The following is a 69617-nucleotide window of genomic DNA, read 5'->3' on the forward strand; positions in this document are numbered from 1 at the left end:
TGATGTAGTATTCCCTGCTTAGAGAAAAAGTCAGAAAAGGCAAGTTCTTTTGCATTGTCATAACGAAATTGCTTGATAGAAGATCCAAACTGGTTAGTGATAAGAGAACAAAACCGAGGTATCAAGCTATGAACTTCAGATTTATATTTCATGAGAAACACCCAGCAATACCTTGTACAGTCATCTACTAGAGTGAGAAAGAACCTATGTCCTGTTCTAGCAGTAACTGAATAAGGACCCCAAATGTCACAATGAATGAGATCAAAAGGTTTATCAGACAATTTATTGTAGGATAAGAAAGGCAAACGTCTTTGTTTAGCTAAAGGACAAATATAACAAGGTCTTCTATCTGATGAAGACACGTAATGTAATCTGTCCTTCAGTTGGTCAAGCCGTTTGTAAGATAAATGTCCAAGACGATCATGCCAAATTTGAGATGAAATCTTGTTGATGTGAGCTGATGAGGAAGAAACAGGAAGCACGTAGAGTTCTTCTTGAACCTTACCCTTCCCAATCGTCTTCAAAGTTATCATGTCCTGTATCTCAAAACCATATTGTGAAAACAACACATTAACACCTGACTCTTTGGTCAAGGCACTTACAGATATTAGATTAAATTTGAAACCAGGCACAAGTAACACATTATGTATAATAATGTTATCCTGAAGTTGTATATCACCACAGCAAGAAACAAGTATAGTCATATGATTTGGTAACGTCACACTGGAATTGTATAGAGGTCTAAAATTCTTGAACAAAGCGGAATTAGAGCAGATATGCCTAGACGCACCAGAATCAAGAATCCATAAACAAGCAGTGTTATAATGACTAATAGCATTTATCATAGAGTTAGATAAACCTGTCTTGAAGACTGTGGTGTTGACATCATTGGCATTCTCTTGTGCACTTGAGGATGCCAATTGACTGGACAAGGATTGGATCAGCTGATGAATCTGTTGAGGAGTCAGGTTGTTTGTCAGCGCATTTCCATCTTCATGACCTTCAGAGGTGTTGATCACTCCTTTGGTCTTTGGCTTGTATCCTGGAGGATATCCATGGAGCTTGTAACACTTGTCGACCGTGTGTCCGAGCATTTTGCAATGAGTGCAAAGCGGTCTCTCTTTCTTGTTGGTGTTGCGCTTCTGATCATCTCGGATCGCCATCGCCATTGTGTTTGATTGATCAGCAACTCCAAGAACATCGACTCCAATGGACCTCTGCCTCTCCTCTTGAGAAACCATAGAGAAGACTTTGTTCATTGGTGGAATAGGATCCATCAAGAGAACTTGTCCTCGAGCTTGTGTGAACGTCTCATTTAGCCCCATCAGAAACTGCATAACGTATTCATTTTGAATGAATTCGTTGAGATCTTTGACTCCGCCGCATGTACACTTCCCACAGGAGCAGCTAGGTCTGAAATTGGAGAGTTCTTCCCTGACCGCCTTCAATTTGGTGAAGTACACGCTCACTGGCTTCTGATCTTGAACCAAATTCATGAGTTCTCGCCTTAATTGGAAGATTCTTGGAGCATTGGACTGACAGTAACGTTCCTCCAGATCCTTCCAAACGCCGAACGCAGAATCGCCATAAAGAATACTAGATGAAATCTCTTTAGAGACTGAGTTCAAGATCCAAGAAAGAACAATGTTGTTGTTGCGAGTCCAGGTATTGTAGAGAGCCAGATCTGAACTCGCCGGTTTGACGACAGTTCCGTCAATGAAACCAAGTTTATTCTTGACGTAGAGCGCAATCTTCATCGAGCGAGACCAGGACAGGTAATTATCTCCATTGAGGAGTTGAGAAACCAACACAACACCTGGTGAATCGGAATGATGAATGTAGTACACGCTGATTGGATCGTCAATCTCCGATCTCTGTCGCAAATCCTTCGGAAAGCTCGCCGTCGATCTCTGAGCAGATTCTTCAGTAACATCTTCCATTGATTGATGAAAGAACAGGTCGATTTCTGAGGAAAAGAAAAACTGAGAAAAGATCAATCGCGAATAATTTTGCGGACTCGCTCTGATACCATTTTACGATTGACTATCGGAGAAGGAATAGAGAGAGAGAACGAAGAAGAAAGGAAAAGAATCTTTTATTTGAAAATTCATACTCGATCAAACAGTACAAAGTAATATATATAGACAAAGATAAAAGAAAACGCTGTCGTTTAAACTAAACACACAGACTAAAATAAATGAAACAAACGACATAAAGAAAATACTAACTAAACGAGCTGAACATTACTAATACAAAAGCCCTCAATTCTCAATAAAGGTCATCTTGTTGTTGAAGGTATTTCGCATTTAAACTTTTTTTGTGTGATATTTTACTTTCAATTTCGTTAAACAGGGCGTGAATATCATCGGTCATACACTCGCTACGATGTGTCGCACATTAAATTCTCAATTAACTTGTTTATGACAAACAACGATCTTGTATTAGACATCATCTCTTAACCGATTTTCCCATTGCTCCTTCAGAGCCAATATATTTTAGCGTTTAAAAAAAAGTTATTTCTAAACGTTTACAAAAAGGTTAAGTAAACTAAAAATCTTAAGGGGAACCCTTTTTTTTTTTTTTTTTTTTACTTAATTTGAGCGGTTAACCGATTAACCTTCTAGTACCTTTATCTCCATTATTCACCGCTTTTCAAATATAAAAAATAGAATTGTTTATCACCCTCATACACAATTTAAACGCACCGTACCGCATTGACTAATGGTAATTTATTTTTCGTTATTTATTTTACACAAGTAAGCAATGATTTTGAACTCAAGGTTGAGTCCGCTTACTGTCTCACATCCTAATAGCATCATCCATAAATATAGCAAATAAATAATCAGCACCGACAATAAGCAGAAACTTGTACGTATGGAATATTTTTTTTTACCCAAACTTGGTTCAAAAGAAAAAAAAATAAAAATAAAAGGAAAATGATTTTTTTTCCCAATCTATTCTCATTTTGGATTTTGTGGGCTAAAAATTCCAGCTCATACACACACATTGTTCCTCATTTCTCTCTCTCTCTCCCTCTCTCTCTCTCTCTCTCTCTCTCTCATCCATGTTCTTACATTACAGTATTACACTGCAAGCAGAGAAAGGAACAAAAAATCCGAAGTCCGAACAATGAGGCTCTTATTATTCTTCTTCTTCCTGTAGATCCAACAAGTATAAGGCACTTGAAGGAGCTCTATAAAGAATCCATTCGTTTTGGTGTGTATTTATAAGCAATAGGAAATAATGGTGGGTTTGAGAGAGTCGTGGTGTTTCTGCAAGGGGGCGAGCAAGTCGGAGAGGACGAAGGGCGCCATTTTCTGCGGCAAAGCTCCGGCCACAGCCAGAATATCCGGCGCCGGTAACAGTAGCTCCGGCGCTGGGTTCTTGATCCACAGGAACCTCCTTCTCACTACACACGCAAACCTTCCCTCTGTCTCCGCCGCCGAAACCGCCGAGATCCGACTCCAAAGCGGCCTCGCCGCCACTCTCGTCCCTCACAGGTTCGGCGATTTGTGTTTGTTTGCTACGAAAATATGGGAGAAATATAGTAATTGTGGACTGAAATTCGTAACCTAGTTGCACTGTTTTCTACACATCATTTGGCTTTGAAGGTCCATCAATGAAAGTACTTGTTGCTCTTTTTACTTAATCAGCCATCACTTCGAGAGAGTACGGTTTAGGTATGCTCTTTTTGTGGTTGTTGATGTTTGAATTGGTCAAAGATCTAAAGGCGAAAAGGATTGAGGATTAGCTCTTGATTAACTTGGACTTAGTGTTTATTTCTTAACGAACTAAATTAGGCTGGTCAAACAATAGATTAGAGTGAGAAAGTGAAAGCGTAGATTCATTGGCATACTTGTGGTTAAGCTTAGAGATAGTGACTGGATTCTTTGTATCTTTTGTTGTTTGATTATAGGTTTTTCATCACGAGCTCGGTTTTAGATCTTACAATAGTGGGTTTAGACTCAGTGGAGGGAGATTCGAGCTCCCAGGGACAGCAACAACACCCTCATTACTTGAAGACGTGTTCGAAGCCTAGCCTCGATCTGGGCAGCGTGGTTTACCTCTTGGGATACTCGGCGGAGAAAGAGGAATTGACGGTCGGCGAAGGCAAAGTGGTGATCGCCACCGACAACCTCATCAAGCTCTCGGCGGACGGCGAAATCTGGAGCCCCGGGTCGGCCGGTTTCGACGTCCAGGGAAACCTCGCCTTCATGGTCTGCGACCCCATGAAACTCGCCACGTCACCACCGACGAACAGGTCATCGTCGACGACCACGACGACGACGACATTGTCGTCCTCGTCGTCGTGGAAGAAGGACTGTCCGACACAGTTCGGGATCCCGATCCCGGTGGTCATCGATTGGCTGAACCAGCACTGGGAAGGAAGCCTCGACGAGCTCAACAAGCCGAAGATGCCGATCATCCGGTTGATGTCTTCGGGCCAGAGGAGCGAACACTCTTGCGCATCGTTCACGCTGAGGAGGGTTTTCAAGCCGACCGAACCCGATCATCATCGAGAAACAAACCCTGAACCAAATACTGCCGAGGAACCGAAAGAAGACGAAGCGCAGACCGCTGAGCCACGGACCACGCACGCGCAGGGGATCCCGACCCCGGAGATATACGAGTCCCCGAAGGTGAACTCCGTCCCGGTTCGGAAAAAACCCGCCACCAGTCCGGTTCAGCTTCTGGACATAAACTTCCCTCCGAAAATGTCTAGACCGGCCTCGCAGCACCATCCGGTGAAATACCTGTACCCGAGCTCCGGCGAGAATTTCACCACCAAGGAGCCCCGACCCGACCGAGACGACGCGGCCGAAGCGAGCTCGACGGGGTCGGTGAACGGGGCCCACAGCGAGGTCCGGTCCAGCGCGTCTCCCGTGGAGATCCACAGCGAAGAAGAAGAACGAGAGACGATGTACTCGGCAGAGACCGCGGAGTCTCGAAACTACACGAGCCCGAGGGAGAGTCGGTTTCAGCAGCAAGTGGTGGGCCGGAGCCAGAGCTGCGTGGGCCACAATAGGTGGGCCCAGAAGAGCCCGGCGGCCCGGCGGGCCTTGCTCGAGAACCAGCGCAGCTTCGTTCACGGCAGGAAGGTCCACTCTCAGGGCGCCACGTCGCAGAGGAGCAACGACTATTACAGCCCAACCGTGTCTTCGATCATGAAGAAGAGGATCGGGTCCGAGCAACAGCCGATGATCAGTAAGCCCCGGCAAAGCGCTGTAGTTCATTCCTCTCCCAAGTGGAACTTTTGAAAGCGATTTTTCAGACTTGTGTATGTGTAGTTACATGTAAGTTATTGATGAAAAAGAAAAAAAAAACCATATTTTTTTTATTCTTGAATTTTTACAAATGTTTGTCCCCTCAAATTGAGCTTGTTTTTCGTTTGGTACAGCACAGAGCAACATATCATTTGTTTAATTATGTCCGTGCATGACATTGATCTGAGGAGGTGAATAAGAAAATTCAGCCAAAGTGAGTCATGTGTAGGTGCCGTCAAATTACGTTATTGTCCTTGGTACAGTGGTTTAGGCTAACTTGAGAACTATTGTCTTGTCAATGGCAATAGAAAAACGACCATTTCTTGTTTGTCTTGTGTGTCGTTATATTTGTCTTCCCAACTCTAACTTTTATAATTCAGCCAACCTAGAAAAATTGGCATCATCTCAATTATATATTTATTGGGTGAGAGGAAGTGTGAGAGAGATGCCAAGTGTTTTGTATAAGAAACAATACAGACAAGAAATATAAAAATACCAGAAATGAGGTCTCTTGTTGCAAGAAATGAACCCTCCTTTTTGGTCGTTGGATACTTGGATATATTATGTTTGCCTCGTCGTACAGTAAATGATTTCCTATAATAGTAATTCAGAAGATTCGGAATGAATTAAATTATTTCAGTTAGCAGAGAGATCAGATTTACAAACACTATCCACTTAACAAAATTACATGAAGCAAAATAGATTTTGACACAAATATTATTAAATTTATGCCACTTCATTAAAATCAATAAAAACTTAAAATTTGATAGATTTATTACTAAATCCAGAAGCGATAATTATTTTCTAACAAAAATACCATTATGTAGCCGTTTTTTTTTATAAATATTTCGTGACCGATCTGTCACAAAATTTTAAAATAGTTTACGATATATAAAATTTTGTGATCAAATTTTTACGAAATTATGTATTTCTTGACTAAAGAAGAATCAGTCAATTTAACGCTTTGATATGAAGTTGTACATTACGCCTGAAAAAAATATTGTTTGTGCCATTTCTCACGTAAAAGATCAAACATACAAAATCTTTGAATAGTCTCTAAAAACTTCATTGAAATTATTAAGAGGAATATAGAAATATTATTAGGAATTTCTTTAGAGAATCTAGAAAAAGTCCCTCTTCTTGTGTTGATTGGCTCTGTTTATATAAAAATCATGGGATGTCCTTTTGAGTAATTTTTTTTTTTTGACGGAACCGTGGGCGGGACCACGGGAAAAATCCTTTTGAGTAATTACAAGTATGTTTTTTTTTTTTTTGCTCCGAGTAATTGCAAGTATGTCATTCAAATTAGATGTGGTTTATAAGTCCTTTATGACTATTTACACATGGGTTACTCAAATAAATTATGACTTAAGTCATTTATGATGTATCTATTCATCAAATTTAAATATGTGGTACTCAAATGAGACATGGTTTTAAGTCTTTTATTTTTGCCGATGTGTAGATCTAGCAAGTGAAGAGCGTCGAAGCTCACGTTTTTCCGTCAAATTGTGGCATAGTTTTTTTTTTTGTAATAAATGACTCACAGCATATCTTCAAGTAAACATAAATAAAATCAAAGCTAAATAAGATAGGCTAAAATCTTAACGTATGCATGAGTATTTTTAGTGAAGCTCAACTGTCCCCTCAGGTCCGAGTCCGGATCATATGTCACGAGGAACTGTTGCTACATCTCACTTAACTGGCTGCGAATCTGAACCATTGATTTTCAGCCCGATTTGATGCTCGTTAGCGCTAGAAATAACCCCCCCCCCCCCCCCCCCCCCCCCCCCCTCTCTCTCTCTCTCTCTCTCTCTCTCTCTCTCTCTCTCTCTCTCTCTATCCTTTCAAGTTTTAAGTGTGTGCGTGTGTAAAAGAACTTTGCAATGTAAGTTTGTATTTGAGGATGTTGATTGTTTGTATTATGTGATTCTTTGTTAAACTTTAATATGCTGTGCATGTGTTGTTACTCTGAAGATTGCCAAAGATATGGGTGTGTTATTACAAGTGTGTAGCTTCTGACTTTAGTTGGCGATAATCCTCATCGAAGCTCAACGGAGATTAGCCAAATTATTCGACAAACTTAGGTAAAAATTATTGTCTCAATTTTATTCATGTGTAGTTTTTACAAATCTTTGGCGATCGTGAGATACTAAAATGCAACAATAGATGATTAAACTAAAGGAAATATGGTATGAAATAGCCAATTCAAATTATGATTTTTGCAAAATAGCCAAAGTTTCATTAGGTATAGGGGTTTTTCGTCTAAATAGGTTAAACTAAATTGATCATCTAATATAAAACTTGACCATTTTTCGTCAAAAAAAGTTTTAATAAAAAAAGTAAGCCGTTTAAACTGAATTGTTACAGAAGAAAATTAAGTGACCCACAAGTTAAAAAGATGAATTTAGAGGCCAAACTACGACAACTTGAATACTTAACGGACCTTTATCACGTTTGAGTTAATTTTTTGAAAACGACAATGAATAAGATAGCATTAAATAGTGTAAAAAAAAGATAGCATTAAATACTTTCATAATGGCGATGAGTAATTTGCTCTTCTTGCCCCTTCGGTTCCGGATAGCCGGATAAGACTTTTCAAATCTCGTCTCATTCTCTAATCACAGCAAAGTCAATTCAACTATTGACTTTCATATCATATGGTATATTATTGGCACACTATCCAAATAAAATATCTAAACTTAAACACAACGCATGCTGATAATGAAAAAAAAAAAACTTATGCTAATAATTTATAATAGTTCCTTGGTGAAATAAAAACTTATGCTAAAATAGTAATAATAATAATAATAATAATAATTCCCGGGAGTAAGAAAAAGGGCTGTATTGACTTGGGTTCTCTTCTCTTTTCTTTTCTTCGGACATAATACTTTGGCAAAAAAAGTAATCAAATAAATCGAAAACACAGAAGCTGACCAAAACGCTCACTGCGACTCGAATACAAGGATTGAAAAAAAAAAAAAACTCGTCTTTCACTCACTCGTCTAAAACTATGTAGCTTCTAGTCTTATCAACTCAACCCAAGAACACAATTAAGTCTTAAAACTATAGTTTAAGGTCCACAAGTAAAAAAAAACAACGTTAAGTAGTTCACACATTAGGTTTCCAAAATCCAACTAGTAGAAGAAATCCCCCACAGTGTTTGATGTCGACATCAACGTGATCGCCGCCGGAGTCGAGTCGGAGGACTCGATATTCTTCAATAGCTTGCTGATGAGGTCTCCGGCCACGTAAGAAGCCCCAGAGACGGCGAACGCGATGAGAAAATAATAGACGACGGTCTTGAAGTACTTGTTGGGCCTCTGAACGTAAGCCTTCATGATCGCCAGCAAGGCGATGCACGCCAGAGCCGCTGACCCCACCGCCGCGAGCTTGAGGTCCTTGTCGCCGCTCTCTCGGAATGCGAGGCCGTAAGTCACCGGAGAGACTAGCCCGAAGATGATGAACGACAGAATCGCAACCGTCGCGTGGAGATAGAAATTATCTCTCTTTCCCAGCACGTCTTGGTACTTGTCCACCATTCTCTCCGTGAGGCTGCTTCGCACCGTCGACTTGTCGTCTCTAAGCTCCCAAATCTGCGATCGAAGGGACGTTTGTGTTAAGATCTAAAAGAGAATTTTGTCTCACATTTTATCACAGGATTTTCGATTATTATGAGTTTGAAATTAATTGATTAGCAAAATACCCGAAGTTATAAGTTTTCAGCAAAATTGCCAGAGTTCAGTTGTCAAAAAATCCCTTGAGTTTTGACATTGCCACTAAATGTTTTGATGCTCTACAGCTTAGCACTTTCACTATTAACTTCAATTGGCTATTTAGCTATAAAACCCTGATTAAATATAAGGAACGAGACTACGGGAAAAGATAACCACTCACGTTATGCGCGATGACAAATAGTCCTCCGATCAGATTAGCCAATGCCAAAGCTACAATATTCACTGAAAATAAAAGGGTAGGGGAAACAACTAATCAGTATGGAATTACAAGTGAATCGTTTTCTCAAGCGAATTGTTTCTGTTTCTTACGTGTTGTGGCGTCGCCGCTAGCCGCGGAAGTGACGATGCCCAAGCTCGTGATCGACTCGACTAAACCACCGTACACAATGCTCTTTATGACTTCCCATGAATTGGCACTTCCGGGTTCCGAAATCAGTCTCGCGTCTCTCGTTCCCTGAGCGATTACCGTTGTTTGAGCAGGTTCTGTATCGGAAGATAATATCGTTTACTTTGAAGCCCCATCATATAGTTATAAAGGATAAGAACTTGGGGTTTCTTGATTATACCTGCATCGTCGACGACGCCTTGCACTGTGACACTCTGGTTTCCCGCGCCATGAACGACGATTTCTTGGAGTGTCGGCATTTCTCCCCTTGAAACGGAAACGACGTCGATTTTCGATTCCGACGGCGTAGTTTTCACGATCAGCACGTCCTCATTGGATTGGTCGAGCCGATCCGACTGCACCGACCCCTTCGAATCCTGCGAAGGGAGAGTAATGTCGAGCTTCAAACCACTCTCGAAGCCGCTTCCCGTCGGAGTCATCGCAGCAGAGACGATCGTCGGAGATTGGTAATGGTCATCGTTCAGTGTTTCGGTCCTGTTCGAGTCGCCGATCGGCTCTTCGGGCACCGGCTGGGTTCTACTTTTGATTGCGGCTCGGTTCTTTTGCCCAAAAATCAGTGCACTCCATGGACGCGGCGGCGTTGGGACCGGCTCGGAAGGCCCGGTGATCGTCGTTGTGACTGTGGTCACGACTTGCTGGTTCGGATCAGTCGTACCGCCCGACTGAATGGGCTCGGAACTGTGTTGGATCGTCGACGTTGTTACGCTCGTCACAACACCAGACTCCGGAGTTTTCCCCGGCACCACCGCTGCTTGACCGCCGTGATCGAGTAACGGTTCGCGTAAGCCACCGAAAGAAACTGCTATATCTGCATCGGAAAATCGTGTGAGAAACCGGATAAAGAAAAGGGTACTCTAGCTAACTAGCTAAATCGAACTTGAGTTTTGCAAAGTAGTCAATGTTTCGTATGTATTACAAAATAGCCATTATCCAAGGGATAAATTTGGCATAATTATGCTCACAAACCACCGATTAATTTGAAAAAAAAAGAAACTAAAACAAAACTCTTATTTGGCTTCTAAAAAATTTATAAATTCCGCAGAAATCGAGGAAAATCACTCTTACACACTCCTTCAAAACTTCAAACCCCCAAGCTCGAAGGTTAGTATTGGTTAATATCTGTTAATACCATTTTATAAAAGTATGTATATGTTAATACGCCAATTACGAAAAATAAAAAGATACAATCGGAATACAAATTTTTTCGAATTTATTGCGACGCCATTAAGATTGGCTAATTCGTTGAAATCTTGATGCCTGTATTTCTAGGATAATTTCTTTGAAGCTTAAAATTCAAAAGACAGAGTAGTTACCGTGCTCGGGTTCTTCAGCATTATCTTCGACTGACCGACTAGGGAACAACCAGTTTCCTGTTAAACAAAAAACCAAATGGTCAGAGACATTAACGCCAAGTTTTAAAGCATCGAACACGAAGCCCTTCGAGTCTCAATTTTCTCATCCATTACCTATGGGAATGAGGAAAGTGAAGCAAGAAGCGCATCTGAACCCAATGAGCCTCTTGGGGCGAGGCAAATCGGCGTGGCTGGGCTTGAGCTCCAAGTCTTGGTCCTGCTCTTTGACCAGCACTTTGGAGATGCAAGCCTTGCAATTCGGGCAGTAAAACTCGTGATTCCCCGGCTTGTCCGACAGCTTGTTCAGGTAAAGCTCCTTGAACTCCTCTTCGATCCGCTTCCTCAGCCTCGTTTCCATGTACTCGATCGTCTCGCTCTCCTTGCTCGGCCCCGGTTCCGACAAAGGCAACGCCAAGTCCCGAGCCGCGCTCTCGATCTCGATCTCGGCCCTGCTTCCATGGCTGACCGCTTCGAGCAGCGGCTCGAGAAAATCTACGTACCGACCGTCCAGCCCGGAATGCCCATTCCCGTTCGTGGAAGCAGATTTAGCATCTGAAATTATCATATGAATTAGTACGAATAAGCTTTGGTCTATTACTGGAAATTCAGGCAAGAGTACTGTGAAGAATTGAGACCTCAATTCAGCCACTGCTGAAAATATACCCATCTGATTAAGACATTGCAAAAGGAAGTTCTCAGAGCTTATTAGGAATTGAAAAAGAGAGACTCATTAAAAAGCCAAAAACAAGACATACAAACAAACAAAAAAGGAAAGGAGCAAAAATGAAAAATTAAAGCTTCAAAGAGGGTGAGGCAGGTAGGTCCTGGGCCTTTTCACATCACAGAAATTCCAAAAAAATAATTAATGATAAAAAAAAAAAATTAAATTTAAAACATCATCTCTCGCTACAGCTTAATTACCTTGAAAACTCTTCACTATTCATGGCTTAATTCAACCACGTTTCAAACAAACGCGTGTGATATTTAAAAAAAAAAAATTGAAATGAAAACATTCTTTTAGTTCAGAGGCTGATCAGTACCTCCATTGCCATTCTCGGCGTGTAAAACGCCGTCACCGTTAGTCCTCTTTTCGCCGTTCGAATGAGAAGAAGAAGAAGACTCAGACTCGTCGCTCGAGATGTCTTTGTGGTCAACGACCTTCAAGGCAGTGAGAGTGTCAGCGATTACCGGAGGAAGATCTTCGTCGTCTGTGGCGGCCAGCTGACGTGGCATTCTTCCTCTCAGAGCTACCTCGGTTTCTTCTGCCTCCATTTCCATGTCCTCCCATGGTTTCACAACTTCCATGTCTCTATAGAGAGAGAGAGAGAGAGAGGAGATATTAAGTTTGCTCGAGTAATTAATTTTGGTGTGTGTTACCCTGTACTCAAAGCAAAGTCATTCGCTCACTATATATATAAGAGAAGTCTTGCTGATAATAAATTTCCTTTTAAATAAATTTTGATATGGTTCGGTGGTGGTTCTCTTCTCTCATATAATATAAAATATAAATATGAATTCCTTCTAAAAAAAAACTTAGGATATAAGTTGTATAAATGTGATCATATGCATATTTAGTGGGATGAATAATTGAACAGGAACTTTGTATAATTATTCAGATTAACATAAATTATAGAGTCGCTAAAATTGTTATTATTTATTATTGCCTTCTTCAAACTTGGGAGTTCATAAAGTCAATGGCTGAATCTGAATAATCCCTTTGATATTATTAATGAGCTATAAATTTGAATTTGGTTGTTTTGGTCGCCTGCCTATAAATAAATGCAATTCAAGGTACCATCTCTTTAATTAAGAATACAAAAAAATATTGTAAAAAGACTGGTCTAGTATTACGTTATTACCTATCGTCGTGATGGGCATTTAAGAAAAGGCTTAAAGTTAGGAAGATAGAAATGGCACACTGACTCGGCTCTGCGATCTCCAAGTGTCCTGAGTGACGCCATAAATTATGTTCCCAATGAGATTTTGCTACTCACATTTTTTATGTGTGTATATAGTAAAGTAGAAGGTCTTTTTTTTTTTTTTGAATAGTTAAGTAGAAGATTAGGTCATAACTCATAAATTATGCGCGTATTGTTTTTTTCTATTATATAAAAAGATTTTTTTACATTTTATTAGAATTAACCCCCAGCGTCCTCTTATAAAAGTCACATCTTTCTATGTTTATAATTTGTGATATAAGGTTGAAAATATTAAAAAACAATATATTTTTTTTCAAATGTGTTAAAATTAAGTTTTTATAAATTTACCTTTAACTAATCAAATTTTAAAAACTAAAAATTAATCCTTTTATTTTTAATGAACTTCCGTATTTAGAATCTTTATGATCGTGTTTTTTTTTATTCGCCTTACACTTATGTTTAACTCCGTAATATTTGAAAAATTGAAAATGCTGACAGTTACAAAGTATACTTTGGTTAAATATATGTAATTGGGATCATAAGCTGAAGATGTAAAATATTTGAAAACTAAATATGCCTTCGGCTAAAAGTATCTTCATGTCAATCTAAAAAGTATTTATTGTTTTCCTTCTTCCATCAAGAACATCTAGACAAGATTTATAATAAATTTTGAAATAATACTTGATTTTTTTAGGGCATTTCGTTGATTTATATAATATTTATACATTTTATTATTAGATTATGTGTTTCTTTATCTGCTGCAAAAGATTTCATTTTTGACGTAGTTCTTCGGCTCGATCGTGTTGTGATTTTTTTTATCTTAAAGTGAAAATATATACATATGTTCGCAATTTTGAGCATCTTTAACTTAAGAATCCAATTACTAAATGAATTTCATTCTCCCCAAACGATAGGTGGAGTGTTTCGTGCGTTAGTTGGACCCTTGAATGAATATCAACTTTCTATATTTCAAATAAAAATCTTGATGATTAAGATTTACTTTCATTAAAACTCAAACGTACTTTAACAAAAATATTTCTATAGAAATGGTAGAACTTAAGACTTATTGGAAACAAATAAAAAGTCTAAGCATTAGAACAACAAATCTTTAAATAAAAGTTAGAATACCTAATAGCCGAGAGTGGAAAATCCGGTATTTAGTTGGAAAGTTCCATTTTATATCTCACGAGCTATAGTCGAAATTCAAATGTTGTATTCATATATGTGTTTTCAGTTAGATCTCAATAATACCCTTCGTTTCTTTTTCTTCATAAAAGTCTAGCGAAAACCTCTATAACAAGTCTACAAAGAAAAATCTCAAGAGAGAAAAGAGTGTCGGAAAATTTCATTGCTAGTACAGTGCTTGCCTTCGTAGGTTTGTGACTTGTCGGCGTGTTGTTGTTAATTTTTTTTTTTTTTTTTGCTCTTTGTTTAGTTTTAGTTTGTATTGCATTTTCACTTTTGGTAGAACTATCGGTTTGTAGTTTGGTTGGAAATAGATTACCCGTCTTCCATGATCCTAATAAGAACGGAAATATGTCAAAAAAAAAATGTATCTATATAATGAATGATCTTTTGATTTTTCTATTAACTGGTAAGTGACTAGTTTGTAGTCGGTATAAGCGCGCGTTGTCTTATGTCTCTGAGAACTTGGATACGATAAAGACGATGCAACCTAAAATCTATTAGCACCTTGTTATAAATTAGTCATAATTTATTTCTTTTATTTTATGTTTCCCCCTATTTTATATTCATCCATGTTAGCAAGTCCAAAGTGACGCGATGTGACGCATATAGATTATTATATAATGCATTAATAATGTAGAAAATATAAATTAGATGACATAGTTGAGAAAATGGTTGCCTATTCTTTGGGAGTCACCCTGGCTTCTCGGTACGGAAGCACACGGAAGGAAGGCCTTCCGTATGGTACGTGTGCCTCACGGTACAGCCGAGTACCGCGTGAGGATGAGACGGAAATTTCCGTGCCGACATGTGGCGGAAGTTGGCAGGGCAGGGGTATACGCGTGTCAGGGGTTATTACCGTGAGACATTAGCTGTTTGTAATGCAAGTGGGCTTTTTATTTATTTATTTTTTTAAAAAAAATCTGCAACCGTTAGATCTTCAGAGATTTGGATCTGACGACCGAAAATAAGACCAAAATAGTGTAAATATTTGTATAGATTTTCTTATTGGAAGTTAATGGAAATATGGATTTCCATTAAGCTTAACGGAAATTCCATTTCCAATAAGTAATGGAAGGCACCAAAATTGGAAATGGAAATACCATTTCCAATAAGCAATGGAAGGTAGCTTATTGGAAATGGAATTTCCATTTCCTTCCAATAGCCAGGATGATTTGGGAGCCGTTGAAACTATAATGATGCTTCGTCCATCTATTATACTTTAATTTTTGCTTGAGTAAAGTATTAATTTAGCTATTTCCAGCTACTGAACAACGAGTTCACATTTATGATAAATGGTTTCAGTTTCTCATATATTTTATTTGCTTATTTATTAGTTTTAAGAAAATGACATTTTATCCCGCATTCACGTTCTTATCTGCTATTCAATGTCAGCTCAAGTTACTGTCCAAAAAAAAAAGTTCTCTAAATATATATGCATATAAAAATTCAAACTTTATCATATAGCTAATTTTTTATAAATTTTAAATAAATAACCACAAAATTTTATTAACAAAATAAAAAAATATTAATAATTATAAAAAATCATCAAATTTCAAGGGCATAAATAAAATACTAAAATCGTCTAAACAATGATATCACTGTAATGATTATTTAATTAAAATTTACAAAAATGCGACTATTTAACAAATCTTTGAATTACGATTGGATCTGAGATAATTTTTATAATTCTTAGGATTGGGCAACTCAACAATAAAGCTGGTATCAAGTTTTATTCCTTAAAAAAAAAAAAAAAAAAAAAAAAAAAAAAAAAAAAAAAAAAAAACTGTTGTGACTATTGGAGGTGAAGATTTAGGTTGAAATTATATATTTAGGGGATTTGTAAACCGTGTGCGAATCATGGGTTGAATATGAGTTTGTGAAGTAATGTGGGCGACTAAAATTCTGAACAAAATTAGTTCGTTATTTTTTATATAAGAAAAATAGTAAAAATATTAAAAGATCACTTATACAGAAAAAATATTTTTCCTCCATCAATTTTTTTTTAGATAACACAAATGTGAAATGAAATATTCTTTTGCTCCACATTAAAATGTAATCTTGAGCATCTGAAATTTGTCTGTATCGTCCGTGCAGAAATTTAAAGAGACCAACCAAAACAGAGTGTTTGGTTTTCATTCCAAAAAGTGTTTTTGACTTTTTTAGTAGAAAAAATTGAAAACAAAAAGTGAAAGTTGCGTTTGGTTTAATTTTCGGAAAAAATTTTCAAAAAATTTTGAAGTTGTTTTGTAAAATAGTAAAAAAAAAAACTGAAAACAAATAAAAGGTATTTTGTAAACAAAATTTCTTTTCTTCTCTTCTCCTTCTCTTTCAAAAACAAAAATGAAAACTGTACCAAACAGTTTTTTCAATTTCTCAAAAACAAAAATGAAAACTGTACCAAACAGATTTTTGAAAAAAACTGCAAAATAATTTTTCAATACAACTACAAAAATTAGAAAATAGAAAACAATATATATACTCTAAATTTTGAAAAACTACATCCGAAAAAGTATCGGAATTTATACATGTGGAGTTGATAAAAACGTAGTTTTAATAATTTATTTAGCAAAACAGTTGATAAAAACACACTGATACATAATAAAGTCGATGTATGGATGAGAATAGCGTGAATGTCAGCACGATACATATATATACTGACAGTGATAGCAACTAATACATACACGCTCAAACAAATGAAAACGAGGACAATATAACATAAACAAGACAAATTAATTGGCCAATATATATCATTGTCCATGCTGGGCTGTTTCCTATCCCAGTTGATTAATAAATATATTCGATTTCTGGTTCACATCACAGGCCATATTATGTGTAATGCTAGTAACGAATACATGAGTGTGATGTAAATGTATATATATATATATATATATATATATATATATATATACCAGTAAAAAATGAACATATAATCTCCAAACTTTATATATATATGATAGTCTTATATATTTTATCATTATTATTTTTCATTTTGTAACGTCTTTGTATATTAATAATTACCTATTAAATTTATCAAAGTTAGTATAAAGTATTTTTGATGACTAAAAATGAAATAAAAAAACTAATAATGATTTGAGTATATTATTTTACAACGTAATTGTGTTTAAATTGTGAATTTTCTTTTCATTATATGTTTGATAACAATTCAACTAAAATATGTAATAATTAAACAGTTGTATATTAGGTAAGTGCAAGGGTAAGTGTTAAAAACAAACCCTTTTTTTTTTCTTGATTTGTCTACGTATGTTTACAACTCACAGAGAGAGAGAGAGAGAGAGAGAGAGAGAGAGAGAGAGAGAGAGAGAGAGAGATTTGCAAAATACTTATTTTGTCATCTCTTTCCGACTTTGGCATTATTCAGACGCAAAAAAATACGTAAAAATGCTATAGATTAGTGACAAACTCTAAAAATGTTGCATTGATGAACATATCTGAAATGTCGATGTAAAATATGCTTACTAAATATTGTAACGTTAACATATACTTGGAATGGAAGGATTAAATAATCTATCCAATGGTAACTAAGTCATTTTGTATTAAAAATCAAATAAAGAAACAAAAATAAACTGGAATCATATATTTTGTAATCAATAGTTCAGATTGTACAACATCGATATAGTATCACAAGCCTACATGCTGTAGAAGTGGTCAAATTAATTATTTAGAAACGGTTTTCCTAAAAAAAATAGTTTATAAACCTATATGCCACTCAAAATCGGGGATAGTTATTTGTACTAAAACATCCATTCTCTAGATATGTTACTTAATAAATAATCTCCCTTTAAAGCCGTACACATTTTTTCTCAACGTGATATGCTTACATAAATGACAACGAGTAGCACATGAGTAGGTCTTGCAAAATCAAACCTTAATTTTTTTTTACACATTTAATATTATTTTTATTAATAAAAAATAAACAAATTTAATAAAATATTTAAATTTCTAAAAAATACTTAAATTAATAAATACGTATACTAAAATTTACTAAAAATTCATAAATATTATAATAATTTCAAGCGAATAAAATATAGATAAGATTCTTAGCAAGATACTTAAAAATTGTGAAAGTATAATGGGGTTCCATCTCAAAACCAACTGGTTTTGAGATGGAATCTCATGATACTTTCACATGGTATCAGAGCCCATTAAGCCCAAACGGGTATCCGATCCAATCGTTGGGATTCGGCCCAAGATGAGCGAACGCAAAGAGCCGCAATCTTGAGGGGCGTGTTAAGAATCCCACATCGAAAGTGAATGAGAACTAACAAGAGCTTATAAAGGTCATGAGTTACTCTTCTCATTACCAATTGGTTTTGAGATGGAACCCCATGATACTTTCACAAAAATCATATCTTACTCAGTATCCATATAATTTTTAATGAGTAATACATGTATTTTTACTTAATATTTATTTACTCGAGTAAGAATTAAAATTTTGCGAGTACACAAGTACATGGATAAAATTGTCATCTCCAATCTTCCTCAGTCAAGAAGCTTGTGAAGTTAATTAATTCGAGGCTTCCTGAGTCGGAGTGATTAAGTAGTGATAAATTAATTGCACTCTTATTAGTCCTCTTCCCACCTAACTCAACAAGATTGATCTCAATTCTGGTAGCAACACGTGTACTCACCGAAGATCTGATATTTAGATATGTACACATGATAAACTCTACCAAAACTTTGACTAATCTTATAATAGTGCTAAAGAACTAGTTTGATGATCACATTTCCTCTGACTATATAATCATTATTTATTCTCATGTTTAATCCACATACTTGTCATGTTTAATCACGTAATGTCCTATTATTCTAATTTACATTTTTATTCATTATTATATAATAAAAAAAATAGTTTCCATAGATCTTCAACGAGTGAGTGCTGGCAATAGTAGTCCCCACAATCATGGGAATTTTTTATTTTGTGTGATAAACCATTGGTATTTCATGTAATCGGAATCAGATGTCTCCTTTTGGTAAAATGGCATTCGATGTATTTTTATTTACTATTCTAATAATAAAATTAGAGATGTATCTACCAAAATAATGCATCGGACGCAGAGTTTGCAAAAACTATCAAATTTGTCTCTTTTTGTACTCGTTTATGAAAGAGAAATTGCCTAATTTGCCACCAATTTTATAACATTTTCTCATTTTCTACAAAAATGCTAATTTTTTCCAAAATGCCACAATTTATGTCAACAATGTTGACATCTATGTCAACATTGTTGATATCTAATAGTGAAGAGCAAACATAGATGTCAACATTGTTGACATAGATGGTGTCATTTTGAGAAAAATTAGCGTTTTGGTGGAAAATGGGAAAATATTATGAAATTGGTGGCAAATTAAGCAATTTCACTTTATGAAATTCCTCCTCAAGAACTATATGCGAAAAGTACTTGTATATATTTGCCACAGTATTAGTTTACTACCATAAATTAACATCATGATGTACTGAAGCTCTACCACTGATTTAACCGATTTCATATCATCACACACAGATAAAATGATCCATGACAGACAAAATTAGTATAATAATTATCTCACAAATAGCACTTGATTCCGAGCACGCAGTCTCGAAAACTCCGAGTGTTTAGACAAAATTATCTCTAAAAACAGACGAATCTAATAAAAAAAAGATAAAATAAATGTGGGTGCTGAACAATATGTGAAGTTTTTTTGCGAGTGCTTGTGTGTACGAAAAATGCAAATTGTCTTGTTTCAGCCATGCTTCCTTTTATTTATAGACTTTTGGGTCGAGTTCATGAGGGAATCTGTCTCACGTCCATGACAGTTGCTGAATAACCGCTCCAGAGCATGCGTAGTGGGCGGTTACTTGCTCATCTGCTCGGCATAACTGTCGAAGTAAACGTTTTATTTAACTTTGAATTAATTTACACGTGTTTATATTTGGTTTGACTAGTCTTTGGCTTATCAGCTTCTTTTCTCTCCGAAGTTATGCACGGTATGGTTTGTTATTACCTTATAAACGGGTCGTTCCTTAACTTTCATGAACCCGTGAGTCTATTTGACACAGGTTTGGTGTTGGATCCCCACTGTTTTCGGTACATCCGAGCTCAAATTCGGACTATGCAAATTATATGAGTAACATTATGGGTATAATCAAGACTAAAAGTTTGTATTCTTTTTTATACATATGAAAGGGAAAAATGTATAAAAAAAATCGACACATCTTATATAGTTCAAGATAAAATGTAACTTCATCCGTAGACTTATAATATGATAGAATTTTGGATGTTGATTAAAGTTTATCCTAATTACAAGAAGATTGATTTCCAAATTTTTCACAAATACTGACTTTTTAATTTTTTTTTTTTTTTTTAGTAAAGGATGTGAACTTTCATTAATCAAGGCTTGTCTGCCATAATATCCGGGTACAGCTAAGGTGGGGCTTCGTTTTCCCATATCACTACAGAGTCGAAGCGAAGCGAAAACTTAGCGAGATTATGGGCATGTACATTACAATTGCGATTGCTAGAGAAAAAATGCAGTTCTTCAAAGCTCTCTCCCAAACATTTGATTTCGTCAATGGGCAAACCCAACTCGGTCGTCGGCGAGTGTTCTTGAGATAGCATGGAAACTACTAGCTGGCAGTCTGACTGGAGAATCACCTTTTTAAGTTGCAGAGTTGCTGCAACTCGAAGGCCATGGAGGATCGCTTTCGCCTCTCCTTCTAGGGGTTTTAGTCGCTGCTGTGTAGCTGAGATTGCTGTTGCCAAAAGATGTCCCTGTGGTCCCGAATGAAACAACCAGCTCCGGCTTTTCTAGCATCGTAATCCACTGCTGCGTCGACGGATACGGCTATGAGTTGAGGAGGTGGTGGGGGCCATCTTGGGAGCTTCTCGGAGTCTTTCTCGTGAGGTGTCCTTTTGCTTGAGGCGCCGCGAAACTCGTTGAAGAAATGAGCAATCCATTCCACAACTAAATTTTCAGCACGTCTTTTCTTTTGCATGACCCAGTCGTTGCGAACATTCCAATTTTGCCATGAGAGAGTGAGGAACCACTCCATGTCATCTCGATCAATCTCGTTGGCAAGTCTTGCAAGACCTCCCATAATATCTTCAGCGTCGTTGTGGTTGAGGTTCGAGGTCACGGCAGCCGCTTTCCAGATTTTCTTCGCCTCTCTACATCCCCAAATGGCGTGAAAAATGGTCTCCGAGTCTCGGCCGCATCTCGGGCACTCGCTAGAGCCTAGAACTTTCAGTCTGTGGAGATTGGAATTCGTTGGAAGCCAGGAATTGCATAATTTCCAAGCGAACATCTTGATCTTCGGGGGGAGTTTGGATTTCCAAAGAAATTTCCACCACGATTCGCCCTCTTTAAGATTAGAACCACTCGCTTCTTATCTCCAATATTGGGCGACACGATATCCGCTTTTGACCGTATATTCACCGTTCGTCGAGAAGTGCCACATGAGTCGATCTTTTGTTGGAATATTGCAGGTCGGAATTGAGAGGATTAACTCCGCATCTTCAGGGATAAACATCGCCGTGATGAGCTCTACGTTCCAGCCACCGTTGTGGTGCTTCAGTTCAGCGACTCTCATGTCACATGGCAGCGGCGGCGGATCAATCAACTTGAAAAGCTTGGGTCTTGGAATCCAGCGGTCTTGGACAACCTTGACTAGTTCTCCGTCACCGATTCTCCACCTCGAACCTCTTTCGATAAGCTTCCTGCCCCAAAGGTCAAATTTGGGAAGATCCAACACAATCAATAGCATCAAGGAAATCAGCGTCGGGGAAGTAGGTTACCTTGAGGACTTGATTCACCAAGCTATCCGGGTTTCGAATGATGTTCCAAGCTTTCTTAGCTAAGAAAGCTTGGTTGAAGTCCTCAAGGTGACGGAATCCGGGGCCTCCTTTGATCTTGTGCTTGCATAGTGTCTCCCATCTGGCCCAATGAATTTTCTTCTTTTCGTTGGAGCTTCCCCACCAAAAGGCGTTCATAAGTTTGTGTAGCTTGTCTATAAGACCCTTAGGAAGCCGGAAGCAACTCATGGCGTGGCTTGGGATGGATTGCACAATCGCTTTGAGAAGAATCTCTTTCCCGGCTTGTGAGAACAGTCCGCTCTTCCAGCTCCTTATTTTGTTCCATACTTTGTCGAGGACGAAAGTGAATAATTCGTTTGTCCGCCGGCTGGAGAAGGTAGGAAGCCCGAGGTAATGGTCTAAGTTGTCGGTAGTTTGCACCCCCAAGATCTCGGCGAGTTTTTGTTGGCTATCCTCATCAACTTGAGAGCCAAAAGTGATCCTTGATTTACCAAAGTTTACTTTTTGACCCGAGACTTTCTCATAATCGGCAAGGCAGGTTTTAATCGCAAGCATGTTTCTTTCGTTGGCTTTGAAGAAAAGCATGCCATCGTCCGCGAACAGAAGGTGAGAGACGCAAATACCCGGATCGCCGAATCTGATTCCTTCGATACTACCTTCTAATTCCACTTTGTTTAAAAGGCCGGAGAGGCCTTCCGAACAAAATAGGAAAAGAAAATGGGAAAGAGGGTCACCTTGTCTAAGACCCCGTTGAGGTTTGACGGATCCGACGAGTTGTCCATTCAGCGAGAACGTAAATTTAACCGAGGTGATACATTTCATGATCTTGGCTATCCAATCGTCGGCAAACCCAATTTTCCGCATCACGACCTCAATAAACTTCAATTCTACCCGGTCGAAGGCTTTTGCCATGTCTAGTTTGAGGGCGGCGTGTTCTCCATTTCCAAACTTATTCTTTTTCATCGCGTGTAGACCTTCAAATCCCACCACAATATTGTCACCAATTTGCCTTCCTTTGACAAAAGCATTTTGGATAGGGGAGATGGATAAAGGCATCGCACCTTTTAGTCTTTCAGTAAGACATTTAGAGATGATTTTGTAGAGGACATTGCACAAGGAGATTGGCCAAAAATCCTTCATATTCTTCGGGTTTTTCAGCTTCGGTATCAAAACCACAATCGTCTCGTTGATCTCGTCCACTCGGTGGTTTGAGTTGAGGACCCTGAGACAGGTCTCGGTGACATCAGCCCCAACAACTGCCCAATATTTCTGAAAGAAAATTGCTGAGAAACCATCTTTACCCGGAGCCTTCAAGGGTTCTAGATCGTAGACATCTTTTTTTACCTCACCGGCCGTGAAGGGTCTGAGAAGCTCTTTATTTATCTCCGCTGTAATTCGTGGTCTGATACTGTCCAACACATCTTCATTGTTGTTCAACAAGCCTGTAGAAGAAGTAAAGAGATCCGTAAAGTATTCCGTAATAACTTTCGTCATCCCTCTAGTATCCGATCTCCAGGAACCAGACTCGTCAAAAAGACCTTTTATAGCATTCTTCTTCTGTCGTTGCGTCGCTTTCCGGTGGAAATACTTCGTATTGCGATCACCTTCTTTGAGCCATAGCGCCCTGCTACATTGTCTCCAATAACTCTCCTCTTTTTCCATAAGCGCGTCAAGCTGTCTTTCTTCTTTCCTCACGAGCTCAGCCGGGGCGTGAGTGGACTCTTCTGTAAGCTTCTCCAGGATCACTGTTTGTCTTCCAATTCTTTGTCTGAGATTAGCCAATTTTCCCTTACCCCATTGCCTTAATTGTTGGCGACATCGGGTCAGCCTGGAACTGATGGTGTTGTCTCATCCTTTTTTCCAAGCGTCCTCAATTAAAGCACCGCAATCCGGCTCGTCGCACCACGCCATTTCGAATCGAAATCTTCCTCTCGAACCTCGCTGATTTCCGACAGAGTTCAGCCCCCCAGAAAGATCTAGAAGGAGAGGGCGGTGGTCCGAGCCCCGGAGAGGAAGATGAGTGACACTAGCAAGCGGCCACTCATCCACCCAATCAGGATTAGCTAGACAGCGGTCCAACCGTTCCAAAATTATCTCCTCGTTGTTTTTTCTTTTCCACGTAAAGTCAGCACCTTTTAAACCAAGGTCTTGGAGATCACAATCACTTACAGCTTGACGGAACTCCTCTATTTGTCTGCGAGGTCGGTCGCTGCCCCCGCTCTTCTCATACTCATGTAGGAGCTCATTGAAGTCCCCACCAATCAACCAAGGTTCATAGCTCAGACCATTCAGCCTCCATAGAAGATCCCAAGAGTGACGCCGAAGGTGAGTTTTCGAATTTCCGTAGAAGCCGATGAAACGCCAGCTTCTACCGTCGTCCTCAACTACCCTAGCGTCGATATGCCCTCTAGAGAATCCTAGGATTTGTATGACTATTGGGTCCTTCCAAATCAGAGCCAAACCCCCACTTAAACCTTTCCTCTCCACAGTAAAGACATTAGAGAATCCCATAGTGAACTTTAGTCTTTCTATTTGAGACTTCGTTGCCTTCGTCTCAGATAGAAAGATAAAATCCGGTGAGTACTTCAACACGTGATTGTTGAGTACCCTCCTCGTCCAAGGAGAACCAACTCCTTGGACGTTCCACAGAATTCCTAACATTGCTCTCGACGGCCTTGCTCCTCAAGGCTCGCCGCTTTAGTAGTGTTTGAGGCATTGAGATCATCAGTAGAACCTGAAAAATCCAAGGCCGGGTGGGTGGGTTCCGAGAGCATTGAGAGCTTTCCCTCTTCCTGGTTCTCGGCAGCGCCATTGGAGGGGTTGTTGTGAGTGAGAAGGCTGCTGTGCTTCTTCACTGATCTTGCCAGCTCTTTTATCGACAATCGGCGTCCATTTTTATGTCCCGATATTTTTTTTGAGCCAGTCGCGACTTTGCCCAGAAAATCGCTCGCACTAGAGGAACGACGAGTCTTGCTCTTAATCGTGAGAGAATGGCGCGTTGTGTGAGCGAGGGGGGAATGTGCTCTTGGCCCTCGTGTTGCAGGCCTTGGTTCGTATCATCAACATCGGGCCCAAAAGAGAAAATTGGATTCAGCGATATGTTCATTGGGTTGGTTTCTGAGTGGGCTTGTGGCCAAATTAATTGGGACTTGGGGGCATTTATCTCCTTATTTCCAGGATTTTGTGTCTCCTGAGGCATTAAATTCGAATTATTCTCCTGGTATAGAGCGGTGCGCTCCGATGAATGCGCATGGATTTGGGCGGCCGTTTCCCCCGAGATAGGCAGGGTTGTGGAGGGGGAAATTAATGCTGATTGGCTTGAAATTCGCACCCGAAAAGGAAGGTTCTTTTCCCAATTCTCGCAGACCGTTTGAATTCCCCGGTGGACCACCTCCGTCTTCATGGGATTTCGCCGTGGGTCTGGGAGGAGAGTCGCTTCCTTCGCCGTGATCCCCATGAATCAGCGCTCTGAATGGGGATAAGAATTCCTCCGGTTTTTTTTTGTCTGACTTCATCCAAATCCCCAGCGCTCGCACCATTTTGCCATCATCTCTCCGTAACATGAGGGCCTGCTCTGAACAGCTTTTCTTCTCATGAGTGAGGGCTCCGCAATTATAACAAATAGGTGGTAATCGTTCGTATTGGAATTCCACCCATTGTTTCTTACCCCCGCTTGGAACAAAACGTCATGGGCTTAATTTCCCGTTCAATAGCACCGTAGCTCTGAATCGGAAGAAATTATTGAAAATAACATCTTTAGGCTTGTCTATCTTCAGTTCTGTGACTCTCCCCACAGATAATGCAACCTTCATTGCATTCTTAGGCGTAACCATCTCTGGAGGGAGACCAACCGCTCTCACCCAAAGGCTAAGCTCTTCCATCTTCACTGACCTCCAATCTCCCGACACCGGCCAATTCCTCACCAGGATGGTACCTTGAGCAAAGCACCAAGGGTCTCTAGCAATAATGTAGTGGCTCTCTTCTTTTTTCTTGCACCAAAGCTGGAACGAGATCGCTTGATCATTGGCTTCAAGGACCTTAAGACGCCAACCTTTAGTCAAACTCCACAACCCCTCTAGGAGGGCTCCCAGAGCTTGACGTCAGATTGGTTTCTTAGGTATAAGCCTCCCAATGATTCCTTCGTCTGCCAATGAGGACGCTGAGTCCGTCTGCAATTCCCAATCTTCGTCGTCATCTTCCATACCAAGCAAGTTTGTTTGGTGAGTCAGATCTAAAATATCCTCTTCTTCCATGGTTCTCGCGCAGGAAGTCTTTCTCAAGTAGAGAGAATCTCACAAGGAGTCTAAGTATTAAAGCTATAGACAACTCGTATTCTAAGATTAGTATATTTTGGTCTGTATTTGTGAAATAAGTTTCTAAAAGCGGTATGGTATGTAATTTCCTCATTGATGACAATATCCCATAAATATATATGAAGTCCAAAACCAAATCACGAGTATGCCGAGAAATGTCAGACAAAACCAACAAACTGGAACAAATTCGAAGAATAATTGGGCCAAAATAACTCCAAAATTTCTCACTCTTACTTGGGTCAAAATATTGGGCCTTAATAGGCCCATTATTGAATCTTGCAACAACACGAGGCTGGCGAGTGTGAATGACGAAACTCGCAACTGGGAGAGAGCATTGTTTTTGGATCAACCACGTGGTTGTCCAATGAGTTCTCTATCCCACTTGGCCGATTTCTTTACCAGTTGGCACTTATTGCATCACAGTTGCAAATTCGTAATTTCAACCCAAATCCAGTGGCGTTTCCGTTCTTTTTTTTTTTCTTTTTCTTTTTTCTCCTCTTCAAAGTTCATTCAAACAAACCCAAACCCTCGGTCTCATCGACACCAATTGCCAAATAATTGCCTATACGCTCATAATACTTCTCTAGTTTTGCAGTTACGCCACATCTCATGATATTTTGTCATTTTCTCACACGGATTCCAATGTCCGAATTATTTATTATTTTTTTCTCCCTGAATCTAATAATTTTCTATGTTTGACCATGGATTGATCTTCTGACTCTGTTCAAAACTATTAGAGGAATTAATGTTAAGTATACCTAAATGAAAAAAATAATTAATTTAAGGGACTGTAGATGTAATTTACACAAAATAATCACAGGAATTAATGTTATAAAAATACAAAAAAACGAGAGAGCTTTCTCTGTCACATATTCACTAACTCACTGCTTACACAGGAGTCTCTTTACCCTTCTCTCTGTACTTCTCTAGAGAGAGAAAGTCCTCTCACTTTTCTCTCTCTAGAATTCAGCTTCAAAGATGTTGAAAGCTTCATCGTGCAACGTCACGGCGGACCGAATCCAGTCCCTGGCCCACCAATGCCGTTTCCTGGGCCCGCCAAGGCCCACGACCGTCCTCGCTCGCCGGAGGAGAGATTCGGCGGCGTTTCGCTCTCATTCGGTGGTCAATTCGCCGGCTGTGGCGGTGGTTTCCGAACGGAGCGCCGATACGGAGCTGGTAAGCGTCGCGGACCGGTTGAGACTGGGAAGCTTGACGGAGGACGGTCTTTCGTACAAAGAGAAGTTCATCGTCAGGTGCTACGAGGTCGGTATCAACAAAACCGCCACGGTAGAGACCATCGCTAATCTCTTGCAGGTTCGTTTCCGTTTCCGTTTTCGTTTTCGTTTTCCTCTCTCGCAAGATCCAGAATTCATACCTCGATTTTCTCGGATTCTTTTAGTGTCTGTGTCTGTGTGTTTGTGTGCAACATGCTCAACCTGTTCGCATTTGATCGGTGAAATTCTATACAGTTGATTTGTTTCATTTCGTGCGATTGAAAGATTGGTGAATTCGGCTAGTTTGATTGGCAGAAGAGGATATTAGATTTTTTTCGCCAGACTAATTTTTAGGGCGAGAGAGATTTAAGAATTGAATCTAATTTTGCTTTTATTTTTTGGTGAAATTTGGGGGCGTAGGAAGTTGGATGCAACCATGCACAGAGTGTCGGATTTTCAACAGATGGTTTTGCCACAACGCCAACAATGAGGAAATTGCATCTCATTTGGGTCACCGCTCGAATGCACATCGAAATCTACAAATACCCGGCTTGGTACTACTAATTGCTGTTATTAATTTCTATCACGAAGATGTTTTAGTTTTTAACTATTATATATATGTATATGTATGATACGTGGGTCTGCGGTGGCGCAGGAGTGATGTGGTTGAAATAGAGACATGGTGCCAAAGTGAAGGAAGAATCGGGACTAGACGGGATTGGATCCTGACCGACTATGCCACCGGTGAAGTCATTGGCCGAGCGACTAGGTGAGTAATATCGAGAGATTAAGTATGAACCGAGAGATTCAGACAATTCGGATTGATAAATGTTTATGAGGTTCGGAAAATCGGAATCAATAACTTTGGGATGTAGTTATAGGAAAACCAGTGTCACAGTGTCGATTAGGAAGTTTTTTGTTTGTGTTCTGTTTGGCCATTATGTTGTGTGAGGCTTAACTATACACTGCTTGGTTTTTTGAGCTTCTTTATTTTAGTTTATTTTTGCTTTAGGAAAATTACCAAAATAATAATTATAATAATAATAATAAAACGTGCAGTATGGATCTATAAGGAAGACGTGCATTCACCATATGGTGTTTTTAACGTTTACTAGTCCAAAGTGCTGATTCCCTTTTTATTATTCAGGTTTTTATTTTATATTTTTTTTGCTCAAGACATGTTTCTTAGATTAACAATTCTGCGAAGTTTCTAACTAAGCTATTTGTAATTAACTATGGATTATAAATGATTAATTTTGTGTACGTGTTGAAAAACTGGGTTGGGCATTTATGCAATAGTAGAAAAACTGGCTATTGATGTCATTGTTTGCTATTTTTCTGATTCAGTATGACTTCTTTTTCGTGATGTACTTTTGAGAATTTACATGGACAATTATGGCTGCAGTAAGTGGGTGATGATGAACCAAGATACGAGGCGGTTTCAGAAAGTTAGCGGCGATGTTAGAGATGAGTACTTGGTCTTTTGCCCCCGAGAACCCAGGTGGGACCTTTTGTATTCATGATTACAAATTTTAGCAGAATCTAATCTGTGTTGAAGATTCATTCTATTGTACAGAGGATACCAGAATGATACGATTTTTATTGCTCAATTGGGCGACTTAATTGTTCGAGTGGCCATTTGGGGGCCACTTACTGGTCTAGTTGTTGAAGTTATTAGCTCTGTTAGGTGACCCTGAACCAGTAGTGACTTGAAGAAACCATTCACGTATTTAATGTAATATGAGTCATATGACAACAATAAATGAGAATATGAATAATATATTGGTTCTTTTTCTTTGTTTAGACTTTCGTTTCCAGAGGAGAACAATAAAAGCACGAAGAAAATACCGAACTTAGAGGAGCCGACTGAGCATTTCCGTAAGGGACTGGTGGTAAGATTACTAGACGATCAAATTTCTTGTTGATATGTTCACATTCTGATAGGACCCACGATAATTTAGAACACACACTTTAATTGATAATAAACTTGATGAGGTAAACCAATCCTAAGAGCACGAGTTTAGGACCCACGATAATTTAGAACACACACTTTAATTGATAATAAACTTGATGAGGTAAACCAATCCTAAGAGCACGAGTAAATGAACTTGCTCAATTTTCTCATGAACTCTAATGACCCGCTTTAATGACCTACCTGTACTAAAGTTACTTGATTCGGAGTCATTCTCAAATTTGTTTTTGGACGTGGCAGCCCAGAAGAGCTGACCTGGACATGAACCACCATGTGAACAACGTTACCTACATTGGCTGGGTCTTGGAGGTTTGTTACCCCGAAAACCATTGATTCATACCTCGGGTCAAATTTTGCTTTTGTCACATGAACTGACAGCCAGTTTTGCGTCGCCATGACAGAGCATGCCTCAAGAAATCATCGACACCCACGAGCTTCAGACCATCACTCTGGACTACAGACGGGAATGTCAACACGACGACGTGGTTGACTCTCTTACGAGCGTTGAGTCAATCAATGGTCCCGAGTCGCTACCGGGGTCAAACGGCGCAGCCTCGGCGACGCCTACCAAACAAGAAGACCAAAACAGGCAATTTCTTCATCTGCTGAGATTGTCAGGCAGTGGGCTTGAAATAAACCGGGGACGGACTGAATGGAGAAAGAAATCATCCAGATGATGATGGCGATGATGCGATTTATTTGCTCTCTCTTGCTTGTTTTCCAATCTTGTTCTTTGCTTCGGTCTGGTGTGTGTTCTTATTCTTGTATTATCTTTAAATCTGGGATTCATTGGTATTTCTTAGTAAGTTTTGTTTCGATTTGTCCATTTGTATTAGGATAGTCTTTTTCAAAATTTGTTCCTTTTTATGAATAGAGATCATCAGGTGATTTGAAGGGTCATTGGTTAGATGGAGTAACTGAAGGAATTTGGTATACCACACACCAAATTTGTGGGAACAATTTGTTTGTTGGAAAATATATATGTATTTTTTTTTTCTGGAGTATTGAAAGTAATAAATACTTTTCTTTCCTATTGAAAGTACCAAGTTTATTATGAAGCTTTATCCATAGAATGATACGCAGGAAGAGGTAATGAACCTGGTTATGTAACACACGATACTATGATTGTAATAATAAAAAAAGCCCTCCCTGAATCCCTTTTTCATTAGGAGTCTTAGCTCGGAAATTAGTTTCTCTAGAAAAACAAGTTGTAGTTGGGGTTAACTAAAGTGTGATCAGTTGGTTTAAGGCTCCTAAGTTCAAAACTTCAATGACCATGAACAACCTAAAGTGTTTGTGTTTATTGAGATTTAGTGCTTACGAATTTCTTTCAAATTTTGAAGCCAAGTTATAAAAAAAAAAAAAAAAAAAAAATATCGGCATTTAGCAAATGTTAAACAAATCTAAACTATTTTGACAAACTACATAAATAAATACCCAACATTGCTCGATTACTAACTAGTCAAAAATAATTTGTAGTCGTTGAGATTGGCGGTTGGTTTTGAAGCAGAGAATGAAGGACAGTGGAGACTTACGGGGATGTACGGGCACCCGAATAGGGGTCTCCGACGTCGATCTTTACATTTTTTTCAAATATATTTTATGAAATATTACTAGTAATACTAAAATGAAATAATAAAGTTAGATATTATCATAATCGTAAAAAAAAAAAAAAATCATTAATCAGCATGTTTATTTACTTTTCTTTGTTGATTCACCAAAGCGAAAGTTATAAAAGTATATATTATCATATTGATTTAACTTATTCTTAATCAATTTGAATCCTCATTCTCTATACGAAGTGATGCAATATTATTATACTATTTTTTTTTTTGTTATTAACACGAAAAACATTAATTAAAATGTTGGTTAAGAGATAAAATTGACCATTGATAAACATTAGGTTAATTCTACATGATATGCAAACGAGGTTTGTGATCGGCCTTTAAAACACAGAATATAAAGATACCAACTTTTGTAAGAGAGATCATTTTATTTAAAACTCAAGAAATTCAAATGATATTTCGCAGATATCTATTAATGAAGACTCAATTAATTTTAAGATAAAGAATGTTGCGTTCTTGTAGTCATGAATATTCCAGATCGAGCAGAATACAGTGGTGGTGCTTTTAAGGATCTTTATAGGTTTTTACGTTACTGTGACGTCTCGTATTTTTGTCTAATTTCCTACAAGTATAGGGTTTCTGAACGTCAAAAACATCCAACCATGGAAATATGTGTAGAACACTCCTTCCAATTTCTTGATTTTTAAACCATAGACTATGACTAATCTCCTACCTCAAACAATGATCATCTCAAAGCTAGAACACACTTATTCTGTCAAGTTCAAGTCATCAGAGCAATAAGCGGATATAGTAAAGTTTGTAGAATCACTTTAACGTGTGAGTTCATCTAATCCATTTCCCCATAGAAATCCAATAAAAATAAGTTACTAATTTTGCTTCAGAAATCCCATCAGAACCACCTAACACTACCATCAAATCTATCAATCTTCCCATACATAACAAGCATTCCATGCATAACTCAGTTAATACTGTTGCCAAAACGGGCTGTTCACTCAAAACTACTCTCCATTATAAGTAGGTGCAAATCCCCAAGCATTCCATCATAGGTATTTTCCAATGGAGAAGATCACAAAAGCGTTGCTCATAGCGGTCCTTTACGTGGCAGTGCTGTTGAGAGCTGAGGGAGGAAGAGACGGGCACTTAAAGGATGATTGGGTCGGAAAAGATGATCCGTTAAACACAATGACGTTCGGGTTTCCATCGGGGGGTTGGTCGGGCGGTGGCCTCGGAAGCCTCTTGGGCCTCATCCCCTTGATCGGAGGCTGGGGCTTGGAAAGAGGCTCGCTCGGCAACGGCGGCGGCTTGAGGAATGGAAATCGCGATGGTCACCGCGACAAAGGTCATGACGGAGGTTATGACAAAAGTTATGGTGATGGAGGCAACAACGACGGCGATCGCTACCCTCATCGAGGCGGTTATGGCGACAAAGGCGACGACAATGATCGAAACCATCAGTGGGGCGGTTATGGTGACAAGGGCGATAATTTCCCTCCTAGGGGTGGTTACGATGGCGGAGGCGATAATAACTATCGTAACCCTCCTCAAGGCGATTATGGTGGCAGAGGCGACGACAATGATCGAAACCCTCGTCGGGGTGATCACGGTGATGAAGGCAATGATTACCCTCCTAGGGGTGGTTACAATGATGGAGGTGACAGTAACTATTGTAACCCTCCTCGGGGCGATTATGGCGACAAAGGCGACGACAATGATCACAATCATCATCAGGGCCATCACGGTGACAAGGGCGATAATTACCCTCCTAGGGGTGGTTACAATGATGGATGTGATGACGATAACTATCGTAACCCTCCTCGAGGTGGTTATGGTGACAGAGGCGACGACAATGATCACAATCATCATCGGGGCCATCACGGTGACAAGGGCGATAATTACCCTCCTAGGGGTGGTTACAATGATGGAGGTGACGGTAACTATCGTAACCCTCCTCGAGGTGGTTATGGCGACAGAGGCGACGACAATGATCACAATCATCATCGGGGCCATCACGGTGACAAGGGCGATAATTACCCTCCTAAGGGTGGTTACAATGATGGAGGTGATGACGGTAATTATCGTAACCCTCCTCAAGACGGTTATGGCGACAAAGGCGACGACAATTATCACAATCATCGTCGGGGCGAACACGGTGACAAGGACGATAATTACCCTCGTAGGGGTGGTTACAATGATGGAGGTGATGGCAACTATCGTGACACTCCTCGAGGCCGTTATGGTGACAGAGGCGACGACAAAAATCAAAACCCTCGTCGGGGCGATCACGGTGACAAGGGCGATAACTACCCTCCTAGAAGTGGTTACGATGATGGAGGTGACAGTTATAACTATCGTAACCCTCCTCGAAGCCGTTACGGTGACAGAGGCGATGACAAGGATCGAAATTCTCCTCGAAGTGATTATGGTGATAGAGGTGATTATGGTCATGATCGCGGAAGCGACAATGATCAGAGTCCTTCCAATGGCCATGGCGATGGAAGGGACGGAAATGATCACATCCCTACCCGGGACCAATACGGTGACGATGGTGATGGGAAAGGTGACTCTCCTGGAGGAGGTTATGGTGATAATAAAGGCAGCGACAACAAGGTCAACACTGATAAAGGCAAAGTTAAGGATCCCAAAGTTAAAGATGTCAAGGTAGGTAATGCTACTAGTCAGTCTCCTTGATCTATAATGGAGACTTGGTTATATGGCACTATGTAATATGCTACGAATAATGAGCCTCGAGGGAGCTTTTTACGCCTCTACACGAGGCTTTAAATAATGGCTGCTGAGTAGTTTACCATGAAAAGTTGGCCTTTATAAAATAATCATGTCTGCGGTTTGCTAATTTGTTTCTCTCTTACCAACCCACTTATTTTGTAATTCTCTATCTATTCTTCACTGGAGGTAATTTATTAGTTCAATTATAGCTAATTCTCCTAAAAGACAATTATCAGTATACAAAGTAGAAGACAAACGCTATTGGAAATATTTAAAAAGGGAAAGGGAAAGAAAAAGAAATGCTAAATAAAAAACAGTTCTTCTCCGTAGAACTGAGCTGCATATACTTGCACAAAGTAGGATTAAGATCGGAAGAAAGTCTGTTATGGAATTAACTTAAACACGATCGGCTACAGGCAACTAGTTGCCGGAAGGAATACCCGGATGAGTTCTTTGGCGGTGACTCTTTTCCGACAGGTTGGGCATTTACCCTGGGCCGAGATCACAGTCTTTATGCAGGCCTTGCAGAAAATATGACCACATTTCGTTGACATTTCGTCAACCATCGGTCCCATACAAATCGGACAGCTAAAAGTTAGCTCCTTTGGCGGCGGTGGCGGTTGCACAACAGGATCCTTCTTCTGTACATGGAAAGTAGGAGGAAGTGAGTCTCAGCTCGATTTAAACGGATTTTTTAATATATATATATATATATATATATATATATATATATATATATATATATATATAACCCCAAGGGGTTGGTCTAGTGGTAAGGGCGATTCTTGGGATCTTGCACATCCCCGGTTCGATTTCCCCTGGACGCAACAATTGGGGCCACTGGGGTAGTCTCCCGGTCGATAATGCCAAGGCCTCGTGGATATTAGTCGGGTCTCACCCGGACACCACGGTTATAAAAAAAAAAAAATATATATATATATATAATATATTAATTATGCAAGCTTATTCAAAGGGTTTCATTTAAATCGAATCAATATAGGGTAAGCCATTGTGCTGTAAGGCTCTAAGAGTTGGTTTAAAGAGCTCTGGGCAGAAAAAAAAAATTAATATATTGAGACTAGGTGCACCTAGAAGGAATAGCACAATCTGCAATAGATCAGGTTGAAAGACCGACACATATAAAACCTATCATTATTCAAGCTTGACGAGTAATGGAGAACAAATTTATGTTAAAACCCCATCGGAAAATAGGACAAACATGATTCTGTTTCAAAGGAAGACAAAAAAAAAATAAAAATCTTTGTGTTACCTTGGAGTTTCCACCGCTTTCCAAATTTATGTAAAATTCACAATTGATAATGTTCTGGTTCTGTGCCACTCTTCTACGCTTCGGATGGTTATTAGCACCCACATGACATTCTTCTGAAATGATAAGAAAGACAAGCAAAGAAAGAGAAAAAATAAACGTAAGCTATCTACACGAGCTGAAAGTTGAACCCCCGTAGTTGAACATCAAAAGGTCGGAACTTCAGAAAGATCGATACCACCCCACAAGCATTGACATAATATATGAAGTATAAACAAACAACTAAGTCCATCAAAGTACAAGACTTTTCAAGAGCATCTTCGGGTCCACGCAGGACTATGAAATTACATTAATTGATAAAAAAATAAAACATATCGGCGGTGACAATAATAACTTTTTGAATCACAACACGTAACAGAAACAAACAAACTAATAGTAGGGAGAGCGATGAGGACTAACCGGATTCTACATCAACTACAATTCTCCCACGGTTCCTTCTATTGTTTTTTGCTGCCTAACACGATACCGAAGCAGAACAACATAGGTCATAACAATAATTTAACAACGAAAATGACACATGGAAATTGACCACATAAAGTTCAGCGAGACACACCGCGACAAAGGCCGTACGTGAAGATTCCATAACATCATCATCATCAATTGCCTCAACATCGATCGTAGTCGTAGTCGCAGGGGTTTCCGTGCTACCTTGACACCTCGCTCGCTGGTTCCAAGTACCCACTTGATTAGAAGATCCTTCGTGATCTCGATTATCACCGGGCGGCACGGTATTCAGGTCTAAGTTCAGTGTCGATTTCCTTCGGCGACTCCCTCGTGAAGAACCTCTGTTCGAGCTCATTGCTAGTACCGGATTATTACTGTAACTCAAAAAAAAAAAAAAAACAGAGCCATATGAGATATAAAGACGCTATTAAAGTGCAAGAGAAGTTCAAACTTCAAAAAGTGAATATGGATAAAAATAAAAATAAAAAATCTATGTCCGATCCCTCGGATACAGCTTCAAGTTTAAACAATGTGGCTTGGACCAACATACCAACTGAAAAACCTAAATCAAGAGCTAACATTGACCGATCAGACATGAAAATAGGCGAATCACAAGAATAGGTTAAACCCACTGCCTATTCTTTCAAAAAGCGATGTTCGTGTATAAAAAAATTCAAATTTCAAAAAGGATTAATAACGAAAAAGAGGGAAAACGAACGTGGAAGGCAAACGACGCAAATTTAAACCCTAGGAAACGATCAATCGACAAATAAAATCCAACAGAAATCACTAATTCGATTTTCAAAACCTACAAAATACGGGTGATTATTAACATAAATTTTATGAAAAAGAAATTAAAAAAATTCTCACTTTTACAACGAGATTCCAAGGTTCTGATGCGGATTCTCCAAAGTTGTGATGATCAACAGAGAAAATCAAACGGAAATTCCTTAAATTGGACCCTAATAAGACTTACAGGCAGAGACGAGAACGAAGATAATTGTAAGAACTTTTTAAAAGAACAGAAAGACAGTCTAAGGAATCTCTTCGGCGCTCGTGTCAAATTGTTTCGCACGTGCCGACCGCGTAAGGGGTTTTTATTTGAGAAAAATGACATATATATAAATGTCTGGTTTAACTTTTAATTTTGAAAAATGTCAAGTTTGTATGATGTGTTTAATTAAAATGACGAAATTATACCACAGTGATTTGTCAATCATTAATGTTGACCTTGATATTTATATGTGAACCTCATTTATACTTATTCATTCGCATTATAGCATTATATGTAATTTATTGTAAAAAAAAAAAAATTAACGATCTTTGAAATTTGAAATATCATGGATAACACAGACAAAGAGAATGATAAAAATCGACATTTAAAAATCTTCAAAATCATTGATTCAATCGTGAAATCTAGGAATTCAATTCGTAGTTTGAGAGGTATGGATTTTATTAGTCTATTTAGATTTAGTTCGATTTCAAAACTAGGGATTGGAGGTTATTTTTTATTTTTAAATAAATTACACATGAGACTATAACGTGCGAATGAATAAGGGAAAAAATGAGGTTTACATATAAATTTAGAGTTAACATTAATGAAAAATGAAAAATCAGCAAAAAAAAATATTTGTATCGCATTTATTTATTTTACGGTATAATTTTATCATTTTAAATAAACGGACGGTACAAAACTCGTCATTTTTTAAAACCAAAAGTTCCACATTTCATTTAAAATACAAGATATATATGTGTACTTTCCCTTTTATTTAAAACTTTTTTTTTTGTTATGAGTTTTTTATTTAACTAAATAAAAGGGTAACAAATTAAATTAACAATGGAATTTACCTATGGTAAATTACAAACTTACAGGTGGTTGACATAGGTAAAGATTATTGAAATAATGTTTACAGAAGATGAAGACTCGGCTTTATCTATATGGAGGCCTTTTATAATACTCTAAATATTTTCATCAACGGTCGTTGATCCGCTAATGTGAGAGATGGTGAAATTCACATGTCAGGTGGTCCCCCCTATATAAGTAATATGAAAACTCAAGTTTTTAAGTATATATTCACAAGATTTTATTAACAAGGCTAAAAAATACTTAGACTCCAATGGTATAAATAGAATGCTAAAAACATCTAAACAATCTCACATCATCATGGTTCAGGGACGGAGCTACAGTATGCCGAGTGGGGACTCAAGTCCCCCGTAAAAAAAAAAAATATATATATATATATATATATATTTTACATTTTTTGCCCATTTAAATTTTTTTTATAATTTTATCTTGAAAATTTACAAATTAGCCCATTTAGGTTTTTTTTTTTTTTTTTTTTTTTTTTTCGAATCAACCTCTTTGATGAGCTTCTCCGACTTCGTCTCTGCCATATTGACAATATACTTGAAATTTACTAAAGATTGACTACTTAGTTATTTATAAATTTGTTATAATGATATGTGATGTCGGGTATTACATTGGCGAGGGAGTATAGGTGGGCGAAGATTTTGATTCCGTCTTACTTTCTTGGTGCAATCTGTGCTTTTAGTTTGGTCGATGGCATCTCCTTTTTCCTAGACCACATATCAAGTGGCATACAATTTTAGCTAAATTTGTATGGAAAAGGGTGTACCTATGACCGAGCATATATATTTTGGTATTCGAATATGGTTTAAATTATAAATATGCACTTGAATACGTTATTTAATTATGGAAATGGGTTTGGGACCGGATAATATGCATGATCCATCTCGGGGTTGCAATACTAGAACATGTGAAATGAATTTTAAAAAATATGATGAACATGGCAGAATAATAAAAAAAATCGTCTCTCTATTATGTCAAATTAAATCTAAACTACCATTGAACATACAAAGTAAGCCCTGAGATCCATCTCAATTTTATCAACCCGGATGATAACCCCATTGATTGGCTGCTCCTAATTGTACCAAACGCATTAACGAGTACACCTAACTCGAAAATTATGTACCTGAGGTTGTAAACCTGGTAAATGGGTATTGAGTTTAGTTATTTCGTACTAGTTTAGCTACCCGATTTGCTTAGGAAACCGTATAAACTTATACGGAAAAATTTGTAAGCCTCATCAATCATAATCGTGATAAATTGTTAGTCATCAATCATAATCGGAAAAATTATGTACCTGAGGTCGTAAACCTGGTAAATGGGTATTGAGTTTAGTTATTTAGTTAATCGTGCATTGCATATCATTTTGGGCTCAAATTAAAATATTATGGGTAAAATTCATAATTTTGGGCTCACGCGACCGATCGTAGGTAAAATTCATCTCTTGACTCTTCACAAATTTTTTTTTTTTTTTTTTTTTTTTTTTATATATGTGGCATTGAATAATATTTAATCTTACGTTACCAAATTAGTTTAGAACTTTAGATGTACATATTTTTATTGTAAGTAAACCACAAGAAAATATTTTGAAAAACAGTCTCGTAATCCATAATTTGATGTATAAATATTTTATCTCGGAAACCATAAATTGATATAGTCGAGAGTGTTAGTGCCAACCAACAATTGAAAAAGATAAGAATGATAACTATGTACGAGTCGTTTTCTTTGTTTCCGTAGCTCCTCTGATATATAGATGTAGTCGATAGCTCCATTGTTTACTTCAAGTTAGTATTGCCTACAAAAACCTGCGGCATTGTTGGTTGAGAAATGACGAGTTGACTTGAGACTGAACCAAATGGATTAATAAAAGAACAGGAAAAGTATTGACAACAAAATTAAATCTTCTGTAATTAAATTTAATCACGTCATAAGTCATAACAACTGAGTCAATTATGTGTACACTCTATTTGAAATTTGAATACGAGAACATAACTATTTGGGACTTGGGATTAAATTTCTTCATTTAATTTTACATTTTTTTAATCAGTTTATTTTTACTTCTCTTTTTTTCAGAGTTACCACTTGAAAATTTGTTCAGATGAGCGAGAGAGAGGCAAAAAGAACCTGGCTGTGTTAATCGAATCTTACTTCAACCTTATAGGAAACTGATACCGCAATTAAGCTGCTTGATCAAAACAGCTAATCAATGAGTTCAGATGAGCGATTCATAAACATCATACAGCACTTGGAGTTGAATCCAAAGACTTCAAACGCTCAAATACAAGAACAACAAATAATCAAAGTAAAATTACTCTATTATAAATTAAACAGGGTAAGCTAACTTGATTTGCGTCTAAAATGATCATGATACAACACAAATAATGTTTTAAGGAAAAGAAAAAAAAAAGCTAATTTTTTTTTTTTGCTCTCATTCAAATGAACAAATATGATTTTCATTTATTGAAATATCTCAGACAAGCCACAATTGTTAAGAACATACCACATCAGAGCTTCTCTGTCAGCCTGACCATGAAGGAATTAACCGCAGCGGAGTCCAAGACGATCCATGAAGACTCGAAGAGCTCGTGGAAGAACTCGGCCCCGATCTCTCCGGCGGCGTTTCTAAATGCGGCCCCAAAGGCGTTCCCTTGGAGTGCCCCGAGCCGTGGCTTCCCACAGACTCCGACGATCAACACTTTCTCGGGATCTTGGGCGAGGCAAGCGCAGAGCATGGGCTTCATCCTCGCACCTTTCTCTCGTAGCGCGTCCATTAAAAAATAGCAGAACTTGGTTAGTGCTTGAGGGTATCCGAGGAGCTTCGTGTCCGCCGAGTCCTCGAGCTTGACCCACCTGAACTTCCTTCCGCTCCTTATGCAACCGCTCTTCGTGATCGCCGAGCTTCCCTGCCTGAGGATCGACCGCTGGACCCGGATCGCCTGTTGCATCCCCGTCTTAAGCTTGTCGAGGTTGCAGAGCGAGAGAGCGTCGAAGGCCACGCCGAACTGCTTCAACGCGCACGAGCCGTCGGACTTCGCAAAGGACTCGAGGAGCGCTGTGACTCCGTAGACCACGTCCGCGGCAGAGACCCTCGAGCTGTACCCGTGGAGCCTCATGAAGCTTCTGTAGTAGAAGTCGGTGAGGCCGTACTCGGGCAAGAACCGCTCGAACTCGTCTTTCATCTTCCTCTTCACCTCGAGGTTCATGTACTGGAACTTCTGCTGGCAGTCAATCAGAGCGAAGCCCATCCGGGCGAGCAAGAGCTTGAGCTTCTTCATCCCGTTGTCGCTCCATGTCTTCATCTTCGTCGCGATGTACGACGAGCACAGCATCGAGTCGAACAAATTCCACTCTTGGAGGAGCATAAGTCTCGGCTCGTCCTCGTAGGTGATCCTCGAAGAATTCGGGGCGCGGACTTTTGTCCCGTCTTTGAGTGTCACCGAGGTCACCGCTTCCAAGTTTCCCGAGCTGTTGATGTGCTGTTCGAGCTCCATTACTCCAGCGTGGTACCTCTCGTCGGTCAAGCGCTCGTGGACGAACTGATCGGTCAGCGAAACGCAAGCCATCCAGAGAAGCTCGTTCGTGTTTTTCCTCAGGCAGTGACAGAGTTCATACATCAAACACCCGGAGGGCTTCCCGTGAAAAGTGCCCATCCTATAGTACTCCTTCCTCAGCTTCCCGAAAAGCTTCACCGGGTCTTCCTCGTCTTCGGGGGAGACTTTCCTCTTCTTCCTCGACCCGGACCCGCCTTCCTCGCCATCGCTCTCGCTGTCGCTGTTGCTTTCTTCATCGCTATCCGATTCCCCGTCGATCTCGTCGTCGCTCACCAATTCGCTCGCGCTGGCCAGCGCCGAGACGTCGAAATCGTAGGCTAAATCAGCCTGGCGCTCGTCGTCGAGCGTGTAGAGCACGATCACGCGGTCGTTGTGCTCGCTGAGGTTGCGGAGGTGAATCGGACGGTGACTATCGACCACGAAGACACGAGCCGACGGGCCTAAATCGAGCGCCTTCCTCAAATCTCGATGGCAGCCCCAATTGATGAGGAGGATCGAGACTGGCTTGTCCGACGAGGAAGACAAGTCCGAGCCGGCGTACTTGTGGATCTCCCGGAACGAGGACACGGGGTAACAGGCGTACCTGACTGAATCGGATTCGAGGACGTTGAAGACTATCTTCAGAGCGCAGAGCGAGTCAGCGTCAGAGGTCGAAGGGAAAATCAGCAGAGGAGACTGAGACGAAGCCGTCGCGGACTCGCGAAGCCTCGCGTAGAAAGACTCCACGCTCTTCTCTCTCATGGCTTCTCAACTCCGATACCTAATTTCCGACCAAACTGATATGGTAACGTTCGTCTTTCTCGGAAAATTGAGAAGAGGAAAATAATTAGCAATCTCAATTCGGACACTTCTCGTTACATATCTGAATACATCGTTGAAAAATTGTTGGGCTTTGGCTTAGATTGAGGAAATTGAAAATGGAAGAATTAGGGTTTGAATTTTGAAGTACCTGAGATTGTGCGCAAAGTTCAGAGAGATTTTCAGAGAGAGAAAGAGAGAGAGGGAGAAAATGAATGTTAGAGATCTGAGATAGAGAGACAAGGTTTGGGTTTGAATTTTCTATTTTGCTTTTCTTTTTCGTGAAATTTTTGAATATTTTAAAGCGACCGCGAAAATTTTGGCGCTGAAAAGAATCGAAAGGGGGCAATCCAGTGTAGTCGGCCCACGGTGTAACATTTTTAATACATATTTTAATCCAGATAATGTTAGACGTTACTACTTTGCGATTTTAATTTAAACTTAAAACATAATGGGCAAGTTTGGCACAGTTTTTTAAGCCTGTTTTTGCTGTTGGCAAAAACCAAACTGCAATCTTACTGTTTGGTAAAACAGTTTTTAGAAAAAATTTCAAAAACGATTTTAAAAATTGTACATGAGTCATAAAAGCTACGAATCTTAGCTTTTAGAAAAAGCGTTTTTTTGTATTTGATATAAAATTACTTTGATATCCTCACGTGATTATCCATAGCATTGTTAAATATTTATTTTATGTCTATTTTGGTCTTTTTACTATAATATATTTATTTTACCAAACGCAAAATCAGCTTTTGTTACCAGCAACAACTGTTTTATAAACGGCTTACCAAACACATGTCAGTTTTAAAAAAAAAAGCGTTTTTTTTAAAAACAAAGCTATGCCAAACGATGCTAATATCAAATATCAAGACTATTCTCGGGTTTAATCGAAATGCGAGATCTATCTTTTCGATTTATACAAATATCATACATATTCTTTCAGTTTAATATAAATGACATATACCTCCCCTAAAAAAATGTTATATTACAAATATCACCATTTTCGTTTATTTTTTACAAAATAATAATTTGAACTCCCCAAAATACCATTAATGAAATAATTTTTTATTTTCTATTCTATATACAAAAAAATTAAATTAAAAAATTTATTTATAAAAAGTTAAGGATTTTTTTTATGAAAGAGAGATTTTAATTTTTTTTTAATAAAATAGTAAATAAATATTTATTCAAAGGTAATTTGGGGAGTTCAAATTATTATTATTATTTTAAATAAACGAAAAAGTAATATTTGTAATATTATATTTTTTAGGGGAAGTATATGTCATTTATATTAAACTGAATGAATATGTTTTATATTTTTATAAATCGAATGGATAAATCTCACATTTCGATTAAACACGATGGGTACTTTTCATATTTTTCCTTGTAAGTTTTAACATAGAACACCCTCTATAATCATTAAAATAGGGCAATAGGCCAACTTGACATTCGTAGTGGAGGTGATTTTAAGGTGGAGTTCATTGAAATAATTTTGACTGAGTTAGTCGTAATTAATAAAAAGAATTGCCTCAAAGGAGTCAAGAAGATGGGAGCTTTTAGATTGCGCTATGTTATGTCATTTATAATATTTTCTCAAAGTTTCTTGGAAAATATGTTTAGCGATGGCGCTATGTTATGTCATTTTTTTTACTCCCGAAACGCTTTTTATATTAGGCAAACTAATAACAAACAATATCATGGTGTTCTTAGAAGTTATGCACTACCGGAAAGGGAAAATAACACATTTATACCCTGTGTTTTAGTGAAATGTCGAGTTTAACCCTCGGTTTTAAAAAATGTCGAGTTCATACCCTCTGTTTAACTAAAATGACGAAATTATACCCTGAAATAGACAACAGTGTCACAAATATTCTTTTTATTGACTTTTAATTGACGTTGACTATAATATTTATATATAAACACCAATTATCTTTATTCATTCGCGTCATATATGTAATTTATTTAAAAACTAAAAAATAAACAACAGTCTCTTAATCGTGAAGAACACAGAAAGAGGCAAAGGGGTAAACATCGATAGTTGATAGTCATCAAAATCGCATATTCGAACAGAGTATGCAGGATTTAGAGTTACAATTCGAACACGGAATGAAGTCATTTATTAGGAGGTATGAGTTTTATTATTTAATTTCAATTTAAGGCTATTTTTATTTCAAAATTTAGAATTTGGAAGTTAGGGCACTGATTTAGATTTGATTTGGTTTTTCTTATATAAGAGTTAATATCAATGAAATGGAGATTTGTGACGCTATTATTCATTTCTGGGTATAATCTCGTCATTTTAGTTAAACAGAGGGTATGAACTCGACATTTTTGAAAACCGAGGGTTAAACTCGACATTTCACTAAAACACATGGTATAAATGTGTTATTTTCCCTACCGGAAACGGAATTCGTGATTGTAATAGTAGATTTTGATTACACATTGTGTACCGACTTTACCAATTTTGAAGTATCATCATGATTGAGTATCATACAAGAATAAGTCTGTGATTAGGATAAAAATTAAAAAAGTGGAGGGGTTGTCAAGTGAATCAATCCCTTCGCAATCGCACACCGAGACAATGAATCGGTCCCTATTGTCCCATCTAAGGGTATCCTATTCTAATTCTACATATCTTTTGATGTAATTTAAATAGATTTTTCATATATGAATTGCAATTCTAGTTAAAATATTAACATGTACTTACTAATCTTATTGTTAATTTTCAAAAACTTTTTATTTGTTGGTGCAATCAACCGTGGTAAAACGTTAATATAAGATAGAGAAGAATCATATCCAACTCATTAAAAGAATTTAAATTAAAATATGTAAAGTACTTTAAAAAAAAATAATAATAAATCGAGCCGTTCAAAATTAAGGAATTAATTACCGGTGTTGACATGTTTACCAATGTTAAATTTAATGGAGAAACTGTTTGGTGATAGATATTTTAAAGAAAATTGAAATATTGAAATGTATATCGTTTAGTAGGCGGATATTCGATAACAATACTAACAATATCATATAAAGTATTATAAACATTGATATTGTTGTAAACGCTCATTAAATATTTAGGGTTGCTTGTCACTATCCGGCATAGCTAAAAAAAAAAAATCTCATAATGTTTACCACTCATGTTGTTTAAAATGAATATTACTCTCTCCAAATAGAACAACTTCAAACATTAGTATCAGTGTGCCACTTGAGTTTCTTAAATATTTACATTATTATTATTTGTCATATACATTATGTATTCCGACGAAATGCTATTGATTTTAGGTCGACTATAATGAGAAGAACAACAAACTCAGCGATCTACTAAAAGGAATATACCTTAATTTGAATCCAATTAGCGAGTAAAAAAAAAAAGATTTGATGTCTATGTTTAATAAATGAAGTGCAGGTCCAGTTTAATACCAAAAGCAGCTGAGAACTGAAGCTTTCGTCAATAATTTTTTTTATTCATGGGTTATAATCAAATCGAAATAACAACACTACACGATCCAGCAAAGTAAAATCAGCTAATATCACGAAGAAGAAGAAAAAAGAAAACTGGACAAAAAGGTTTCAAATCTGATATGAATATGATTACGAATACAAAAACTTGAAAAGCAAAACACACTCGGGCGGAGTGACTGAATATGGACTTCGAAGAAATTACTCCATTTCTTTTTCTGTACTTCTCCAGTAGGCCACAACAATATTATATGTATATATATACAAAACATAAGGTTGTGTAATATTGTCACACACCAAGAAAAATTCAATAAAGAGAAAAGAAATCCACTACTTCTTGAAAAGACCAAAGCAACAGCCCTGAAAAAAGGAAAGAAGAAGAAAAAAATAAAATATTTACCCCCTTATCATTCTCTTTGTGGGCGTCCTAGCTATCTAGTGAATTTCGAACTTAATTTTAAACCAACGTTTCATTTATTTTAGTGAATTAGCCAACTTCCACCATTTACCAAAATTAACATAAGAAAATGCTAAGAACATACTATCTGATTAACAAGGCCGCGTCTTTAACTGTGACTAGATTATAAATTCAGCGTTTTAAGTGGCCTAGTTTGTGGGGTTTTTTTTTTTTTTTGGGAAACTGACAACAATAATATCAATTGTTGTCACTTATCAAAAATCAATCAAAACCCAAATATTGACGCATCAATCAGTTCATGACCAAATGTATCACAGAATCAATCAGTTCGTGATCGAATTGGTATTCAATCTGACAATATTTGAGTTTTGGTTGATTTTTGGTAACTGACAAACAATTAGTATTATTGCTGTCAATTTTCCCTTTACCGCAACGTTAAAAAAAGAAAAAAGAAAAAAAAAAAAAAAAAAAGGAACGGAAGTTACCTTGACAGAGTCGCCGGAGGCGGGCTTGCGCTTGTTTGGGTAGGAAGGCTCGGGAGTGCCGACTCTGCCGGCGCCGACCTGTCTCTCTTCGCGAACTTTGTTGAAGATGTGAGTGAACCCGTCCGCCGATGCCGGGTTCGTCTCATCCCACTCCCCGAATTTCGGGACCGCCGCTCCGTGATCGGGCTGCCATGTCACCAATATCCGAAAGCACATTCACAAGATATCAAAATTTAGTCACGCCAAATACTTAATAGTGTACAAAGAAAAATCAATTTTTTTTAAAAAAGTTCGGTTCCTTCACCACCACTAGCAGCAAAAAACACAAGATATTACAAGCTTTCGAAAGGCTTGTTCTCTCCGCCGGAAAACATCGCAATTTTCAAATGATAATATACATATTCTTCGTATCTATGATCTATGATATGATTCACTTGTTTTTAAGCCTCTAATGATCATTACTACAAGAATTTGTACACACATTGACATGAACAAGTTTTTCGAAAGAAAAAAAAAAAATATATATGGCGGAGGAAGAGAAATTTACCGTTTCGTCCCCGCGGGGTCTCAACCTGGACCTCTGGGGAGTTCCGTGGCTGGCTTCGTGGCCCGAGCCCTTGCCTTCCCAAGACGGGGAATCCCTCCCGACAGCAGGCCTGGCGTGGCGGTGCAGAGGCGATTTCTCGACGCTGTTCTCCGACCCCAGGCTCGGCCTCTGAGCTCTCCTCTGTCCCTCTCCGCCGCTGCCACCGCTGCCTCGCCGGGCGTTTCCGTGGCTGCTCGCCGGAGAGTTCGCAAACTGCTTCGGAGGGTCGACGATCTCCTCTCTGCTCCTTTGGCTCTCGAGGGCCGGGGCCGGGGTTGGCTTGACCACGACCACGCCGTCGGGTTTGCCCTTGGAGAGAGACATGTCGGCCGAGGATTGGCGGTCGATTTTTTGCATTTCGGGATTCTCTTCTGGGTCGTTCGGGTTTATCATTTTCCCGCCCGTAGTACGGCCCTTTCGGGCCTTGTCGAAGTAGGCCGTGTATGGGACGTTCTCTTCGTTCTCCCAGTTCCCGAATTTCGGCACATGTGACCGTTGATTCTGCTGCTGAGAATTTCAAACGGAGAAGGAAAAAAAAATGAATGAATGAATGTTCAAATGCTTGGCATTGTCATCTGAATGAATTGAGATGAATGGCCACATGATTAGGTCAGAATAACAACCACCTAATGAAACATTTCCATATTCCTTCGGTTTTATCAACTTATATACTTCCAAATTAGTTTAATGGAAACACCAATTCTAATCAGTAACTGGTTTACTTGTAAATTGTATGTCGCTTCGTTAACGAATCAATGGATTGATTTTCAAGGGAAAATAAATTACTTGATTGATAAAGAAAACCTAAAACTCCAAAAATAGGAAAAAAAAAATCCAGATCAAGAAAGACAATTCAATCAATGACACTAGAAATTCTAGATTCTTGTAGTGGTAGTAGTGATAGGAATTTTACACGCGGTTTTTTTTTATATATTTTTTAGTTGCTCAAAAACCCAAACCGAGTAGAACAAAATGCAAAATAACCTAATACATAAATTAAAAAAAATTAAAATACAATAAGCATCTTTCTCTATCTGGCTTCTTCTTCTTCTTCTCGTTGATTTTTCTCGAGAACCAACCAGGAAAGTAAAAAAAAAAAAAAAAAAAAGTCCACATTTAACAGGCAGAGATCAACAGAAATTCAAAAAAAAAAAAAAAAAAACTTACTGCCATATCTGTTCCACCAAATTTGGAGTTACTAATAAGGTTGCAGCACAGAGATATTTCTTCGACAAAACTTCAGTTATTGTGTGATCAAATTCAAAGAAAGTTTGCTTTTTTTCAACGATTCACGAGAGAGAGAGATGGAGCGAGACAGAATTTTATCAGAGGGATTGGGCGAACTGTAGAGAGAGAGAGAGAGAGAGAGAGAGAGAGAGAGAGAGAGGGGTTTATCAACCATTGACTGTAGCCACCGGTAAGCTTTGACCTTTCTTCTCTCAAATTCTCTCTGTAAAAAAGTCTCTGATTATGCTCTGTTATACCGACACCCTTAACTATCTCTAATATCATTGACACCCCTAAGTTTTAATTTTATTTACAGGAAAAGCTTGTGTCACACTCACTCTAGCAAATACTAAATATGCATAATTTTTTTTTATCAGATTTAAATATGCATAATTAGTCCCCAAGGATTTGGCTTGGGTTGAATAAAAATAGTAAAAAAAATAATAATTGCAGAATTTATTGTAAATTGGCTTAGGATATATTTAATCAAATTCTTTTAAATACGGATAATTTAAAAAATGTTTTCAATCTTATAAATTGCTGTCGATTTTTTTTTTTTTTATATTTTTACTATGTAGCAAACAAGTGGCATCTACACATTAGTTTACTTTTAAACTTAATCAAAAGTTTCAATTTTTTTTTAATGATTTAGCCATTCTCTCTTTTTCTTTTTTTTTTTTTTGTCAACGATGAAATACTTTTAAAATATTTACGAAGATAAATATATAATTACTGGCTGGACCGTTGTTTCTTTTACTTTAGCCATTATTGTACTTAGTTTCCAAAACATAGATATTTCCTTTTGAAGAAAAAATTGTAGGTAGAATTGTTTATTGTGGGATGAAGAATAGAACATTGTTAACAGACTGAAATTTATTTAGCAAAATAAAAATAGTGAAATTTAAATTACGTGGAAAGTTGTAGTTTACTTGTTCGAGCAATCGCTGTTACAGTGATTGATAACTGACCTAACAAAATAAAACATTTTTCTTATCCTTAAAAAGAGTATATCTTTCTTATAAACTATGTTATGAACACTTTAATCATAATACTTAAAAAAAAAAAATCAAACGGCTATATAGCCAAATAGAATTTAAGTTTTTGCAAAATAGCCATAGTTTGTCAACTATAAATAAACTAGCCAAAGTAAAATTAATCTAGACTGGATTAAATTTAATTTCAACGAACTATAAAGACAGATGTAAGCTTTATGAAAGCTGAATTAAAATTAATCGAGGCAGGATTAAAAGTCGTAGTACTCTCAATTGGCTATTTTGTTATACCTAATGAAACTATGGCTATTTTGCAAAAGTCATAGTTTGAATTGACTATTTCATATCATTTTTCCTTTAGGAAATTAACTCACCTAAACTTTCAAAATTGTTGTTTAGCCAATCTTCAATAAATATCAGATAGTCACAAATTTAACGTATTTATACGTAATTTTATTTCTTTTCTATTGTTGCAGTTAAATTTTTTGAACATGTAAATAATAATTTATAATTTATCAAAAATTTATTAAAAATTAACTAAATAACAAACCAATGTAAATAAAGCTATATCTAATATACCCTAATATTTATCCTTTTAGGTTTTGTTAAACCATGCAATATTACAATTGATGTTTGGCAATTGGCATAGCCTGTTCTCACTCGGATTTTCAATCACTCATATGGGACCTCAAAGCTTTGTGAATACGGAAAGTATTTAATCGTAATCTTTACCAAATGTTTCTGTAAAAAAAATTATCTTAAATTCAACTAAGAATTGGAATAAAAAAAACTTAAAAGGGTGTCGATGTGATTTATGTCGTCAAGAAGGATTTTAGTGTAATACATCTCTCGATTATTGTTTTTGGTCTAGATTCTATAATGAAAATCGATTGGTTGAAACTTGAATGCCATTTCCAAGAACGTTTTTAGTTGCTTCTTAAGGCTTTCACTCTCTCTCCGTCTTAATTGACCGTTGAGAAGGGTTAATTAATTGTCCGTCACCGTTGATCTATTGAGCTTTCGTTGTACACCACGCTTACGTCATTATAACGCCGTCACTGTTAAGGGCGGCTTGCCTAACATAATATATTTTTATTGATCGGCTGTCTAATATTTTTAAGGATCCATATTTTATTACCTCGATGATAAATTATTTCGAAAAGGATACAATAGTAATTGTATAATTGTTTCATGGCTTGGCCCGTCCACTTGCGGTGAATGAGACTCCTTGTTTTGTCTGCTTCTGTAGAAACATTTTGTGCCTACCCGCATTTAAGTTTATACTTTTATTGAATATTGTTGTCTTGTAAAGTTGTTTTCTAGATTGGTCTTCAATGAATCAACGTTAAATTGATGCAAAAGAGAAAGAGAGAGAAAAAAAAACCCAAATAAAATTAGAGAAAATTGATAATATATTTGGAAAATCACATGACATGGTAAATGTTTGGAATTGATTTTTTTTAAGAAGAAGAAAATTTACATTCAAGATTAACTCACAACATCGGATAAAGCTAACTCAAATAAAGGCACAATAAACTAAATTAATCAAACCAGTCTTGTTGAATTTATAAGACTATTCATACGGACCTTGTTGTTGCCTCCAACTATAATCCGATGCAAATTTGAGAGCATATCGAACAGTCATGGACAAAAAACCGTTTAAAAAATACTTTAATTATATATATAAATGTTAAAATGATTTTAAACTTTAATTGTAACTATTTACTTGTTCATAAATAAGATATTATTTTATCTATATTTAAAGCTAAGAAAAATCATGGCACTTGATATATGTTCGATCTCAAACTTAATTTGGAGCGCCATTAGCCTAGTTGTCTGTCCATATAGATATGACTTGTACACTTATGTGTTTCGCACTTGATCATTTATTTACGGGGATATTTAGGGCATGTTTGGTGGTTCACTCAAACTGTTTTTGTTTTCTGTTTTTGTTTTTATATAGTTGTAGTCTAAAATTATTTTGCAGTTATTTTCAAATAATTGTTTTGTAAGAATTTTAGTTTTTTTTGTTCAATTTTTTTGTAATTGTAGTGTAATAATTTACATAAGAATTAGGCGTCGAGATATATACTAATTGAAAGTCTTTGCTGCGAATATAATGATCGTATTTTTAGTAATAATTATTGTTCACAAGTTCATCGGAAAACACCGTTTGTCTTTGTAGTCAATACAACAAATATCAAATTTTGATATCTAATGTTGACTAAAAAATAGTGAAAACTCATGTGTTCGACGAGAGGATCACGACCAATTAATAGTTTGTAAAACGGAGTTCCGATTGTTTAAAGTTTACCATAATTGTAAAACTTAAGTTTTCCAGGGAACGAAAACAAATTCGATAATCAAAAGCGAGGATATGAAATGATGTTGATAGGAGAGAAGGAAATGTCAAGAGGATATATTAAAAAAAAAGAAAAAAAAAGTTAAAAAAATTGAGTGAAAAAATTAAAAAAACACCTACAAATTGTTTTCTGATTTTCTTCATTAAAATAGGAAATAGTTTGAAAACGTTTTTAGTTGTATTCTGATATTCATCAAATAAACAGTCAATTCAATTCATAAAACTGTTCAAGTTAAAAAAATCAAAAACAGTTTTCAAATGAAGAAACAAACATACCCTTAAGAGTTATTGGTTCTCATATAAAGTCAAAGGAATGTCCTTGTTTGTAGCACATATACACATCACTTCTTTTATTTATTTACTTTTTTTTTTTTTAGAATCGTTAACAACTAAACCACTTAAAACATATTAATTTTATTATAACCAACGTTTAGTTAATAATTGATAATTAGCCAAATTGATGATGTGGCGAGTGAAACCACTTATTTTGTACCGAATATACCCTTATTAGTTAATTAATAAAATTGATTTTCGTATTAAGAAAATATCATTATTCTTTAAATTCCTTAATTATAGGATCTGGATTTTATGATTTCAAAATAAACTTAAAAAAAAAAAACCGTTATACAAAGGACACGTTTCATTTTTATGTTTTTCTTCAAATTTTCGCAGTAATAATTAGTAATATATAACAGTTAATAATCAATAATAATCGTTAATAACGTACTGGTCTCAAGATTATATGTTCTTCACAGTAAATAATCGTTAATTTTTGTTAATAAGCTTTGTTTATCTCTTTTCGTCAATATTTTTTTTGGTTTTGTTCAGAATTAATTATTGTTAATTATCATTGATTCGTGGCCTTTATCTTCTCCAAGAGCTTTTTTTCTGCGATTTTAATGTGTTGAATGGCTTATATGTTTTTGTTTTCTTTTTTAAATTGTGTAATTGGTTACGTGTACCATTAATTATGCCTTATTAATCGCATCATTAATTTTTTTTATCTTTATTTTCGTTTTTTCATTATGAATTAATGCGCTGGACGAAATTTAAATTAAATGGTAATTCAGTCTATATCTGATAGGAAATAATGTTGTGTGGCTAATAAATAATAATTATCTAAACGGTGGCTATTTTGTAATTTCAAGTTTGAAAATGGCCATAAATATACACTGCCCTTTACTTTTTTTTTTTTTTTTGTGGGGGCTTTGATCTTCAGTTTGGAATTAAGATTTAAATTATGAAGAATATATGATGCAAATTTGTGTGCGTATACGAAAATCTAATGACAGGAGGAAGTAGGAAACTGCATTTTACATCTTGTTTGGTCAGCTTTGTAACGTTTATATATGCCGTAAAATTAGCAAATTAAGTTCATTAAATAACGAAATTTGCAACTTATTAGATCATATAATCTAAACGTCTTGCCGGGGGATATAGTCTACGTTTGGAAAATTATTAAAAAATAGTCAAACAGATGAGTAGATACTTGAATAAACCATTTAATAATTTTTTTTTTTTGCTACAGTGATTTGTCACTTTTTCTCTTATACAGTTTTTTTTTTCTCATCAAAACTTAAAAAATCTACATCTTCCTCATATGAACTCGAAATTGAGTGATTCCAAATCCTACGGATTCGTGGCGATGAGAGCTTCAAAAATAGACTCATTGTGTTGGATGAAAAAAAAAAATTTCTACTACTGTAGAATTCTATCGGAGTTCACCATTGATACATCAACTGTCAAATTTTTAAATTATTTACATTTGTTTTGTTAATTATAATATGTTTAATATAATGATATTTAAGTCAAACATAATTATCATTGGCTATTTTCCTAAACGTTTGCAAACATTGGCTAAATCTCAAATTTATAGTTTAGTTTTGGCTACAAATCTACGGCGTCCTTAAATAACCCGTCATGAAAACATTGAATAACATTAAATCCAATAGAGTTTTCTATATTTTTCATTAGAATATAGAATTTTCAATTCTTGGCCCATTGATTTTTTTTTCAATGACCTTTTATTTCATTTTTTTAACTTGTTTTTCATATGCATTTTTGAAGCAAATAATACACATGCGATGCGAAGTAAAATAAATTACTTAAAAAAAATATATTAATGTGAAGGTTTTCCTTTTAATAAGTGCTGATTAATATCTGGATTTCCATTTCATTATGATTTCCCACTGTCTTTTTTATTTTTTTTTTTAAGTCCCCCCTTTATCGTTGGTTAAACAGCTAGTTTGACCTTTGAGATATCAAGGAGAAATAAACCAAGTCATGCAAATAATTCCATACAAAATATATACATATGTTAAAGTAGGTGCTATTTTGACCCCCCACCCCACAAAAAAAAGAGGCCTTGGCTAATGTTTATGTCAGCCAAATTTTAAAAACACGTGCACGACCTTTCTAACAGAAATTATGTCATGATATAAAGACATTAGTCTAAAAGTCACTTGCAGATATTTAGACTTTTGAAACAAGTTGGGTTGTTCCGTTAAAAATAGAAAAAACAAAACCAAAAAAAAAAAAAGACAAGTTGGGTAGTGAAGAAATCTACAATAGTTTCTTGGGAGCGTTGAAAAAAAAAAATGTTGTGTGGAATTTTTCCCCATAAAAAAAAAACATCAAGGCCCAACTCAACCAATGATGCATGGCGACCCCGGCCCAAAGAGTAGAGCCCGGGATTAAGACAAGTCGAGCTCACCACTAAGGGGACCTCCCATCCTGGCGTCCAGGCGAGCTTGACCTCCAGGCAGACTCAACCTCCAGGCGGGCTCGACCTCCAGGCAGGATCGACCTCCAGGCGAGCTAGACCTCCAACCAGGATCGACCTCCAAGCAGGCTCGACCTCCAGGCGAGCTCGACCTACAGGCAGGATCGACCTCCAGGCGAGCTAGACCTCCAGCCAGGCTCGATCTCCAGGCTCGACCTCCAAACAGGCTCGACCTCCAGGTGAGCTCGACCTCAAGGCAGGCTCGACCTCCAGGCGAGCTCGACCTCCAGGCAGGCTCGACCTCCAGGCGAGCTCGACCTCCAGGCAGGATCGACCTCCAGGCGAGCCGGACCTCCAAGCAGGATCGACCTCCAGGCGAGCTTGACCTCCAAGCGAGCTCGACCTCCAAGCAGGCTCGACCTCCAGGCGAGCTCGACCTCCTAACAGGCTCGACCTCCAGGCGAGCTCGACCTCCAGGCCAGGTTCAACCTCCAAGAGGAAGTCCAACCCAAAAATTGTGAAGGCAACCCAGCCCTGCCAAGGGCCAATCCCTCCAATAGTACCCACAAAACCAGAGGACACCTCTGGTAAAACTCACAAAACCGGAAGATCCCTCCGGTAAAGCTCACAAAACCAGAGGATCCCTCTGGTAAAGCTCACAAAACCAGAGGATCCCTCCGGTAAAGCGCACAAAACCGGAGGATCCCTCCGGTAGAACTCACAAAACCGGAAGATCCCTCCGGTAAAGCTCACAAAACCAGAGGATCCCTGCGGTAAAGTTTCCATAACTTTTCACATTCAAAATCCTATAAATACCCCAATTTTTCCCTTTTGGAGGTAAGTTTGGCTCACACTTACAAAACCTCAACTTCTCTCTCTAGAACTCAAAGCACGACACCTAGACTAATGTTGAGCGTCGGAGTGCCCGCCGGAGGAAACCCCTCCGCAGTCCTTTAGCTCACTCTCTTCTCTTTTCTCAGGTGACGAGTCGTCGGAAATCCTTTTCCGGCACGGCGGAGGTACAGGTGTTGGGGCAACTTCTCCGTTCGACCACCGCGCAGTCATAGGGTCCAGCCCTAGACCGAACCGCGGACCGGTTTTCGTGTTGATCCATTTCCAGGAATTAACATTTTGGCGCTTGAAGGAGGGGGTCTTTCAAGCAACAACTGCGAGATTCCACCGGCAAATCTTTCCTCCATGACTTTGAAGGTTCACCACCTTAGGTACCGAAGGACGTGGTCCGAAACCCTTCTCTCGAGATGGCCAACCGCGTGACCGTCTCCGAAAACGCAGCCCCCCGCCCCGCGGGCAGTGTCACAATGAACACTCGGGCTCAAGTCCAGGCCCGCCAAAACCGGGCTCACAACGCCCCCCAGGCGAGCGTGACCTCCGACCTCGTCCAAGATGAGAGGGACGCGCGGATGACGCGCTTGGAAGATGATCGGGGGGTACGAGCCCGCCCTGGAAGGAATCTTCGGGGGAGGGGAGCAGTTGGAGACCCCGCCAGAACGTGAAGGGCGCGACCCCGGGCCAGACGAGAGCGAGGACACCCCGGACCCCAGCTCCCGGGGAGCGGACCGCGGACGCGCCCAGCGCGCGCCGCGTCGTCCCGAGATACCGACGAGGCGCCTTCACGAAAACCCGCTTCCCCAAGACTCTCGCGCACACACCGACACGTCCCGACGGTCGGCCTTCGCTCGTCTCGGTGGCGGGGAAGAATTGGCGGACAGCGGAGACTCGCGCAGGTTCCACCCGCCCCGCCGCGTCAACGCTGTAGGGCAGGCAGGTAGGAATGAAGATCTCAGGCACCACCTCAACCGCCAATGAGAGATCTCACGACGCCTATCTCCCCCGAGGAGGGCAGAGTCTGCCAACACCGTAGGAGCCCCCCTGGAAAACACACTCCCTCGCCAGGACGTGTAAGCAAACCAGGCAGCCAGGGACGCTGGGCGGGTGGTCATGCCACCCCCTGCAGCGGCGCTACCGGCCCCCGACACGGAGTTGATGAATCTTGTACAAGGGCTACAAAGGGAGATACGGGAGCTCCGGGCGACGCAGAATTCGAACCCCTCGATACGCAACATGGTCGAAGGCACAACCTCGCCCCTCGCCGCCCACTTACTCACAGAGGAGGTTGTCGGCGATCTCCGGTTCCCCCCGACCCTCATTTATGACGAAAGCAATGACCCCGTCTTTCACTTGGTGCAGTACCAGACGACCATGCAGATCCGGAGGCAAACCCCGGCCGCCATGTGCCGGGCGTTCTGCCTTACCCTCACAGGTCCGGCATTCGAATGGTACCAAAAGCTGACCAAAGGAGCGATAAGATCGTTCGAGGAGTTAAAGGAACGTTTCATCACCCGTTTCGCAAGCTCGCTGGTACAAAAAAAAGAGAAGTCGTACCTGTGGTCGATCAAGCAAAGGAACGGCGAGTCCCTCCAAAGGTACCTGAGCAGGTTCACGGAGGAGGCAAACAAAGTGAGCGATTACACCGACAATGACGCAATCATCGCCCTAATCGACGGGCTCAAGATGAGAAAATTCCTAAAGTCGCTCGTTGGCAAGAGACCGACGACCATGACCGAGCTCATGACGCGGACGGCCGAACACATCTCGGTCGAGGAGTACCTCGAAGGCCGGAAGGCGTCAGAACGAAGCACCCGGAGAAGGGACGAAGAAGACCGCGAGGGCGAAGATGCGCAGAGAAAAAGAAATCGGGGACACCCGACCGCGATCACCGGCGTCCGCCCGCCCCGCGACACGAGGCCGAGGCTGGTCGATCGCTTCCGGAAGGATGCAGGCTTCACCCCGCTGTCGACCACGCCAGAAATAATTCTAAGTCTCCACGGAGACAAGTTCACCGAACCAGCACCGATGAAGATTCACCCCACCCAACGCAACAGGAGCAAGTGTTGTGATTTTCACAAGGATCATGGGCACGTCACGTCCGAGTGTATCCAGTTGAGAAAGCAGATCGAAGACCTCATCTAGGGAGGTCAGCTTAAAGAATTTGTCCTACAGATGGTGGCGGCCAAAGGAGCCTCGTCCAGCCGGCGACCCCAAGCCGCTGATCAGCGACAACTCGAAGGCACGAGGGTCACCTCCGATCGCAACAATGATCGGGGAAAGGCAGCAGCCACCCCGCTTGACATCGTGACGACCATCATGGGCGGACCAGCAACAGGCGACTCCGTCAGGGGACGCAAGCTATACGCGTGAGCGTTGGAGGGAGACAGGCTGTTGCACCAGGTCAACCTAGCGGGCCATTTCGCCCCACCGCCGACCGTGCCTTACGAAGTCATACACTTCACTGACGAGGAGGCAAGGAAAATAGCCCACCCCCACAACGACGCGATCATCGTCAAAACTCAGATAGCCAACAACATAGTGAAGAGAGTTCTCATAGACAATGGGAGTTCGGCAGACATAATATACAAGGCGGCTCTCGACCGCATGAACCTGGGGAAAATTTCTCCCATCCATGTAAAGACACCATTGTTCAGTTTCACAGGGGAGCGCGTCTTCACTGAAGGGTCCATCGAATTGCCAACGATATTCGGGATGGAATGGGGAGCGCAGGTCACCCGAATGTTTAACTACATGATAGTCGACCAACCCTCGGCATACAACGTCATCATCGGGAAACCGGCCCTCAACCAGCTTCGTGCCGTCACCTCCACGTTCCACCTACTCGTGAAGTTCCCTACCCCCGACGGGGTTGGCATAATGCAGGGAAGCCAGGCTGACTCTAGGGCGTGTTACGTCCAAGGCACCCGAAAGGACACGATCGACATGACGATCAGAACCATATATCAGATCGAGAACGACTACCCGTGCGAGGTCGGGGACGCACAGATGTTCAGCGAGCTCGACCCACGAGAGGAACCGCGCAGGAAGGCGGTGGAGGCCTCTTCGGACATGACTCCGGTTGTGTTAGACAAACGGAAACCTGAGCAAACGGTCATGATCGGCGCCCACCTGCCCGTGATGATGAAGACTCGTCTAGCCTCTTTCCTACAAGAATATAAAGATGTCTTCGCATGGACCTATGCAGACATGCCCGGCATCGACCCCGAGATCATAGTCCATCGACTCAACATCCTCAAGGGAAAAACGGCTAAGGTCCAAAGAAGGAGAACGTTCAAAGCCGAACGATACCTCGCCATCAACGAGGAGGTCGACAAACTAATCGCCGCACAGTTCATCCGCGAAGTCGAGTATCCTGATTGGGTCTCCAACGTGGTTATGGTCAAGAAAGCAAACGGTAAGTGGCGGATATGCATCGACTACTCCGACCTCAATACCGCTTGCCCAAAAGACTGCTTCCCTCTCCCGAGGATCGACCAGCTGGTTGACGCCACGGCTGGACATGAACTCATGAGCTTCATGGACGCCTACTCGAGATACAATCAGATTCGCATGCATGAACCGGACCAAATCAACACGGCGTTCACGACCGACCGGGGATTGTACTGCTACAAAGTCATGCCCTTCGGGCTCAAAAACGCCGGCGCCACGTACCAACGCTTGGTGAACCGCATGTTCGCGAAACAGATAGGCAGGACCATGGAAGTTTATGTTGACGACATGCTCGTCAAAAGTCTCAAGGCCCCCGATCACATGCAAGACTTGAAGGAGATGTTTACACTCCTTCGCAGGTACAAGATGAAGCTCAACACCTCAAAGTGCGCATTCGGGGTCGAGTCAGGGAAATTCTTAGGTTTCATGGTCAACCAGCGAGGGATCGAAGCGAACCCCAAGAAAATTCGAGCACTGCTCGAAATGAAGAGCCCGCGAAGAGTCAAGGAAGTCCAGAGCCTGACCGGGCGTGTCGCCGCTTTGAGTCGCTACGTATCCAAGGCGACAGACAGGTGTCAACCTTTCTTCCAGGCTCTAAAGGGTGGGAAAAAACTTTGTGTGGGATGAGAAGTGCGAAACAGCGTTCCAAGAACTAAAAACCTACTTCGGCTCACCGCATCTCCTCGCGAAACCAAAAGACAACGAGACACTTTACCTCTACCTATCCGTTTCGGGCAGGGCGGTCAGCGCCGCTCTGGTTCGGGAAGAAGATAAATTCCAGCGACCCATCTACTACGTAAGCAAGACGCTCTTGGACGCCGAGACCAGGTACCCGGAGATTGAAAAGCTCGCCCTCGCCTTGACCACCGCCACCAGGAAGCTTCGTCCATACTTCCAGGCACACCAGGTCGTAATACGGACGGAGCACCCCATCAGGAAGGCCCTACAAAAAGGGACGTCCTCCAGGATGGCCATCTGGTCCCCAAGAGTTAGGCGAATATGGTGTGGAATTTCAATCCAGGGTCGCCATCAAGGGCCAGGCGGTGGCCGACTTCATCGCAGAATTCACATATGACATAGAGACACAACAGGTAGAAGGAGAACCAAATGAGAACCCCCCAACTCTGAAGAGAAAGGTCGCCCCAGGCGGGCCGGTGTGGGATATGCACGTCGACGGGGCATCCAACTCCCATGGGTCAGGGGCGGGAGTGGTACTCACCAACCCACACAACGAAAAGCTCAAGTATGCCCTCCGGTTCGGCTTCAAGGCTTCAAACAACGAAGCCGAGTATGAGGCTCTCCTCAAGGGACTCGAGATTGCCAAGAAGCTTGGCGTGGACAACCTTAAGATACACTGTGACTCCCAGCTCATCACGAAGCAGGTCGAAGGAGAGTATCAAGCTAAGGAAGCAAACATGATCGCCTATCTAGCCGAGGCCCGTCGCCGCCTAGAGGTGTTTGCGTGGTACGAGATCATGCAGGTTCCGAGAAGCTCGAACGCCGAAGCTGACGCGCTAGCCCGGATGGCCTCTGGGGCAGACGACGAGGAATTGGGGAAGGTTTCCGTCGAGGTGTTCGCCTGCCCGTCGGTGGAGAATGCGGAGGTCCTCGCCATTGCCGCTGAAGGTGAACCGACCTGGATGACACCCTTGGTGAAATACTTGCGCCATGGCGGGTTACCCGCCGACCACGCGGAAGCAAAACGGCTCAAGTACCAAGCATCCAGGTACACCTTGCAGGGCGACACACTTTACAAAAGGGGATTCTCGCAGCCGCTCCTCCGATGCCTAGAGAGCGATGAAGCCAACTTTGTTCTCAGGGAGATCCACGAGGGGATATGCGGGAACCACTCGGCGGGACAGTCGCTAGCGCTCAAGGCCCTTAAGCAAGGATACTTCTGGCCTACGCTCAAGAAAGATGCGCACGACCTGGCTCGGAAGTGCGACAAGTGCCAGCGGTTCGCCGATGTCCCGCATCAGCCCCCGGCCCCATTGTGTCCGATCCTGGTTCCGCGACCCTTTGCGAAGTGGGGGATCGACCTGATTGGAAAACTGCCAAAAGCACCTGGGGGGCGAAAGTACGCGATCGTTGCCATCGACTATTTCACGAAGTGGGTCGAAGCAGAACCCTTGGGTCCCATCACGGAGGGCAACACCACGAACTTTATATGGAGGAATATAATATGTCGCCACGGGATACCTGCGTCCATAGTCACAGACAATGGGAGGCAGATCGACAACGACAAGCTCCGTCACCTGTGCGAGGAACTAAGGATCAGCAAGACGTTCTCATCTCCCAGACACCCCCAGGCCAACGGTCAAGTCGAGGCCGTCAACAAAACCATAAAAGAAAACCTGAAGAAGAAGCTGGAAGACAAGAAGGGGAAGTGGGCAGAAGAGCTCCCTCCGAGGCGAGCTGGACCTGATCGAAGAAAGAAGAGAAGACGCACTCGTACGCATGGCGGCGCAAAAGAGGGTTGTCGAACGCCACTACAATTCCAGGGTGAAGGCTCGCCGCTTCGCTGAAGGCAGCCTCGTCTTGCGGAGAGTTTTCCAGAACACCCAAGAACTCGGCGCAGGAGTGCTCGGACCTACCTGGGAAGGTCCCTACCGCGTCCGCCAAGTGATCCATGACGGAACCTACCCCCTCGAGGAGACATGCGAGAAGGAAATCAAGCACCCATGGAACGCCGAGCATTTGAGACAATATTATCAGTGATACATGAACTCAACCAGCGACCTATTTTTTACCTTCTTTATTTTTTATTTCAACGAAGTGTGTAGAGAAACGCATATGAAAGTGTCTTTGTAATCGGTCTCATATAACCGCAAAACACTATTTTAGATTAATGAAACACATTCACCCATTTCTCGAATCCTTATTTATCACCTGACGTGCAATCATCGCTTATGTAAATGTCACAGTGAAGGAAATTAAGGGTGAAAGTAGCCTTCTAAGTCTCTTCCCCAATCTTTACAAGATCACGCAAGAGACTGGGGGGGTTAATGAGGAACAGGGACTCGAGACATCAACGATGTCCGGCCCAACAGCGAGGAAGGCGGCGAGGCGCCCACGAGGCAATCACGCGAACAGGGACTCGAGACATCAATGATGTCCGGCCCAACAGCGAGGAAGGCGGCGAGGCGCCCGCGAGGCACTCACGCGAACAGGGACTCGAGACATCAACGATGTCCGGCCCAACAGCGAGGAAGGCGGCGAGGCGCCCACGAGGCACTCACGCGAACAGGGACTCGAGACGCCAAAGATGTCCGGCCCAGCAGCGAGGAAGGCGGCGAGGCGCCCACGAGGCACTCAGGCGAGGCACTCACGCGAACAGGGACTCGAAACATCAACGATATCCGACCCAACAGCGAGGAAAGTGGCGAGGCGCCCGCAAGGCACTCACGCGAATAGGGACTCGAGACATCAACGATGTCCGGCCCAACAGCGAGGAAGGCGGCGAGGCGCCCGCAAGGCACTCACGCGAACAGGTACTCGAGACATCAACGATGTCCGGCCCAACAGCGAGGAAGGCGGCGAGGCGCCCACGAGGCACTCACGCGAACAGGGACTCGAGACGCCAAAGATGTCCGGCCCAGCAGCGAGGAAGGCGGCGAGGTGCCCACGAGGCACTCACGCGAACAGGGACTCGAGACATCAACGATGTCCGGCCCAACAGCGAGGAAGGCGGCGAGGCGCCCACGAGGCACTCACGCGAACAGGGACTCGAGACGCCAAAGATGTCCGGCCCAGCAGCGAGGAAGGCGGCGAGGCGCCCACGAGGCACTCACGCGAACAGGGACTCGAGACATCAACGATGTCCGGCCCAACAGTGAGGAAGGCGGTGAGGCGCCCACGAGACACTCACGCGAACAAGAACTCGAGACATCAACGATGTCCGGCCCAATAGCGAGGAAGGCGGCAAGACACCCCTGAAGTCAAAAACATCAAAGCAAGCAAGATATCCAACACAGTATAACATTCAAAGACGAAGATTAAAGACAACTATCGTTCCACCATTTAAACACCACAAAAGAGAGCTCGTACCATCAAGACTCACAATGTGTAAAGGGCCCGCGCCGTCGAGACCCTAATAAAAAAAAAGAGGACGTTTGGACGAAGTGTCGAAGTCATTACAGCTCGACTGAACGAGGAGACGAGCTCGACTAGACGACGTGATGAGCTCGACTAGCTGGTGACGAGCTCGACTAGACGAGGTGACGATCTCGGCTAGCTGGTGACGAGCTCGACTAGACGAGGTAATGAGCTCGACTAGCTGGTGACGAGCTCGGCTAGACGAGGTGACGAGATCAAAATCCCAACACCATCAACACTCCTACAAAATATTATTTTGAAAAAGATTGCACAGATAATCCATAGACTCTTAAAGATTATATAACTGTTAATGCTCTAAGAGAAATTGTTCATTTGTCGAATAAACCCAAAACTGGGACCCGCGAAAGATACAGCGGACTAGAAGGACGCTCAACAAGCTGCGCCACCAAAAGGAAAAAAACTAACAAATGATAGTTTTTCCAAAAGCATACAAACACAGAAACTACGCAAAAAAAAGGAAGGGACAAGCACGGAATGTCATAAGCGACCGTACGAACGAAAGACATGCAAGCTCCTAAAACGACGAGTCGCTATCACCACTCAAGTCTACTCGCTCCTCGCCCCAAGGGGGAACCTCCTCGTCCTCGCCAGCCTCAGTCACCTCCGGAGGCAAGTTAGAAGGAACATGGGAGAAAGAAATAGGGAGACCCGGGTTCTCTGCTATCGTCTTTCCTTTCCCTCGAAAGATCCCGCGCCAGTAGGAAATCGTACGCTCGTACGCCTGATTGGAAATGAGCTGGCGCCGCGCCTCCCGAAGTACGACGCACTTCGCCCGAAACGCATTACGCTCCGTCTGAACGGTGGAACGATCGGCGCGAACAGCCTGTAGGTTCGAACGAATATGTCGGAGCTCAACGGCCTGATTGCGGTTCTTTCCCGATAAATCAACAGCCTCATCCCGCAACTTCTTGATCATTGAGGCGCCCTCCTCCCGACCAGCCTTCATACCATCTTCCCTCGCAAGGCGGAGGGCTTCGGACGGTGGTTCGGCCGTCTTCGCCAAGTCGCAGAAGTTGCGCTTCACAGCCAGGACAGAGAAGTAGTACTGTAAACATATAAACAAAAATAAATAAAAAAAACAAAAAAAAATTTATATATATAAGTAAATATGTATACATGCAAGGCATTCCGAGTAAGTGTCTCGACGAGAGCAACGCCGGGCATCTGATCTATTTTGATCACCTTCGACGGAAGAGCCGCTTCGATGCAAGCAATGGCCTTAGCAGCCAAAGGGAGTGACCCCCGAAAAGAGGACGACACCGCGGCGGGTGACGTGCAATGAGCTTCCTTATTCTTCTTCAAAATATTGCCGCGAAGAAGAGCAGACGACGTAGCCTTGTTGTCTCTAGGCCTCTTCGAGCTAGCACCCGACACCCTCACAGACAAGGCAGGGGCCTTGCCGGCATGAGAAGACGAGACGAACAGAGGGGGCGGAGGAGGAAGCCTCGCGTCAATGAAAGATGTCGACCCTATCGACCTACACCCGCGAGCACCACGATTCTTCTCAGCCACCATACCTAAAGCATACCGATCATTAAAAAAAAGGAGATAAACGCATCCACAAAAGTTGGCACAATTAGACGAATACCACCACGATCACCCCTTGCCAAAGGAGACAACGGAACCGAAGGATCCAGAGACTCTCGAGGTAACTCGTCGACAGCCTCGACAACGAGAGAAGGAAGTAACCAGGGGCGCGGTAGGACGGTCGGGATCTCGTTGGCCGGGCGATAGGGAAACCACCCGACCCTCTCCCAAAGACTTGGATCTCGATACTGAGACGCGACAAGCTCTGAGTAAGAACGAGAGTCTATAAAAGAAGCAAACTCCTTAGAAGGCCCGTAAGGCTTCGGGATTTTGGCGACATCGACAAAACGAAGCGGAATACTGTCGAGACCCGGAGAACGGACATAAAAATAATCATCTACCCAACCCCTATCTTTGTTGGAAAAATCCTCGAGCAGAGCCGACCTCCGATGCCGAACAAAACACGACCCCGGCGTCCGGGCATTCGGCCTCACGCGACATGCGGAAAGGAACTCATCAAGGGAAAGCTCTTTTCCTTTCTCCTCGAACCAAATGATGTAATAAGCAATTATACCATAATAGCTCTTTGCGTTTAATTGGCCAAGAGCCAAGTGAACCCTCTGAAAAAGAGCGAGAATGAAGGGATGAAGCGGAAAACGAAGGCCGTTTCGGAGACTCTCGACATGGACAGCGGTGAAACCCGCAGGAGGCTCGCTAGCAACGTCACCAGGGTCGGGTACAATGATCGAAACATCGCTGGGGATCCGGAACTCCCGAACAAAATACTTTGCTCTTTCCTTTATCGTCAGACACGGAACGTCAAGGCCGGAGAATTTACCAGGCGCCGGCCTCGGACTGATAAGTCTCTTTCGTTTGGACGGCTCTCTCCCGCCCGAGCCACTGCCACGCAACACGACGGTGCTTCCAAGAACCTCGCCGACACCCGAGGCTAAGATTCCCACGCCGCTCGAAGCTTCCAGCTCAACACCCGGCGAACTCTTTTCTCCACCAATCGCTTCCGCCGAGACGATTTGTTCTCCATCGACGGTCCCCGCCATGCACGTCCCGCATGACGGCCTCGACGAGTTCCAATCTCCACCACTTGCTGTTGTCGAACCCTTGGGCGAGGACATCCCGCTCGATTTGTCTCCACCGGTCGCTATTTCAACGCTCGACTCCAGTGCACTGACGACGGTTTCCACGCCTTGCAGAGTCGGCGGTGTGACTTCGAGCTCGCTGACGCCCATCTCCATGGCCATCCCGGACAAAGAGGAAAGGAGCGCATCGTCAAAGTAATCTCCATAGTCAATTTCCGAGTGTGAGGGTGAAAAGGCCATGTCGCTGCCTTCCAAAAAGCTAGATATATCCTCCAAACCGAATTCTTGAGGGGACGATGTCCAACTTCCCAGCTCGTCATATGGGACACTTAAAGAAGGGGACAGTAGTGATTCTCCACCATTTGTGAGCCGGTTGGTGTTGCTCATATTAATGGAGAAAAGAAGACTAAGAGTGAAAAGAAAAGAAAGATTATATAAATAAAACAAAGAGAACGCAAAACGCAACGAAGAATAAAGAATGAGGATGAGTAAGGAATCTACCTCTTTCTTGTTGGATGACTGGAGATTCGAGTGTCCAAAATGGCAAAAGAGGCTTATCACGGTACCTAGCAGCAAGAGAAAAAAATGAGGACAGGGAGACGAAGTGAATATTTAAAACCCAAGACAAAGAAGATTAACTTGGAAGAATAAAACGAAGAAGAAAAAACCGAGTAGAAATAGGGATGTATTTTGTCAATCACGGAAAAGAAGGGAAGCCCATTCTTGTGCCTGACAAACACTAAATCGCACGGCAAAAATAAGATGATGGAAACTCGTTGGGATATGCTCCAGCAGAGAATAAGCAATGTACGTATAAAATATATCCTCTCAAGTAGCATGAGGCCATCAACACGTGGAAAAGTAATCGGGAAGTCAAAAGGATTGACAGCCCAATCACCACGAAAAAGAAGGAAAGCCCATTCTCATACCTGACAAACACAAAACCATACGGCAAAAATATAATGATGGAAATTTACGGAGGTATGCTACAGCAGAAAATAACCAATATATGTATAAGCTATACCTTCTCAAAATAGCATAAGGCCGTCATCACATGGATAAGGAATCGGAAAGTCAAAAGGGTTAGTAGCTTTATCACTGTGCCTGACACCATATCTTAAGGGAGTTAGTAGCCTGGCAGGAAAAAATATCTATATACATATACATGTATATATAATAATAATGATAAATACGATAAATAAAATGAAGCTCACGGATCCAGGTTCAACGAAATACTAGAGCAGAGCAAATAATTTCACGGGCGACAAGTCCTCCAAAAAACTGGGGGGTTAATTAATGTAACGACGACCTCCAGGCGAGCTCGACCTCCAGGCAGGCTCGACCTCCAAGCGAGCTAGACCTCCAGGCAGGATCGACCTCCAGGCGAGCTCGACCTCCAGGCAGGCTCGATCACCAGACTGGGAGACGGAGCGAGAAGCCCGCGCCGAGCTGGAGAAACTCGCGCGGCTGTGCCGAGCTGGAGAGTCCGGCGCACCGACGTCGACTCGAAGACAGAGCGCCCCGCCGAAGCTGATGAAAGGAACTCTCGGTCGAGCGCGATCTTCATGCGCCCGCCGCGCACGTCAGAGATCTCGCCATGTGCGACCAAGATCTGAAAGTGCTGCTCCTCGTCGTGGCCCAGTTGACGACCCCCGACACATAGCAACGAGCAGCTCAGACGAAGAAAAAGAAATGAAAGGGAGGAATACCAATTACTCGGATCTACAATTTGGTTTTGAAACCCGGAGCGCTCACCATCGATATACTCAAGCTAGGGAACCAAAGACAGTCGGGATAACGTCCGGACAGGCAACGATCCACCCCGAAGGCACGAAGTTTCTTGAACGACTAAGTCCTCCAAAAAACTGGGGGGTTCATGTTGTGTGGGATTTTTCCCCATCCAAAAAAAACATCAAGGCCCAACTCAACCAAGGATGCATGGCGACCCCGGCCCAAAGAATAGAGCCCGGGATTAAGACAAGTCGAGCTCACCACTAAGGGGACCTCCCATCCTGGCGTCTAGGCGAGCTCGACCTGCAGGCAGGCTCGACCTCCAGGCGGGCTTGACCTCCAGGCGGGATCGACCTCCAGGCGAGCTAGACCTCCAGCCAGGATCGACCTCCAGGCAGGCTTGACCTCCAGGCGAGCTCGACCTACAGGCAGGCTCGACCTCCAGGCAGGATCGACCTCCAGGCGAGCTAGACCTCTAGCCAGGCTCGATCTCCAGGCTCGACCTCCAAGCAGGCTCGACCTCCAGGCGAGCTCGACCTCCAGGCAGGCTCGACCTCCAGGCGAGCTCGACTTCCAGGCAGGATCGACCTCCAGGCGAGCCGGACCTCCAGGCAGGATCGACCTCCAGGCGAGCTCGACCTCCAGGCAGGATCGACCTCCAGGCGAGTTAGACCTCCAGCCAGGCTCGACCTCAAAGCAGGCTCGACCTCTAGGCGAGCTCGACCTCCAGGCAGGCTCGACCTCCAGGCGAGCCGGACCTCCAGGCAGGATCGACCTCCAGGCGAGCTCGACCTCCAGGCAAGCTCGACCTCCAAGCAGGCTCGACCTCCAGGCGAGCTCGACCTCCAGACAGGCTCGACCTCCAGGCGAGCTCGACCTCCAGGAGGAAGTCCAACCCAAAAATTGTGAAGGCAATCCCAGCCCTGCCAAGGGCCAATCCCTCCAGTAGTACCCACAAAACCGGAGGACACCTCTGGTAAAACTCACAAAACCGGAAGATCCCTCCGGTAAAGCTCAAAAAACCAGAGGATCCCTCCGGTAAAGCTTACAAAACCAGAGGATCCCTCCGGTAAAGCTCACAAAACCGGATGATCCCTCCTGTAGAACCCACAAAACCGGAAGATCCCTCCGGTAAAGCTCACAAAACCAGAGGATCCCTCCGGTAAAGTTTCCATAACTTTTCACATTCAAAATCCTATAAATACCTCCATTTTTCCCTTTTGGAGGTAAGTTTGGCTCACACTTACAAAACCTCAACTTCTCTCTCTAGAACTCAAAGCACGACACCTAGACTAATGTTGAGCGTCGGAGTGCCCGCCGGAGGAAACCCCTCCGCGGTCCTTTAGCTCACTCTCTTCTCTTTTCTCGGGTGACGGGTCGTCGGAAATCCTTTTCCGGCACGGCGGAGGTACAGGTGTTGGGGCAACTTCTCCGTTCGACCACCGCGCGGTCATAGGGTCCGGCCCTAGACCGAACCGCGGACCGATTTTCGTGTTGATCCATTTTCAGGCATTAACAAGTACAATATAAACTTCCGGTACCGGGCTCAAAAGTAAACGGTAATGAAGTGATTGGACTTTGTTTGAGTGGAAGCTTATGAACCCGGCGTCTTGAATCTGCAAAATGAATCAAAGTGATTGTGGTGGGAGACCAAAACTCTTACACTGTTTTTACTCGAGTTTGTCAAATTTAGTTCGGAATTATATTTTTGGAGTGTTTTGGCAAGAATGATGGTTCAGGACTGAATTGTTTTTTGTCAGATTTTGTAGAGTTGTAACGAGCAGTTATAGTAAATCATCAATTCGAGTATATAATCAAGTTTAAATCCAGCAAAATATAACTCAAAATATTATCATCCAAAGATCTCAAAATATTAATTCGGCTCGGGCCTATGATGACCTATAATGAGTTGGGACAACCCTTTTTTGTTCTGTGTACTGTGTGTGAGAGAGTTGATAATTGCCAACTTCTTGATGTAGCCAGTTTTAAGGATGAGAGAGAGAGAGAGAGAGAGTTGATAATTGCCAACTTTTTTGATGTAGCCAGTTTCAAGGATGCTATAAAATCATATGGTAATGATGGGGCGTAACACAATAGAATAGGCTAACTAATGAGTTATACTTTTGTTAGGTTCAAGCATTTTTATTTAATTTTTTTAATTGGGGCAAAAAGCTAACTTTTGGATTAAAATGGCCAGGTATGGAATCGCTAGAACAGCTAATATATTATCGATGACGATGACAAATAAATAAAATAGAACCAAGGACATCTGTTTCGACTAATGTTTCACTTTCAATACTTTTGAGTCTTCATATGAAGCCACCAAATGTGCTTTGAACTTTAATAAAGCCTTTAAAAGAAGGTTTCACATTTCTTTAGTAGTTAAAAATAAATCTATTTGGTACTTAAAGCTCGAGGCCCCTCAAAAAGGAAAAGAAAAAAAAAAAAGAGAACACGAAGAAGAGAAATTGATTATTTAATTGACTTCACGACCATGATGGAAAAAACTCAAAATTACCAACCACCAATATTTGCAACAACTTCTATTTACTTTTAATTGAACAATATAGATCATAAAAGAAAGGAGGGGAAAAAAATAGTGAAGCAACATAGATTAGAAAAAAGAAAAAAAGAAAAAAAAAAAGAGATCAGTATTAAACTATTGAACCGTATTGATTGACAGAATCTTATTATGTTAAAAGAGATCAGAATAACAGTGGTGTTAACTAGGGCATGCTTTGCATTTTAGCAGCACTTAAATTTTAAAACCTGTGTAAAATTCCAGATTAAAAAACTCATGCATGCGATTAATTATTCTTTCTTTAGCTTCAATGTTAAGTATGAACTATGAATAATGTACACTAAAACAATAACTTAAAGTTCACGCAACACCAAGTCGGAATGTATGGACCGTCCGATCATCCTCATCTCGCGGTCCAGCTTCTTCAGGAACCGCACGATCTCCACGCACCGATCGTGGCCGTTATCTTCCATCACGAAAGAATGGAAAGTCCCGTCCACTTCAACGGCGCTTTGGCCGGCCACTTTTTTGGTCTCCGTTTCTCTTATGACCTTTCTGAGCTCCGCCGCTTCGCTCCACTTTCCTTCCTTGGAGAAGAAGTTAGCCACCAGAGA

General features: G+C 40.8%; 10 protein-coding genes across 11 annotated transcripts in view; 3 read left to right on the forward strand and 7 right to left on the reverse strand.

The window, feature by feature from the left end:
* The first annotated feature begins 3012 nt into the window (after positions 1-3012).
* Positions 3013-5734, forward strand: LOC149388058 (uncharacterized). Its single transcript, XM_089622981.1, has 2 exons — positions 3013-3500; positions 3917-5734. The coding sequence occupies exons 1-2, from the start codon at positions 3244-3246 to the stop codon at positions 5256-5258; spliced, it is 1599 nt and encodes a 532-aa protein (XP_089479107.1). The 5' UTR covers positions 3013-3243; the 3' UTR covers positions 5259-5734.
* Positions 5735-8033: 2299 nt separating this feature from the next.
* On the reverse strand, positions 8034-12136 carry LOC149388059 (membrane protein of ER body-like protein). The gene is made up of 7 exons (XM_089622982.1): positions 11797-12136; positions 10871-11308; positions 10718-10774; positions 9565-10212; positions 9308-9481; positions 9159-9220; positions 8034-8857 (listed from the first exon to the last, which is right to left on the reverse strand). The coding sequence occupies exons 1-7, from the start codon at positions 12059-12061 to the stop codon at positions 8399-8401; spliced, it is 2103 nt and encodes a 700-aa protein (XP_089479108.1). The 5' UTR covers positions 12062-12136; the 3' UTR covers positions 8034-8398.
* An 8448-nt stretch (positions 12137-20584) lies between these two features.
* LOC149388060 (uncharacterized) lies at positions 20585-21163 on the reverse strand. The gene has a single exon (XM_089622348.1). It carries the CDS (start codon positions 21161-21163, stop codon positions 20585-20587), a length of 579 nt encoding a protein of 192 aa, XP_089478474.1.
* A 2356-nt stretch (positions 21164-23519) lies between these two features.
* On the reverse strand, positions 23520-24332 carry LOC149388061 (uncharacterized). The gene has a single exon (XM_089622349.1). The coding sequence runs from the start codon at positions 24330-24332 to the stop codon at positions 23520-23522; it is 813 nt and encodes a 270-aa protein (XP_089478475.1).
* A 2522-nt stretch (positions 24333-26854) lies between these two features.
* On the forward strand, positions 26855-30161 carry FATA (fatA acyl-ACP thioesterase). The gene is made up of 7 exons (XM_089623842.1): positions 26855-27298; positions 27619-27752; positions 27854-27967; positions 28604-28699; positions 29003-29090; positions 29411-29479; positions 29572-30161. Exons 1-7 carry the CDS (start codon positions 26963-26965, stop codon positions 29845-29847), a joined length of 1113 nt encoding a protein of 370 aa, XP_089479968.1. The 5' UTR covers positions 26855-26962; the 3' UTR covers positions 29848-30161.
* A 3605-nt stretch (positions 30162-33766) lies between these two features.
* LOC149388063 (RING/U-box superfamily protein) lies at positions 33767-36291 on the reverse strand. Its single transcript, XM_089624214.1, has 5 exons — positions 36122-36291; positions 35361-35625; positions 35207-35261; positions 34751-34863; positions 33767-34121 (listed from the first exon to the last, which is right to left on the reverse strand). The coding sequence occupies exons 2-5, from the start codon at positions 35604-35606 to the stop codon at positions 33891-33893; spliced, it is 645 nt and encodes a 214-aa protein (XP_089480340.1). The 5' UTR covers positions 35607-35625; positions 36122-36291; the 3' UTR covers positions 33767-33890.
* A 3121-nt stretch (positions 36292-39412) lies between these two features.
* Positions 39413-41640, reverse strand: CDC45 (cell division cycle 45). Its single transcript, XM_089624769.1, has one exon. The coding sequence runs from the start codon at positions 41408-41410 to the stop codon at positions 39623-39625; it is 1788 nt and encodes a 595-aa protein (XP_089480895.1). The 5' UTR covers positions 41411-41640; the 3' UTR covers positions 39413-39622.
* Positions 41641-44986: 3346 nt separating this feature from the next.
* Positions 44987-47900, reverse strand: RIN4 (RPM1 interacting protein 4). 2 transcript variants are annotated; one of them, XM_089624367.1, is made up of 4 exons: positions 47577-47900; positions 46371-46913; positions 45824-46009; positions 44987-45280 (listed from the first exon to the last, which is right to left on the reverse strand). In XM_089624367.1, exons 1-4 carry the CDS (start codon positions 47580-47582, stop codon positions 45251-45253), a joined length of 765 nt encoding a protein of 254 aa, XP_089480493.1. In that variant the 5' UTR covers positions 47583-47900; the 3' UTR covers positions 44987-45250. The 2 variants fall into 2 exon arrangements, with proteins under 2 accessions (XP_089480493.1, XP_089480492.1); XM_089624366.1 differs by having other exon boundaries at positions 46371-46916; positions 47577-47899.
* A 7771-nt stretch (positions 47901-55671) lies between these two features.
* On the forward strand, positions 55672-56703 carry LOC149388066 (uncharacterized). The gene has a single exon (XM_089622350.1). The coding sequence runs from the start codon at positions 55672-55674 to the stop codon at positions 56701-56703; it is 1032 nt and encodes a 343-aa protein (XP_089478476.1).
* Positions 56704-69116: 12413 nt separating this feature from the next.
* The window catches only part of LOC149388067 (Tetratricopeptide repeat (TPR)-like superfamily protein), a 2210-nt gene continuing 1709 nt past the window's right edge, over positions 69117-69617 (reverse strand). The window contains exon 2 of the mRNA XM_089623981.1: positions 69117-69617. This exon is cut by the window's right edge and continues 1583 nt beyond it. Within this exon, the coding sequence (XP_089480107.1) occupies positions 69357-69617 (261 nt within the window). The 3' untranslated portion in view covers positions 69117-69356.

The sequence above is a fragment of the Urtica dioica genome, chromosome 8 (assembly GCF_054948205.1).
Source record: "Urtica dioica subsp. dioica isolate 48M chromosome 8, U.dioica_male_clone48M_v1_H2, whole genome shotgun sequence".
In the NCBI taxonomy this organism is placed as follows: Eukaryota; Viridiplantae; Streptophyta; class Magnoliopsida; order Rosales; family Urticaceae; genus Urtica; species Urtica dioica.

What these genes read in the sequence shown, in the direction of transcription:
- CDC45 (XM_089624769.1), bottom strand. Translation starts at nt 41,410, where the DNA reads ATGAGAGAGAAGAGCGTGGAGTCTTTCTACGCGAGGCTTCGCGAGTCC.
- LOC149388063 (XM_089624214.1), bottom strand. Translation starts at nt 35,606, where the DNA reads ATGAGCTCGAACAGAGGTTCTTCACGAGGGAGTCGCCGAAGGAAATCG. An exon ending in CACGTACGGCCTTTGTCGCG is followed by an intron (nt 35,262 to 35,360) that starts GTGTGTCTCGCT and finishes GTATCGTGTTAG; the next exon opens with GCAGCAAAAAACAATAGAAG. An exon ending in AAAGCGGTGGAAACTCCAAG is followed by an intron (nt 34,122 to 34,750) that starts GTAACACAAAGA and finishes TTCCATGTACAG; the next exon opens with AAGAAGGATCCTGTTGTGCA.
- LOC149388066 (XM_089622350.1), top strand. Translation starts at nt 55,672, where the DNA reads ATGCCACCCCCTGCAGCGGCGCTACCGGCCCCCGACACGGAGTTGATG.
- RIN4 (XM_089624366.1), bottom strand. An exon ending in GACCCCGCGGGGACGAAACG is followed by an intron (nt 46,010 to 46,370) that starts GTAAATTTCTCT and finishes GTGACATGGCAG; the next exon opens with CCCGATCACGGAGCGGCGGT. An exon ending in CCTCCGGCGACTCTGTCAAG is followed by an intron (nt 45,281 to 45,823) that starts GTAACTTCCGTT and finishes TCCTTTTTTCAG; the next exon opens with GGCTGTTGCTTTGGTCTTTT.
- LOC149388060 (XM_089622348.1), bottom strand. Translation starts at nt 21,163, where the DNA reads ATGTTCGCTTGGAAATTATGCAATTCCTGGCTTCCAACGAATTCCAAT.
- LOC149388058 (XM_089622981.1), top strand. Translation starts at nt 3,244, where the DNA reads ATGGTGGGTTTGAGAGAGTCGTGGTGTTTCTGCAAGGGGGCGAGCAAG. An exon ending in GCCACTCTCGTCCCTCACAG is followed by an intron (nt 3,501 to 3,916) that starts GTTCGGCGATTT and finishes GTTTGATTATAG; the next exon opens with GTTTTTCATCACGAGCTCGG.
- LOC149388061 (XM_089622349.1), bottom strand. Translation starts at nt 24,332, where the DNA reads ATGTTAGGAATTCTGTGGAACGTCCAAGGAGTTGGTTCTCCTTGGACG.
- LOC149388059 (XM_089622982.1), bottom strand. Translation starts at nt 12,061, where the DNA reads ATGGAAGTTGTGAAACCATGGGAGGACATGGAAATGGAGGCAGAAGAA. An exon ending in TGCTGAAGAACCCGAGCACG is followed by an intron (nt 10,213 to 10,717) that starts GTAACTACTCTG and finishes TTTCCGATGCAG; the next exon opens with ATATAGCAGTTTCTTTCGGT. An exon ending in TATTTGTCATCGCGCATAAC is followed by an intron (nt 8,858 to 9,158) that starts GTGAGTGGTTAT and finishes CTTCGATCGCAG; the next exon opens with ATTTGGGAGCTTAGAGACGA.
- FATA (XM_089623842.1), top strand. Translation starts at nt 26,963, where the DNA reads ATGTTGAAAGCTTCATCGTGCAACGTCACGGCGGACCGAATCCAGTCC. An exon ending in ATCTACAAATACCCGGCTTG is followed by an intron (nt 27,753 to 27,853) that starts GTACTACTAATT and finishes GCGGTGGCGCAG; the next exon opens with GAGTGATGTGGTTGAAATAG. An exon ending in ATTTCCGTAAGGGACTGGTG is followed by an intron (nt 29,091 to 29,410) that starts GTAAGATTACTA and finishes TGGACGTGGCAG; the next exon opens with CCCAGAAGAGCTGACCTGGA.